We start from the raw sequence: 72089 nt of genomic DNA, 5'->3' as shown, positions 1-72089 counted from the left end.
TGATACATGGAACAAGCAGATTTTGAAGTTCCCTTCTTCTAATGATCTTAGCCAAATTGGATGCGCCTGCTGACAGTAAGGGCTGGATTTGGTGATTCATTTCCAACACAACTGTAGTAGTCTCTGCTTTTGTGTACTTTTCTTGGATTTGATCAAAGTATGAAGTCCTTTGTGACATTATGTTTTCTGTTATAAGAAATACCTGAGTTTCTGTTTCATATTTCTTGACTGTTTATATGAGTGTATTTGAATTTGTAATTGAATTGATTAGACCTTGACAATAGTGATTCCCTTCCTGTTTTCTTATGATCTCTTCCTTGCTAATTATGTCCTTCCATCTTGACCTTTCTTTCTAATTCATCAAGGACATCAATTGTTTTCTCTCTTATCTCTCTAATTTGAATGATCAAGTCATTCACCTGGGACTCAAGGAGACTGATGTTAGACTCATTGACTTCAATAAAGGTTTTAAGATGAGTCTCTATTTTCTTCATATTTTCAATTACACTGTCTGGCTTCATTTCCTGCATAAGACTTTGTGATTCTTTCTTCAAGTCAGAAACAGTGGCACAGTTTCTGCGGCTGACAATACAACACTTCCCACAACAAGCAGTCTTGTGATCTTTGCAGTAGAAATCGATCTCCTCCCCGTCGTGTTAAGGACAGCTAAACCCTCTCGAAAACTTCATTACATACTTTGGATTGCTTGTAAATTTTTCCACGGATATTATTACATGTTTTCTAGAAATCTTCTGATTTCGATGAACTTCTGAGCAATTTTCACACATAGCCTCCTCGCACACCACACAAAAATCTTGACCTGACTGCAACTTGCCCGCAGAGTGACAACTGTCGTATGATCGGTCGACTTTCATTTCTGCATCACATAGAATGGCCTGCAAAATCACGTTAATGGGAAACATAGAGGCCAAAATGTTGGTAGATTTATTTATTTTTTGTTCAGGACTAACAATTAGTCTACAAATCGGACACTTGATTTGTTTCACGTTCAATACTGTTTCTTCTTGTGATGATATGTAATCCTGTAAACATTTTTCACGGTTTTCTTGGAATCTTGAAATCAGTCAGACATATAGGACAATTTTGTCTCCCCTCGATACGAACATTCTTCGGAACTTGCCATGCTAAATATTAGGTTTGTTTTTAAGAATTAAAAATAATTGTCACCGTTATGAATTATTTATAGCCGCTTGTTGAGTTTCGACAATCGCACGTCGTTTACATGTACATTCCATCTGTGGAGACTAGTCAAATCCACTTGTGAGCACGTGACTGTTACGTTAGCACACATTTTTGTTATCGGTTTGCTTGAAAATTGTATATATGCATATATATATATATATATATATATATATATATATATATATATATATATATATATATATATATATATATTAGTGACACTTTCTCACATACTCAGGAATGAGCGTTTTAAGTTGAATGTACGAAAAAGGATAGTTTATATTTTATGGGTATATGAAAATATATTAATTATCTCTGTTTTATTATTATTCATATAACCTACAAGCATTATGGGATATCGCATTATCGTGTGAATTGATGGATATTGTAAGAGTGCATTGTTGAGCAACACATCTTACCATGTTCAAGATATTTATTTCGGTAGGATGTGATTTTGGATGGTAGGTTTATAATAGGTCGGTCGTATAAAATAGAATAGACACATCCTGTTTGTGTAGGTCATGTTTTTAATCTTTTACTTTAACATTTGTAAACGTCTCACGTAGCACTAAACCAAGAGAGTCGGACTGCCTGATACATGTAAAATGATCACTTGAATGAAGATGAAAATAAAGATGCTCCAGAACATTTTAGACCGTATTAATTTCAAGACTGATTTATTCAACTCTTTCATGTAGCATCAAAGTGAGGAAAGTCAGACCGCCTGAATGATGTGATAAATCGACACTTCAATGGAGTTGAAAATAATGATGGCCCAGAGAAAGTTTACACCTTCTGAACTTCAAGATCATTGATAAATAAATATGAGATAATTATCTGTATTAACACTGTTGTTATCTATAATATAAGGTAGGGACACATTTCATACAAATAATAATCCAACTTTACGAGAATTTACTGTCCGTTAGCAGCAGAGAGGGCGATCAGACCACTTAAGGGAGTGGTCACCCTTGTGTTTGGACCAAAAAAAAAACAGTGACCCTTTATAGAGGTCAATACCACGTCTACGATTATTGTTTGTCCCAAACAGAATTGTAGACGCCCCCTCTCTGCTGCTATTCATGTTGTAAAAGAAATTTTTACCACCATATCAAGTTTGATGAATATTTCTCAACGCGTTCTTCTCATCTGAATCATGGGAATCTTCATCTGAATCATGGGAATCTTCATCTGAATCATGGGAATCTTTTGTTTTGTTCTTCAAGTAATATTCAAGTTCTGATGGTGGTTTTTCTATTTTTGGATTTATGTTCTTTCTGTGTTTATAATATATCATCAAACTTCTGTATCGATCTCCACCGCAATTTTTGCAAATCTGATATAATCCTCTAACGCCGTTGTTACATCCAACACAACTTCGTGGACCAGCATGAGGATTTTTCTTTATAAGATAATTATGTTTTTTACAATATTCTCCACGGCATTTTTTATCACATTTGTTAGTGGTTCCTTGACGCAGCCACGCACAGTTGTTCATTATATGACTGATATCTTTTTAATTAAATTTACACCTCTTCTGCTGATATCAATTAAAAGATTGTTATATTAAAAAATAATGGTACATTCGGAATCTCATACTGCAAGAATAGCTCGAGAACGATTAGAAGCAATTAAAAAATTTCTTCCTGTCAGAGACTCATTCAGAAAAAATCTACAAGCGCAGCAAGAAGCACAAGTTGAGTATGAAGAAGAAACTAAAAAACTGTTTAAGCCCGTCACTGCAGCTACTAAGAAAGTTACAACTGTCATCAAAGAGGATCTTCTTCCGGTATCAAAACAAACTGCAGCGCAGACTGAGGAGATAGCAAGAGGAACTAGACAGACAATGGAGATTTTACGAGATCTTCCACCTGGTATAGCCAGGGGAATAGCTGCGGCTCAGCCTCCACCTGTTGGTGAGAAAATACTTAAAGAAATTGGAGAATTTCGTACTGAACTCGCCGAAGTACAAAAAGAACATGCACCTAAATTCAAGCCAGCAAAAGAAAATATAAAATTAATTGCAAAATTTAAGGAAGGGGTTGTTGATGATATTAGAAATACTGAAATAGAAAAATTACCCGAAAAAATATTAGATTATATATCTGACAAATCTGCTGTTTTAGAACCCCTTCATGAAAGAACAAAAGATGATAATCTTATTAAATGGATATATCGCATACATGCAAATAAAGGACAAGCTAGAAATGATGATTCGAAATATAAAAATCTTTATAAAGAAGTAGAAATACTTCGTAGAGAGAGACTAGAACAACCCTCCCGGCGGAAACTTCCTCCACCCTTACGTAAAATAATTCCTGCGCCGGAAATGATATTTACACCGATAGATTCACCACATGGATTTCGAAGAAGTGACTCACCTAACACACTCCCGGTCATCACTGAACTTACTCCAGTAATTCAACCACCAGTACTTAAAACACCTCAAGATGAACCTAAAACAGGATCTGGTTTATGTCCTGATAATATCATCAATGACGTGTCACGGTTAGAGGTTCTCATAGGAGGAAAACGTGCCGGAAATAATTCACCCGAAATAATTAATGAAGCAGCTGATATTTGTCGGCGATTATTTCAAGGTGGTATCATGGATATCGGCGTTTACCGAGAACTTATCGATGAACTTGTTGATGACTAGTTGTTAGATAAATGGTAAATAAAAATAAGATGATCATACATAATAATCATCACAAATCTGTACAGGTCAGAGCGGTAAACTCACGATTACCAATCCATAGGGTTATTTACGGAGATGGACTTGGTGATGTTATTCAGGGTCTATTTAGAAGGATGGCTCCAAAAGCAATACCGATTGCAAAACAATTAGGTATGAAGGCTATTGAGGCTGTTCGTGATAAAGCTCCTGGTGCAATTGTCAATGTTGCTGGTAAGGCGTTCTCGGCGATCAAAGAAAGACTAGCACGATTACTGCGACGAAAACAACAACCACCAGTAAAATTACCAAGTACTGAGGTGATGCCTGCAGATGTTAGTAAAATAATAAATCAAGCTGCAAATCAAAAACTAGCGGAATTATCTGAAGAAGCAGAAAAAATATAACAGCAAATTTAATGGCAGGAAGCGGTCTTCGTCGACGATGATCATCATTTGGAAAAATGATAATTACAATAAAATGTTTAAACGCATATCCGACCCAGCATTTGACATGGATACACCGGTCCTCAAAGATGAATCGGTACGTGATTATCAATTTTATTCCTATGACGCAAAACAACCAGATCAGCGAGTGAGAATCGAATTACAGGTTCATGATACAAGTAGATATTTTTTGCCCGCTGAGGCGTTTATTGAAGTAGAAGGTGAACTTGTAAAGGGGGATGATACGGCATATGCTGCCAATGCACGAGTTGCTTTTGTCAACAACGGAATTATGGCATTGTTTGATAGCGCCACGTACATGACTGATGGAAACAATATTGAATCAGTTCAGAAGGATGTTGATGTTGCTACAACAATAATTGGTCTAGCGAGATATTCTGACGACTTTATAAGATCGGCCGGTCCAACAATGATGTTTGCTAAGGATACCACCGACAACGCCAACCATAATCAGTATATCAAGTTTCTCACACCACAGAATATTTCTGTTGCTAATCAGGCAGAAGATGCCAACCCCGATCGTGAAAATAGACCAGGGGCTGATTTTGAAATCATAAAGGGTATTGCCCCGACTTTCAACCTAGCATTTGCAACACGCCGAGCAGCGTTGTCGGGAGATAGAAGAAATTTTTCATGTGCAATTCCATTATCTCACATTTTTGGATTTTGCAGAAATGTTAGAAAGGTAATCTTTGGAGCTAAACACACAATTGTACTCGTAAGAAAGGGTAATGATAATGATGCAATCTGGCGAGGTGCTGGTGTTGCTGATGCTGGTAAAGTAAATATAACAAAACTTTCATTGTGGATGCCAGTAATGACACGATCAATTACTGAAGAACAAAAATTACTATTTTTTATGGATCAAGACGGTAAATCATTGATATCATGGTTAACAGTAACCACAGATGCTGCTCAAAGCAATGTTAATGGTTTATTTACATGGCATATAGCATCACAACAGGGTGTTTCTGCGCCGCGACATATTTTTATTGCGCTGCAAAATAATGACCGGATAAATAATCAAGGACGTTCACATATGATATTTGATAACCTTGGAGTTAATGAAGTTTCCTTGCGGATAAATGGACATCAAGAACCGGCTGAGGATATATTGTTAAATTTTAATCAAAATCATGTAGCGCGTGCATATCATCGTTTGATGTCATTTATGGGACGTGATCAAAATGTGGATACCGGTTTGCAAATATCACAACTAGATCTTACAGGTCCATATCCGATTTATTATTTTTCGCTGGAGCATCTTGATTTATCCAAGCAATCTGTCGTTGATATATACTTTCGAGCTCAAATTACTAACCCGCCAGGTGGTGGTGCCTTCTACAGAGCAATCGCGGTCATACTTAGCGATAAAGCCATGTTACTTGAAGATGGTAGTGGTCGAATGAGAGTCGTTGATGCACCAGTGGAAAATCTTTAATTATTCAGAAAAATATTATTTATATATAAAATGTCGTATAGTCATGTTAATGTTACTCTGACTCCTGGTCAGGTAAAAAAGCTTCAATCAAAAACCGCCAACAAATGCGGAACTAAAATATCACTAAAACGAGATCAGATTAATGGTGGTCCAAACAAATTATCGTTGACAAATAATCAGATTAAACATTTCAATAAAGCCCTGGAATTAAAAACTGGAGTTCAAATACATCTTTCTCCGAGCGCTATAAAAGATATGATTAAAATAGGTGGATTTTTCCCACTATTAGCTGCAATACCAGCACTACTTGCAGCAAAAGCAGCCGCTGCACCTGCGATAGCTGCAGCTGCTGCACCGGCGTTAGCAAAAGCTGCTGCGTTAGGTGTTGCTGGAGCGGCGGGTAAAAAAGTTTTTGATAACATTACTGGTGGACGATATAGCAAACAAAAGGGACGCGGCTTAAGATTGTCAGGATCTCGTTGGGGGAGAGGCCTAAGGCTTCCACGATAGATGTTCCAGCATCAAATTTTGATTTACTTGATGCTGCTAAAAAATTAAAAATAAAAAACTTTAGAGGTGTTTTTATGCGAGATCAATTACCGAAACAACCAAACAAACTCGAAACAGGTATTATTAATCTAGACACGAATTCAGGACCCGGTACTCATTGGGTATCATATGCGGTTGATCCAAGTGGAATCGTTTATTTTGATTCGTACAGGTTAGCTCCACCCGTTGAATTTATCAAGTATGTCGCACCACTTCACGCAAGAACCTCTGGTTATAAAGTTTGGTATTCAACGCTACCCACACAAACTATGACAGATCCGCCAATATGCGGCCGTGAAGTAATTAATGTACTCGACGCTATATCAAAATCATCCAAACCACCACATAAAGTTGTGCATGATTATACAAGTAACCGATTCGTTGCGCGTAAAGCGTTTTAAACAACAGGTCTTATTATAATGGTTGATATTTACGGAAGATCTTTATCTACCAGTAAGAAAAAAAAATCCGACGTTGATCTGTCGAAGTATGCGACTAAAGATGACCTCGCTGATATCATGAACCTGGCTGGAGTTGACCCAGATGAAGTTGTTATTTTTCAAGATCGATATGGTAAACTAAAAACCAGCAATATCAAATGGAATGATATAATTCGACGAGTACTTGGTGCAGTTACGGATAATATTCCCGTGTTTACTGACGGTGGTAGAATCAGAGATTCAAGTATATCATTTGCAACAATTAGAAATGAAATTGCAAGAAGCGTTGCTAATCGCGTGAAAAACACCGGCGACATAATGACGGGTGAACTCAGCATGAACGGAAATAAAATAGTAGTTTTAAGAGATCCAACATCTGACGAAGACGCAGCAACAAAAAAATACGTCGACAACGTGGATGGAAAACTATCCACGCTGCGGGCCGAGTATGATGTTCACGTGGGCGCTTTTGCAAGATTTCGAAGAAATTTTCAAAAAACCGACGAATCCATAGATAAATTCTTTTGCACTCCGCACGCCATTGATATAAAACGCGTTGATATCAAAACTAACCTAGACACGATCAAACGAACACAGCAAGACATCGTAGCGGGAATTCCTGAGATCGTCAACAAAACCAATTTGATTAAAATTTCAGCTGGAATAACTCCCGGGCATATCACAAACATCGTATACACGGTATCATCGGGATTTGCAACATGGTCACAGCAAAATAAAACTATTAAATATACCGCAACAGTAACTGGCGTGTACAGGCTGTCTGTGTTCAGTGCTGCAAAATTTGAAATATTTACAACGTTTCCATGGCGTCATTCAACCGATAGGTTTTCCGGGGTTGTATCTGTTATATTAAATAGCGGAACCGAAGAAATATTTATCCTGGAAGCAGCTGATGAGAAATTAATCACAACATCTTACTGGTGGTGTTTGGAATTTGTAGCTGAAACACCTCAATTGGTTACTGCATAAAAAATATATGGACGGTGCACAATACAGGTACAATCAAGCGCGTGAATGGCAGGCGGCGCTAAAAGATCAAGTCGATCAATATACAGTAAAAGTAAAAAAATATCGACGACGATTAGTTATCGTTGATGTGATTGTTTATTCAGTATCCGCTGTTGTTGCTGGAACCGGTGTAATATTATCAGCGTTGACAATGATGGCACCAGCAGCTGTAACTATTTGTATTTCAGCAGCAACAACTATTGCAGGTGTGCTTAATATCATCGCAAAAAAAAATATGTACTTGCACGAACGAAAAATTATCCGATTACATAATAAAATTACACACAGCGACGGTAGCATACTCGAAATTATCCTCGTTGTTATCAGCGAGTCTTAGTGATGGAATTATATCTGATTTCGAGTTTTCAATGATGACTGAAATATACGACGAGGGTATCGGTATTAAAGATACAAGTATTAATAATGACAGAATTACTCCAGCAGATCGTGACCAACACAACTCCACCAAAGATAACGATGATCTCGGTAAGTTCGTCTAATCCTGAATTTAGTGTTAATTTTCCTACTGCAATTCCAGTAAAAGAAATAGCACTAGCGCAATTACGGGTATATTACAGCTGGCCAAATATCAGATCAAAATCATTTAATGGTACACCAGCAAATAATTCGCTTGTATTTGCTAGTAAAAATAAACCCGATGGAACACCTGACTGGGTTGTTGTTGGAATACCAACTGGCAGTTATGAGATCGAACAAATCAATGAGGAATTTCAGCGTAGAATAAAATCAATAACCGGAAAAGAAGCAGAAATATCAATTAATGTTCATGAACCGACCCTGTCTTCTACAATCGAAATAAACTCGCCTGATTACGTCGTTGATATTTATCAGTCCACGATAAGATCCGTACTAGGTTGGCCTGATATTATGCCAGAATATCATGGACCATCAGAACCGAAGTTAGCTGAATTTCTCACGGACGAAGCAAAACGTATAACAGTTCCAGGATATCGATTTTCTCGCCAGTATCCAGCATGGAGAGATTCTGCTGCTGCTGGTGGAAAACTTATTACACCAGTATTTCCTCATTTTGTTGTTGTTGATGTGACAGCTTCAACCACAACTGTTGGTGAAAAATATGTCAGGATTATATCCGACGAAATTAAGGCCGAGTTTACAAATACATTAACGACATTAACACAGTTGTTTAAAAATGATATCCTGGAGTATCCTAATAACAATCTGAAAGAAAAAATTATTGAAAAAATACATCATCTGAATCAAATTATATTAGATCTTAAATACGTTAATCGATATTTTATTGATGTTATAAATGAAAACATTCTTCCGCTTAAGACGGGTAGAAGTATTAGACAAACCTATCTTGATCATTATAAAATAACTGAAGCGGATTTATTAGATTTTATACTACCAGGATTTGCCACCGACGACTTGACAAAATCACTCAAGGATCTTATCAACGAAAACTTTCCTAAAATAACCGATGCATGGAAAAAAATAACTCCACCGGAGTTTATTCTTAGATATGATAATGATCCACATGGCGGCGGAAGACACGTATCTCCGGGAATCGTTAATATAACACCGACAATCGTGGTCAATCTGGTTTGTGACGTAATCGATGGCAGCTATCAAATAGATCTCGGAAGATCAAATCAGGCTCAACAAGGACACATCCTATACACATTTACACCACAAGTTCCCCCCGGAAGTTTAATCGTGCAAGAACCAATTAATCCTGTGTATCTGCGGTGTCACAATAATATGTTAACACGAATAAATTTTAAGCTCACAGACCACCTTAATCGCTTAATTGACATACGTGGAGAAGAACTTGTGATAAATCTGTATGTGAAATCTTAAATATTATGTAATGTACCACACGTGAGGGTTTTTATACACTTGAAAACACGGACACGAGGATTTCTTAACAGTTAGAAGAACATTTTTAACAGAGATCAGACTTACTGCTGTATTAAATTCGATCAACTTAAAAAAAAATATTTCAAAATAAATAAAAATATTTTTTATTACTGATATGGTGATTGGTACAAATTAATAAGATTGTGTGTTTGGTACAAATTAATCAGCGTTGTAAAAAAATATTTCAGAAAAAAATAAAATATGTTTTTATTTTTTTTTTCTGAAAATTTGATCATTTTTCATAATTCTAGCCCATCAAAGATCTACACGTGGTCAGCGTTGACAGGGACCCCAGATACCAAAACTTTCATTTTCATTATTACTTTGAATCGTTTCACCAGTGACGGGGTTACTTTGGATCGTTTCACGATCTAACATAATTTTTCTTAATTGTCTTATACGAGTACTAATCGTTTTCTTTGCCTCGTACTCGTGGGATAACAGCGATCTAATTCTTTCTACTGCGGCAGAGAGAGGAACGAATTCCTTCACCTGATTATCTTCTACGGTAGCTAGCGACTGAAACATTGCCGCCTGAATCCGTTTCATGAGCTTGTATTCAGATGATAGTGTGTGTGTTCCCTGGTTTTTACGTTCTTGTAAAATCTCAAAATCAGAAACTATTTTTTCAGGATTTAGTTCATCGGATATATTAATTCCATCTTTTTTCAATTTTTTAATAGCAACAATTACATCATTGATATTTTCATGGTTCTTTATGTAATATATAAATCTTTAAAATAAAAAAAATTATCCCTATATAACCCGAGTCCGTCGGGATGTTTCAAGGACAGTACAACATATACAATGAATGAAGAGCCCCTATCGAGTGTATTAGCGAGCTCAGATTATGAATGACGAGCCCCTATCGAGTGTATTAGCGAGCTCAGATTATGCATTGGACGGCACAAACATATAACTTAACTAAGGAAATTTATATATACAATGAAATGAATATATACAATGAATATATGCAAGGACAGTACAAACATATACGCTCAGCAAAATCCCACCCACAATAATTAATCCCGTGGGTGATACGAAAATATCTATCAACCACCGATCAATATTGTGGTTGAATTTTGCTGAGCGGGGGGTTTTGCGGTTCCCCCATTATTATAAAAATCGCAATTATGCGCACCACCGACAAATTGTCAGCCATGGGGATTCGATCCTGGACCGCGAGCGTCACAGTCCAATACCATACTGATTGAGCCATCGAATCTTGTTACAAACATATGTTTCGGAAGTTAATATATAGCTAAGGAACCAATACAATTCTGAATTCAAGAAATACGTTTTCACCAAACAAGTTAGATTTATAAAAGCTGGATTAAGGAATTTCCTATTTACTATACCACGCCATTTATGATAGATCATCTAACTGTTAGATGTTTTCATCCTTCCTATAATATAACTGTTAGATGTTTTCATCCTTCCTATAATATAACTGTTAGATGTTTTCATCCTTCCTATGACTATATGAGATTTTCAGTCCTCTCTATATCTGTTCTATGGAGAAATATATATTACGAGATTTCCCACTCGTAAATCTGTATCCATGAACAATGGTCAAGGGAGTATTTAGTTGTTAATATTACTCGATAAAAAAAAGTAACCACACATACGCACACAAATACATAATCACACATACGCACACACATACGAATGCAAATATATTTTGCTCTGAACAAGGAAAATGCAATTGATTTTTAATTCCAAACACTATATATACGTATTTCTGTAATCGAGTAAATACATGCAGGATCTCTGTACTGTAGATCTAAAATTAACCCGCCACGATTGATACATACTAGACGCTGGATTCTACATTCAGTAAGCTGGCATATAAATGTCGGTTTTCTGTAGTTTAGATGTAATGTATATGCTGTGTTGTTCTAAATGTTTCACGAATAGAACAGAAAAATACACGAACTGCATATTTTTGTAAGTTAGAAACCGTAGATAATTATGACCATATACGAGAATCATAAAATTACCTCCCTTTCATGAGTCAAAAATAAGTAGTGTATGGGGGAAATTCTGTGACATATATTAAAAAAATTAATTCGAGGTGGTAATGATAGTTATTGATATCGGAAGATAATTTTCTGCTTATATTTTTTCGAGAAAGCGGTTTTGTATATATTTTCTACTACTTTTTGTACTGACTGCGGGTGAATATCAAAATATTTAGCAGCAGTATATATCGAACGAAATATTATTTCTTCACCAGTTTCTATATTTGTAGCCTTGATCACCCTTCTAGAAACTGTCTTCCAGTATTACCACGTGCAGAGTTCTCGCTTTGTGTGACAACTCGAAGGTTGGATAAACTATTATTTTGAGGATCTCCGTCAGTATGATCGATCACAAGACCGGCTTTGATCAATCCAAAGAAACATTCGTACGTAAATCGATGACAGAGATAATGTTTCTTTCAGCAGTAAACATTAGATAACCAGTATTAGTAACAACACCAACCGGTCTCTTCAGCCTGCAGTGTCTGATGACACCATTAATATCTGATTCATAGTTTGTTATTGTGGGATGTGGGACAAATATATTTTGCTCCATATATACAATAATATTATTTGTTTAAATCATTGTTTGTCTGAAATCTTGATATATATAATCCTCCACGGATTTTATAGCGTTTTCACCATTATTATTTTTTTTGTCATAATATCTTTTAAGTTCTCTGAACCGTTTTCCACCGCACTTTCCACATAATCCTGTTTTTCCTCGCACTCCAATACCACACCGCAGGCATGGTATTGGTCCTAGACTTCCTCGTCGTATGTTTTGTGAGTGCATCCAACAAAATTCCTTTCTGCAGGATTTGTTGCATCGATTTACTGAGCCGATCATCAACCATTTGCATTGAGACATTGTATATATATAATTTTCTTTATTTAAATATTTGTTTTAATTATATGAATGAGTTTGAGAGATTATCCCAAACTAGGCCTGTTAAATATAAATTCAACCTCGACAGATTATCTCCAGACTTGCCAGTGCGAGATTTGGTTGATCCGAAAAATAAAAGTCTGATCTCGAAAATTCACGACGCCAAGAAAGAATTTTACACGGATGGTGCATCTCATACATGGTCAACGTTCAAGATTATACGCAATACTGTCACGGACGCCACAATAAATGACAAGCGAGCGGCAACTATCATTAACTACATCGCTGAATACGAGGGCAATCAAAAATATTTCTTCAGAGTAAAATTTATCGTATTAACAGAAACAGGTAGTTGGATTATCCGTGACAAATAAGATCCTGTCCTTGGCAATAATAAAACTGTCATATTAAGTAAAAATTCCAGACCGGGTCTACTGACGGGTATTGATAAACCGTATTATGAGCGAGCGTATCCTGTAACAGCGGTTATTTATGGAATCTATGAGATAAATAAAAAACCCAACGTTGATAAACTGGCACCCATGAAATTTTCAAGGTTAAATTGTGTAGCGGAACGAGTAATAGAACACTTTACAAACGCGATGCGTGGAAATGAATTAACTGATTTAAGGCGTGAAAAAATAAACTCGTGGGCTGATTCAGTTAAGGATACCGGTGCTACAATAAAAGATGTTGCTGAACTAGGAAAACTATTAAAATTTCCAATAACCGTAGCGACAATAACGGGAGATGTACTGTACGAATCGAAATATAAATCGAAAGAAGCTCCAATAAATATTATTGATCATAACGCGCATGCATGGACTTGCGCAGTACCAATATTTCCACGTGATCGAACTGTTAGATTTTACCCCTCAGATATGAGTATGTTTGATTTTATCAACGAAATAAGTAAAAACGATCCTGTATCGGTATGGTTATTTAAAAGTAATGAGGAAGGTGAATTTGATCAGTTTGTCAGGCCAAATGGTGAAATATATCGAACAGAATCCCTCCATGACGAGATGAAAAATCTCGCGGAAAAGTTTTTAGAGTGCAAGCACGCGGAAAATATTGACAAATTACTAACTAATTGTTTTACCGTTCCATCTGTTGCGGCTCATTTCGCCAAAGAAAAAAATTCATGGAAACCAACACGATTTGATTTACTTGAAGATGTACGCGCAAGTTGCGTCGAATACGGACACGGTGGATTATGGAATACCAAATATAATTACAACGATGTTATTTCGGTTGATATGGTTGCATGTTATCCAGGAAGTTTTCTAGGATACGGAGATTGTTCTGTATACTTTAAAAGATTCGGTCACCCTACAAACGAGATGACGCGAGTGGCAATTAATGGACCATTACCTGATTTTGATCTGACTGGATTCGCTTGTGTTGAATCATTCGAGCTTAAGGAAAATCTTCACAAGATTTGTTATGTTTGGTTTGGTAGACATTTTTGTGAAAAACGTTGGGCACCTATAGTTTTATTACGATATATGCTAGATTGTGCGATACTGACATCGTTGGTGGTCAGTGAGGCGATTATATCATATCATGCACAGACGAAAGTTTGGTTGCCCATGTCAGATTCTGAAGTTATTAGCGAGTTTAAGGAAAAATATCCTGATGTTTCCGAAGATGATATTCCTAAAATTCTCGAGAATAAACTCAAAACCGCAAAAGATCTCGGTAGAAAAATTATAGGTAAATTTACTCAAGGTGGTGCATATGATCATAAAAGACATCACGCACGATTAATTCTAGATGATGCCGAGTACGATTTTATAATCGCTGATACAACAGCGAGAAATATATTTGTAAATCGAGAAAGTGTTTATTTATCCGACGGAACAAAATTGGGTACGATCGTTAGTTACATAAATGACGTCTCCCCACAGTATACTCATCTAAGATCTTCCATGTTGGCTTATGTTTCCATAAATTTATTATCGATGATTAATAGATTTCCTGAGACCGCAGTCAGAGTCGCAACAGATTCGTTTTATATTTCAAGTAAATATTTAGAATCTGTTATGAAATTTACAAGTAATGATGAACGATGGGGTTCGTGGAGAATAAAAAAAGAATTATTACACAATTATACAGAATCAGCAGATGTTCCAATGAGAGATTTTTATCGTAAGGGTAATAAAATATCAGAAATGTCGAAAGCGCCATCATTGTGATCCAATAACTAGATATAAGACAGTATATCTCAATGGACCTGGTGGATGCGGCAAAACGACTCGAGCAATTAATGTTTTTAGAAATTCAGATATGATCGTGCTGACACCCACACATAGACTTGCACGCGAGATGAAACAGCGGCAAGTACAATCGTGTATGTATCATAGTTTCTTTCGATGGCGCGGGATACATGGACTCCTGAACGAATGGGAGAAAAATATATACCTAAAATAATTATTTGGGACGAGATATGTACGGTGTCATTGGATACATTAAAAACGTTTCTTGATTGGTTGTTGACGAAAAATACCGCCATAATAATGTGTGGCGATCATGGTCAACCGCCGACTTTTGTTGGACCATCTCCACATGATTGGTTAAAAAATTTCGTTGATTATTACGAAGAAATAGATGATGATCATAGAGCTCTCGATGAAAATTTAAAGGAGTTTAAAAAATTAATCAGATTACAATCAAACAAAATTCAGTGTGAAATAATACGTGGAGTGATCTCAGAGACCTCAATGAGTGATTTTTTAAATTTATGGAGACCCAGCGATCTGATAGTAGCAAGCAGAAAAGTAATCAGAGACGCTTCAGAGCAGCAGTTATTTCAATTACATAAAGAAAAATACTCAGAATTACCCATACCGTTGTGTTATAGACCATCAGATACACGAAAACAGAATATTAATGTTGATATTCCAGGACAGACTGAAAAACAGAATCTCGTATTAAATGATATTGTCGCCGTTGATATCAGTGTGGTCGAAGATGCATTACGCGCTGACAAATCTCCATGGGTGTTGGGATACGCCATGACGATCCACTCGTCTCAGGGATTAACTATTTCTGATACACGAGTCTGGATTGTAGACGATCGCATCGAGTGGTCAAATTTAGTTTATTTAGCGGTATCGAGGGTCAGAAAAATACCTCAATTACGTAGAATTATAATTCCTGAAATCGTTGATAAATTTAACGTCATCGATGATGATATAATAAGAAAAAAATAATCGGATACAAACAACCTGATAAAAAAAATAAACATGACTTTGATCTTGATGTTGAATTTATTATTGAGTTAAAACAGCAGCAGAATAATCATTGCGCCAGTTGCAATTGTATAATGCTGTGGAGGTATTCGAGTAATGATTCAAGACAATTTACCGTAGATAGAAAAGATAATAGTCGCGGTCATACACGAGAAAATACCATGTTGACCTGTCTTGAGTGTAATCGACGTAGAGGCGCTAGTGCTAGTTAAGTGATCGCGGTGGTAGTTGTGTATCCGCGGGGATTATTTGTAGTTGTTCACGTACAAATCCACGTTGAGGAGCAGCCGAATCTAATCTGTAGATTGCAGGTCTACCTGAGGATCTTGTCACGGTGGATATTTTGTGTGTGGTAACACTCCAAATAGGATCAGTCGCTCTCGCTTTACCACCTTCAAGTTCACCAGGCTCATATAAATATCTGACTGTAACATCACCCAATATTCTTTGTTTTTCAACATCTTTTCGTTGTGTTGGTATATTTTGTTTTGTAATTGCATTAATGGGTTTCATGTTGGTTGTTCGTGTAATCTCATTATTTAATGAAGTTATCACGCTTGGTAATCTTGCAACCCATTCACGAGATCTCGTATCCTGAATAAATTCCCTCGCGTATTGATATCCAAATAACCGCTCAGCGAATGTTCGATTAAATCGCTCAACAATTGCCTGATCACGGTGAATTGCAGTATGACCTCGTCGTATTTTGGTATTATGTTGTTTCATCAACGATGATACTGGACCAAGAAATTCCTTACCAGGATCAACCTGCAATAATTGTGGCCATCGTAATGGTCCTCGTTGATAAATTCGTTCAAGCGCATCGGCTACTTCAGATGATGTTTTCGCAGATAGCGGCTCTGCTTCTTTATATCTACTTGCAACATCAACTACGGTTAACGCGTATTTGTATGTTTTTCTACGCACAGTATCATGCGGTAAAAACAGAATATCAGCTTGATGAACTTCATTAGGAACACTGACATTGAAATACGCGTACTGAATTCGTTTCGGTGGTGATAGATAAATTTGCCATATTGCTTGTTTGGATAACCACGTTTTAGCAGTAGAATGTTTAACCGCTGCTGCATCAGCAAGTTTACCAATTGCTGCTTTGCCTGTCCAGTATCCTCTTGGTGAATAATAAATCGATTCCATTATTAATTACCAGCCCTAAGCGCTAATTTACCTTTCATCGCGGATCTTACTAACCAATTAGCTAATGATTCTCTAATATTTGTATTTTTTATGGAATTTAACGCGTGAATTAATTTCACATCTGCAATATGTCTATCTTGTAGATTTTTACTTTTATAAGCTACATCATGAGCGTGACAAGCTCGATCAATAGCGTTTATTGGTTCCTCGCCTGGTTTTGGTTGATCTTGATTATCGAGACTGATATCAAGTCTGGTACCAGGACCGCAATAATTATATCCTGGTAGATGTTTTTCTCCGCTGTATTTAGCCCATGGAGCACCTGGAAACTTTGACACCAAATTAGCAATATCACCACCGCGCTTATTAGGTAAAAACGAAAATTTCTTTCTACCGCATACAGAACATTTTCCACCATACGCTATTTTTTATTTTTTGTTGTAACCGAAGCTAAATCAGTAGTTGGAGTTTTAACTCTACAGCGTAAGCAATATAAATTCATGACATAATATATATGGATATAATTGATTTCTCAGCAACAAGAAAATGAGAGCCAGTTAAACACCACCCTGCGTTACCAAATTCCATCAGAATGATTATCATAGGACCATCTGGATCGGGTAAGACGCAGTTATTACTTAATCTGATAATGAGATGGTTGAAATGGGATAAATTGTATTTAGTAGCACCATCCGCTGATGATCAACGATGTTATGACGTACTTAAAGAATTCAATGAAAACGCGCGATTACTGGATGAAGGTAATGATGTTATAGACTTTATAACCGATATTGATGAAGCACCATCCGTAGATGTTTTAGACGGATTTATTAATAATTTAGTTGTATACGACGATGTGATGCTAGATAAACAATCAAATCCAGCCAGAATATTTTCCCGAGGTAGACATAAAAATACAGACGTGATCTATGTTACTCAACGATATACACAAATTCCGAAGGTGATTAGAGACAACTGCAACATTTTAGTTGTGTTTAATGGCGTAGACACACACACACTTAGAAATATTCATCAAACTTGGTGTAGTGGTGACATGGATATAATTAAATTTTAAAAAAAATTCTCACGAGCGCAAGCTACTCCGCACGGATTTATAACAATAAATTTACATGATCCAAGAACAAGATATCGTGTGGGTCTTGATAAAATATTTGGATAAATTAATAAATTTAATTCAAAAGATATCATTCATATAATGAACAACTGTGCGTGGCTGCGTCAAGGAACCAATAACAAATGTGATAAAAAATGCCGTGGAGAATATTGTAAAAAACATAATTATCTTATAAAGAAAAATCCTCATGCTGGTCCACGAAGTTGTGTTGGATGTAACAACGGCGTTAGAGGATTATATCAGATTTGCAAAAATTGCGGTGGAGATCGATACAGAAGTTTGATGATATATTATAAACACAGAAAGAACATAAATCCAAAAATAGAAAAACCACCATCAGAACTTGAATATTACTTGAAGAACAAAACAAAATATTCCCATGATTCAGATGAAGATTCCCATGATTCAGATGAGAGAACGCGTTGAGAAATATTCATCAAACTTGATATGGTGGTAAAAATTTCTTTTACAACATGAATAGCAGCAGAGAGGGGGCGTCTACAATTCTGTTTGGGACAAACAATAATCGTAGACGCGGTATTGACCTCTATGAAGGGTCACTGGTTTTTTTTTTGGTCCAAACACAAGGGTGACCACTCCCTTAAGTGGTCTGATCGCCCTCTCTGCTGCTCCGTTTGACCTTTCATTTGAATGTTCATGATGTCCACTAACAAAATAAATATTAATGTGATGTGAATCGAGCTTGCGTAGTCTTGAATAAATTCTCTCCTGCACGTTTTTTGTGCGCAATGCATGAATAACGCTAAAACTTGTTCTGGGCGTAGTAAGCATTAATCCATTTTTTAAATAAAAGGTCAAACGGACTAGCCATTCCTGTCAACCTATATAAATGGTGCAAAATAAGTATCGGAAATAAAAAACAAAATGATGGGTTATACAGCACTGCTAGTGACCTCTAGTGATAATGATGTGTGTGTGCGTATGATTTGGAATATTAAACGTGACTTTAACAATCTTTCAGTCATATCGCTACGATGTCTGCAGTGTAGCAGTTTATAGCGATGTCTAGCACCCAGTCACATTATCCTGACACCAGGCCAACCAGTCCTAACACTAACCTCTTAAAGCTGAGCGCCAAGCGAGGCAGCTGTTAGTATCATGTTTGGTATGACTCAGTCGGGCATCGAACCCACGACCTTCCGCATCCGAGGCGGATGCTCTAACCACTAGGCCACCGGAGCGGTCAGTGATGGTGATGATGATGGTTGTGACACTGATGGTGATGAAATTTATGAAATAAATGTGTCATTTATGTGTTTGACTAGTTTATTTGTATCTCATTAACGCGACCAGAGATACATTATCTTCCAGCAGCAGGGAAGTTCTACAGACCAGGTGGCTCAGATAAAATTAACCCTCCCACGCAAACTTTCTCCGTACAAGCCTCAGATTTCAAAAATAAACCCTCCTGCGCAAATTAATCAGCGAAATTTCGACCCAGAATGCAATTTCAGGCATAAAAAAAAACAACAAAATTTAGGGGGGGGGGGGTAGGAAAAATTTATGTGCGATTGCAAGGAAAGGTTGCGATTTTATGAGTAAATCTGATCAAGACCGACTCGATACCTACTACGCGGATCATGAAGATTAATCGTGACAAAACCATGTGGTGTTGCTTGAGCGTGACTAAAGAAATTTTTAAACTTATTTATGTCCATGTCGCCGTTGCACCAAGTCTGATGAATATTTCTCAGCGTGTGAGTATCGACGCCATTAAATACCGATAAAATATTACAATTGTCTCTAATCACCTTTGGAATTTGCGTATATCGCTGCGTCACGTAAATCACATCGGTATTCTTATGTCGGCCACGCGAGAATATCCTAGCTGGGTTGGTCTGCTTATCCAGCATCACATCATCGAAAACAACAAGATTATTAACATCGCCGTCTAAATTTTCCACCGATGGAGCTTCATTGATATCCGTTATAAATTCTATCGTGCCATCATCAGTATTATCGCTAAATTCCTTCAGTACTTGATAACATCTCTGATCATCAACAGATGGCGCAACCAAATACAATTTGTCCCATTTCAACCATCGCATTATCAAATTTAATAACAACTGCGTTTTTCCAGATCCTGACGGTCCAATGATTATCATTCTTATCGAATTTGGTAATGCCGCGATGTGTTTTACTTGCTCGCGTTTCTTCGTGGCCGAAAAATCAATTACATTCATGTTACTAGAATACATGGATCTATATTGTGTTAAGTGTCGCACGCGCACTGCTACGATAAATCCAATCGAAGTCGTTACACGCAACAACAGGAATGCAATCAAAGGTGAATGTGAAGTTTGCAAGACAATCAAGTTTAGATTTGTAAAAAAAAAAGTAGAACCGGAGGAGACATCGCTGCCTCCTTAACAAATCTACCTGGAGCTCCCTGGGCGAAATATCCCGGAGAGAAGCATCTGCCAGGATATAATTACTGCGGACCCGGTACGAGGCTAGATATGAGACTCAACAATAATGATCAACCAAATCCCGGCGAAGATCCAGTAAACGCCATCGATAATGCGTGTTACTATCATGATCTTGCATATCGTAGCGGGGATTTAGAACAAAGACATCTCGCTGATATTAAATTAATTCATGCAATAGACGCGATTCCTGACAAAAGTTTCAAAGAGAAATTGGCAACTTGGTTGATAAAAGGCGCGATGAAAGGTAAATTAGTTCTCGGTGCTGGTAAATTATAATGGAGCAGATATATTATTCTCCACGAGGTTTTTGGCGAGGAAAATCAGCAATTGCCAAACTTGCCAAGGCAGCAAAAGTAAAGCAATCTGTCGCTGAATCGTGGCTATCGAGACAAGCAGTCTGGCAAATTTATCTTCCTCCGCCTAAGAAAATATCATATGCGAGTTTCTCTGTCAGCGTCCCTAATGAAGTCCATCAGGCTGATCTTATGTTTCTTCCTTACGATACCGTTGACGGAGTTACATACAAATATGTTTTGACGGTTGTTGATATTGCTAGCAGATACAAGGAAGCGGAACCGTTATCGAATAAAACAGCAACGGAAATTGCTAAGGCGTTTAGCGAAATTTATTCACGATCTCCATTAACATGGCCGAAGCTTCTCCAGGTTGATCCAGGTCGAGAATTTCTTGGCGCGGTTACTTCACTGATGAAAAAGAATAATGTTAAAATCCGTCGCGGTATTGTAGGTGTTCATCACAATCAAGCTATCGTTGAAAGATTCAACAAAACACTAGCAGAAAGATTATTCGGATATCAATACGCGAGAGAATTTATCCAAGATAAACGATCTCACGATTGGGTAACAAGATTACCTCACGTGATTAACGCACTAAATAATGAGGTAACACGAACAATATCAATGAAGCCCGCAATTGCAATTACAAAAGCAAATATACCACTAAAGCGAGATTCCACAATTCCACCTGTGCTAGGTAGCGTCATAGTCAGATATTTATATAAAGAAGGAGAAGCCGAGGGTGGCAGAAAAAGAGCAACCGATCCAACTTGGAGTGTTACGACACATAAAATATCAGCCGTAACAAGATCATCAGGAAGACCAGCAATTTATTTTCTAGATTCACTAGCTCCACAACGCGGATTTACCAAGGAGGAATTACAAATAATACCGAGAGATACTCAATTACCACCATCGTCGTTAATGTGAAATTTAATTCTACCTAGCTGAGATAATTTTCTTACTCGAGACACAGCTAGATAAACTAAATTCGACCAGGAAATTCTATCATCGACGAGCCAGACCTGGCCATCTACTGTTAATCCCTGTGACGAGTGTATCGTTGCTGCGTATCCGAGTTTCCATGGCGATCTTTCCGCGTTTATCGCATCATTGACAAGATTAATATCAACGAAAATAATATCATTCAAAACTAATATTTTTTCTTCTCCGCATGGCAAAGTAACATTAATATTTTGTTTCCTAGTATCAGCGGGTCTGTAGCACAATGGTACCTGCAATGTTGGAAATTTCTCACAATGAAGTTTGAATAGCATTTCCTGAATAGTATCGCGAACAATTTTTCTGCTAGCAACAATCAAATGATCAGGACGCCACAAATTTAGAAAAATATCCATCGAAGTCTCGTCGATTATTTTTCTCATTACATCACATTGAAACTTATTAGGTTGCAACCGAATCATTTTTTTAAACTCGGTCAATAAAATATCATTAGATCTATAATCAGCGTCAATTTCTTCATAATAATCTACAAAGTTCCTAAGCCACTCATGAGGAGATTCACCATCAATAGGATCTGGTTGGCCGTGATCTCCGCACATTATTACTGCGGTGTTTTTTTCTTCTAGCCAACCCAGAAACAATTTTAACATAACTAAATTTACTGTACAAATTTCATCAAATATTATAACCTTATTGATATATTTGTTTCCCATTCGAGCCGAATCCCACAATCCACCGCTGTACTTGAAATAACTATGATACGTGCAAGAATTAACGCCGCGTTGTTTTATCTCTCGCGCTAGTCTGTGAGTTGGAGTCAACACAACCATATCAAAATTTGAAAATAAATTTATTGCTCGTGTTGTTTTACCACTACCACCAGGACCATTCATGTAGACGAATTTGTTTCGTGAAATCGGATCGAACGCAGATGCGGCCGTTGATACTTCATCATATTTATCTTTATGAAACTTATCGCAATCTTCTACATCAGCGTCCTCACAATAATCTAGAATATCCTCGTTTTTTATTCTCCAGGTTCCCCATGAACCATTGGTGATTAAATTCTCCAATCTATACTGAAATTTTTTATCGATATAAAACGAATCCGTTGCAACTCTTACCGCGATATCAGAAAATTTATTTATCATCGACAGCAAATTTATACTCACATAGGCGAGCATTGACGACCGCAAATGCGTATACTGCGCCGATTCTCCATCGAGATAACTAATCACAATACCCAACTTTTCTCCATCAATAATAATATTTTCTCTATTGCAAAATATTCCACGCGATACCGTATCGGCAATAATAAAATCCATCTCGGCATCATTAATAAATAATCTAGCGTGTCGGTGTTTATGATCAACTGATCCTCCTTGAGTAAATTTACCAATGATTTTTCTTCCAATATCTTTCGCATTCTCACAATCCGTGGGCAACCACACTTCGGTTTGTTTCCTATAGGATATAATCGCTTCACTTACCGTCAATGATATTAACATCGACGAATCCAACATAAATCTCAACAGCACTATAGGGACCCATCTTCGCTGAGATAAATGCCGACCAAACCAAATATAACAAATCTTATGCAAATTTTCAGCAAACTCGAATGAGGTAACATGAGCGAATCCGGTCATAACAAAATCAGGTAATGGTCCGTTAATCGCAACTCTCGTCATCTCGTTGGTGGGATGGCCGAATTTAGCAAAGTAATCCGCACAATCACCATATCCAAGGAAACTTCCAGGATAACACGCGCTCATGTCAACGGAAATCATATCCTCGAAATAATACTTGGTATTCCATAATCCTCCGTGGCCGTATTCGATACAACTAAGTTGAATATCATTGAGAAACTCATTCCTCGTAGGTTTCCACGAATTTCTTTCTCTAGCAGCGTGAGCGGCAACAGATGGAACAGTAAAACAATTTGTTAGTAACCGATCTGGATTTGACGAATATTTCTCCGCGATATTTCTCATCGATTTGTGTAATATTTCATCACGGTAAATATCTCCGCGTGGCAAAATAAATTGATCGTATTTTTCTTCACTAGAAAATAACCAGACTGATATTGGATCAGACGCGGCTAATAGTTTGATAAACCTAAACATTGCATCGGAATTGTCTTTTGCGCCATCAACGGGATAAAATTTAACAACACGATCTCGTGGAAATATCATTACCGACTGACTCCACGCATGTGAATTGTGATCAACAATTTCGATTGGTGTTCCTCGAGAATTATACGGCGACGAATATAATATTTCTCCCGATAATGTTTTTACCGTGATAGGAAATTTAAGTTTCTTACTCAGCGCAGCAACATCGTCAATCGATGCACCATCAGCAACTGTCTTTGCCCATGAATTAATTTTATCCAATCTCAATTGAGTCAAGCCAGATCCACGACGAGCGTTTTTCATGTGTTCGATAACTCGCTCGGCAACGCAATTTATTTTCGGAGATTCCTTCATCGTAGGTAGGTTTTTCACATCAGGATTATTATTCAGCCGATAAATTCCATAAACAACAGCGCTAGAAGGATACGCCTTAGCATAATAAGGACCGTCTATACCCAATAACAATCCTGGTTTCGAATTCTTATCAAGAATAACATTTTTCTTACCGCCGCGTACTGGATCTCGTTTATCGCGAATAATCCAAATGTCATCGGGTATTTGTGCAATAAATTTTATTCCAAAGATAAATCGCTCTTCTTTATGTGAATTTTTTATATGTTCGATTATCTTCTTTGCTCGCTCCAGATTCATCGTAGCATCAACAAAATTAGTTTTCCATGTCGACCAGGTATGAATCGCTCCATCATCGAAAAATTCCTTCTTTGCACGATCAACCTCTGGAATGATATATTCTGCCTCGTCAAGATCAAATAAATCCATTATTATATTTTAGACAAATGTTTAAATTATATAATGCAATGCAAATGGATAACAGTCGGATCAACAAAATCATGCGATAAATCCTGCAGAGGTGAATATTGCGGCGCTCACATATACGAAATTCGACGAGGTAACAAAGGACCACAGCGATGCTTAATTTGTCAAGTTGGTATTCGAGGAAAAACTCGATTATGTTTCTCTTGTGGAGGGAAAAAATATCGTGAGTTACGGAGATATTATGAAAAAAGATCCTCGTCAGTGATAAAATGTGAAGAAGATTATATTAATCGTTTCAAAGCAAATTATGATTTAAACAAAGAGAATATCATATATGGAAATGAAATCAGCGATTCCCACAATGAAAATCACATGCGAGTATAAATCGCATCCAACCATCGAAGGTTACGAAGCATCTGAGGATGGTAATATTAGACACATCAGAACAAAAAGACAAGTTGGTAATGTTAATAATTCGGGATATCTTGCTTTTACTTTCAAAAAATCAGGTTATTTATGTCACAGATTTATATTCGAGTGTTATCACGGACTCATTAAGAATAATTTGGTTATTGACCATATCGACGGAAATAAACTTAATAATAAAATCTTGAATCTTCGCGCGGTAACTCCGAGTGAAAATTCAAGATTTAATAATATAAGTGGCGTATATCGACCAGCTAAGGCGGTTAAATCGGTAAATCAAAAAACTGGTGAAGAACTTGTATTTGAGTCGATGACTGCAGCTGCGAAATATTATAAAATTGGTTCAGCATCGGTGTGGCGAGTAGCAGAAGGAATTCAACATGCGACTTTTTCTTATAGGTCGAATTCGTGGATCAAGTTTTCCTACACTCGAATAATATTAAATTCGGAGAGTGACGAAGAATAATTAAATACTACAAAATTAATATAATGGACGAAGAAACAATAAACGACATCATTGAAGCGATTGATGATCTGAAGAAAAAGATAGATCTTCCATCGGAGTTAGACACAAATAAAATTCGATCTGAATTCGAGACAATTGTTCAGGGAAAACTTGAATACAAATATACGCTGCCGTCCGAATATAAATTAATAAAGAAAATCCAAATTGCGATATATCAATCACTTGCAACAATCAGCGATGATCGCATCGAGGATTTTGTTAAATTATCGATGTTGGTAGAAAACGCTAGATTGATTTTATCAGACGCGTATGAATCACGAAAAATTACAAGTTCGCGTGTCAGGCAGTTGAAAAAACTTGTCGATGAAAGTAAAATTAGGGAATCATCCAATTCCTGAATAATTTCTGCAAAACAAAAAAAAAGATTAATTTTGAACATTCCCCTGGTTTTTATTTATTTTTTTCGCCCATTTTTCCCTGGGATACAGATTTGAAAATCTCACTCACGATTTCACCAAAAGATTGATACTCACAGTTTCCCCGCGTATATCAAGTAAATTTCCTTTCTGATCCGTTAGTTTGAAATTTATTCTTGACAAAAATCGATTATGACATCGCAGGTAAAACGGATTCATTGGTTCCTTGATTATCAAATAACCAGGAGATGCGCTAGGTGAAAATGAATACAATATAAAACCCTGATGGGCTTGATTTGACTCTGACGCATCAACATTGTAACTACCCTCGACAACATCCGCGTGAAGATAAATCGCGATAACTTCCGTTATATTAACGATACCCGGCGAGATATGCCGTCCGCCACCAGTCGGATCATTATTGTGTTTGAGAATCAATTCCGATTGTATTTTTTTAGTCCATGCGGCATGTAATTTCGGAAATAAATCATCAATGGTATCAGTGACGGATTTTCTCATCGCATCAAAATCAGAATTGGGGAATTTGAAATTTGGTAGCGTTTCATTGGTTAATTCAAATACTCTCATGAATTTTTGTTTTTCTCCTGAGTTTTTGATCAACTCGAATTTGCTAATAGGAAGAACATATTTGGCAATTGATATATCGTCGACTATCGCCCGAATAAACATATCATGATAATATTCAATATCATTCGCAAGTTGATTTAAAATTTTCACGTGTTTGATAATTTCGCTGCATGAACCTGATTTATTTAGGATGCATTCATGAAATGATCCTCGCAATAAATTTAATTGTAATTCGTGTTCTTGAATAAACTCGTCTAGTGTTCTTCTTACCAAGATACCGTCTATGGGGGCTATTATCCTGTTAATGTGGGTAGCGTCGAAGATTTTCACATCTGGGGGGATTTTAGGAAGAGGCAGCCATGAGAGAATTCTTTCGTTAATAAAAGTGAAAGCGAACATTACTAGGTTAAATTTGTGGTTATTTATGAGATTGATGGCGCTGTGGATCAGAGGCTTGTGTTTGATATCTCCATACCATCCTTCGTCGGTTGTAAAATCCGATTTTTTTGGTTCCGGTAGTTCTGGAAGGGCTTCCTCATACCAACCTGGAATAATAACATCCGATTTTTTTGGTTCTACCAGAGGTGCGACCTCGGGCCAACCTAATATATTTCTAATCGATGATTGGTAAATATCAACAATATACGGTGATTTCACTTCTATCATTGACGATAGTGTTGGATCATGTGAAGATATCTTTATTCCCGGAGTAGCATCGCCGGTTAAATTTGATATTCTAGTGGTAAACTCATTATTCAGCTGATCAATTTCGTAACTACCGGTTGGTATACCAACGACGATCCAATCAGGTGTTCCATCGGGTTTATTTTTATTTGCAAAAACAAGTGAATTATTTGACATCAAATTACCGAATGATTTTGATCTAACATTGGGCCAGCTGTTGTAGACGCGCAATTGTGTTAATGCAATTTCGTTGACGCTGATTGGTGTTGAAAAATTAATGCTAAATTCTGGTTTCGTTGAACTTAGCGATATTAACGTTGTTGTCGGTGGTGTCGTGTTTGTCACGATCTGGGCTAGCTCGGACATTATTAATATTCATTTGTTCAATCTCCGAGTAGATACTGATAATCGAAGAAAATTCTAGATCGGATATAATACCGTCATTAAGACTCTCCGAAAGTAACGATGATAATTTCGAGTATGCGTCATTGATTTTAGTTAGTTTACTTTTGTACGAAGATAGTTTCTCACTTGTGCACGAGGATATCTTTTTTGCGATGATATTTAAAACACCGGCAATTGTCGTTGTTGACGAGATTATTATTGTTGCTACGATTGGCGCTATCATTGTTACCGCGGATAGAATTATTCCTGCACCAGCGACCACAGCAGATACCGCGTACACAGCAACATCAATGGTAACTAATCTGCGCTGATATTTCTTTATTTTTATCTGATAATCGTCGAGGAGTTTTTTTAGTGAATCCTGCCATGATCGCGCCTGATTGTAGCGGTAATCCGATGCGGTCATTTATTAATCTACGATATCAATTGCATAATCACTGTTATATTCGTATAAAAATTCGAAAATTGCAGAATAGTGAGTTGGTTCTGTGAAAGATCTATCTGGTGGTTCCAAATAAATAAATGTGTTGCTATTTTCTTTTAACGCAATAATAAAAAATCCCGGGGAAATTTCATGAAATTTATAACCAGAATTTTGTTGTCTTTCTTGTACTACTTGTATCTTAAATTTTATATCGGAGATAATATATACCCGATATATACCAGTAATTGGCGCATTGAAAGTAAAATCGTTTCTTTCTGGACTCCAAAAAAGATCATATGACCTAAACACAAATGGTACATAACAGGATATTTTTTTTGTTTCTACCTCCGCTGGTATCGAAATTCGCGATAATCTTTCAGGGTTCATTGACGATATTTTTGTGTTGATTTCGCCAATCTTCGTAGTTGCTCTGAGAATATCCTCGTTAATGTTTCGAATTTCTTTCTCGTACACTGATGTTTCGACTCGTTTTGATATCATTTTAGTTAACATGTCAGTGTCATTGAGATTATTTTCGTCGAGTTTTTTTATTTCATCGTTGATGGATTTTATTTGTCCTTGCATCACGTTAATCCCCTTGGTAAATTCAGGAACAACAACATCGCCGAGTTTAATAATTTCCTCGTTGATTTTTTTGTTGAGATCGTCGATTGATGGTTTCTGACCCATCGAGATATTTACTTTGTTAATTTCGGCAAGAATATTAGTAATTTCCTCGTTGATTTTTTTTATTTTCTCGCTGAGATCGTCATGTGATGCTTGATCGGCTTTTTTCTTTGCTAGTTCATTTGTGGCGGAGGAAGTATCGCTGGATGTTTTTATGTCCTCGTCAAATTTTTTGCTAAATTTAGCTAAAGCATCGTCAAGTTTTTTAAGGTCGTTATTTAGCCTGTTAAGTCTTTTTGTCATTCTGTCCTGAAGATCGTCGTGTAATGCTTTATCGGCCTTCAGGGGTAACTTTGCTATAATATCGGCGATATCAGCAATAGATTTTAATACCATCTCCGATTGGCGAGTAAACTGACTAATGTGATCGCGGTATTCGTCTCGCTTGATTATATCAGTTATTTTGACGTTGCTAGTTTGTAATCGCCCTTCTGCATTTTGAAATACAGCAACTTCGCCAGGATCCACCTCTGACAGCGATAAAAGATTGTTAATATCGCTCTTGGTTGCAAACTTTGATGTATCGATGTCGACTGCTCCCTTTTTTTCTTTTCTGAAGAGAGATCTACCGTAAATGTCAACCATGATATTTATCTACGGTATATTCAAATAAAATTTTGCGATAAGGGTTGGATGATTTTGAAATTGCATCAAGGACATTAATTGACTCCGGGCCGCATATTGGTGGATCTGCTAATGTTTGTGTTGGAAGCGTTGAATACCAAACCGGAAGTTTTAGTTTTGACACATATTTGATAAATTCATTTGGCGGTGCTAATCCATAGGAGTCGAAGTAAATAACTTCGCGAGGATTAATCGCGTAAGCAACCCAGTGAGTGCCAGGGCCGGAATTTTTATCGAGATTTATTATTCCTGTCTCGGTAGGATTTGGTTTATCTGGTAGTTGATCTCGCATAAATACGCCTCTGAAAAATTTTATTTTCTTTTTTTTGCTTCACTTATCAAATCTAAATTTGAGGCTGGTAGGCTCGACTTAACCCGGATCCGTACGGGGGTCGTCTTAGATAAAGGCCGGATCCTTGTCGTTGCTGCATCGCTTTTGCAAGAAGAAGAGGAGCAAGAAGGGGGAATATCCCTCCCTTTTTTTTACGATATCTTCCTCCGGTAACTTTTTTTGCTAATGCGGAACCTATCCCTCCAAGCGCGCCTAATCCTACTGCCTTTGCAATCGCGGGAGCCGCCGCAGCTATCAATCCCGGAATAGCGGCAAATAAAGGAAAAATACCGCCAGTTTTGATCATATCTCTGATTGCTCCTATTGAGAGATTCAGGCGAATACCAGTATTTGCTGATCTGGCTCTGGTGAAATGTCCATGTTGATTTTTAGTTAACGATAGTTTGTTAGGTCCACCGTGAAGTTGATTATTTTTCAAGGTTAAACTTAAACCTCGTCGCGCTGTTGTTGCCGATTGAAGCTTTTTCACCTGACCGGGGGTCAGAGTTACGCTGACGTGATCGTATGGCATATTAATAATCACTTAATCTAAATTTGGAATTTATTACATGTTTTCTACGGGTGCATCGATGACTCTCATTCTTCCACTGATGCCTTCCAAGATCATTGTTCTATCGCTGAGAATAACTGCAATTGCTCTTGCATTATTTCCCCTTGTGTTAATTCTGGCCTTAAAATGAATATCGACGACCGACTGCTTTACCAAATCGAGATGTTCCAAGGAAAAATAATAGATGGGATAAAGATTATTAAAATCCAGTTGTGATATTTGCAATCCAGTATCAATATTTTGATCGCGACCCATAAAACTTAACAATCGATGATATGCACAAGCTGTCGAATAGTTGGCAAAATTGATGGCTATTTCTTCAGTTGGTTCTTGTTGACCGTTTATTCTCAGCGAAACGTTTGTTGCCTCGAATTGATCAAATATCATATGACTATGTTCCTGATCATTTCTATTCATGTTTTGGAGAGCAACAAAGATATGTCTAGGTGCGGAAGAGCCCTGTTGTGACGCAATTCGCCAGGTAAATATTCCGTTGATATTAACATTTTCGATAGAATCAGTCATTGTTGTCAACCAAGACATAATAGATTTTCCTCCTTGATTCATGAATGATAATAATTTTTCTTCTATGATCATCGATGGTGTTATCGCTGGCATCCACAAGGCAATTTTTTCAAGGACAACTTTACCAGCATCACCAGGATCTCGCCAAATGGCTCTGTCATCATTGGCATCTCGAACAAAAATTATCGTATGCTTCGCTCCGTAAATAACTTTTCTGAAATGTCTGCAAAATCCAAAAATATGAGATAATGGAATTGCACAGGAAAATTTTCGATCGTCATCTTTTAGCATTTTTCTTCGTGTGTGAAATCCAAGATTGTAATTGTTATTGGGGGCGAGCATTACTTGCGAAGTATCAGCGGGGGCAGCACCAGCGTTATTTGTCGGTCTACCGATATTAAAAGGAACGTGATCAGGTTCTTCAGAATTATCCTTGGCAAACATCATACTAGGACCTGCTGATCTGGTAAAATCATCTGAGTATCTGGCTAGACCTATGATCGTCGTTGCTATATCAACATTGTTCGTGATTGATTCAATCTCTTTTCCATCAATCATGTAAGTGGCGCTCTTGAATAACGACATGATACCGTTGTTGACGAATCCTATTTTAAAATCGGTGTCAAAGTCGGTACCATCAGCTGCTTTTACCATTTTCCCAACAAATTCGATATACGACTCAGATGGAAGAAAATATCTTGTTGTATCGTGGACTTGTATTTCCTTCCGATTTCTTGAATCCGGCTCAACTACATCGTACGAGAAATACTGAAAATCTCGCACTGATGTATCCCTACCTACTGGTTCATCCATGTCAAATACTTCATTTGACACTTGTGCGAACATTTATTATTAATAATATCGTCTAAAACGAAGACCATCACCTGAAACAAAACTTGTATTTGCTAGATTTGTCCTAGCAACATCCTGCGCTAGATTTGTATTAGCAACTTCCTGCGCTAGATTTGTTATAGCAGCTTCTTGTGCCAGATCATTTATTTTTTTATTTGCTGCGTCATTTATGGCCTTACTGACTTCAGGTGGCATTTCGCTGGTAATGGGTAATTTGACGGGTTGCTTTTTACGTACTAAACTTAATATTTTATCTTTGATAGCGTTGAAGCCTTTACTGGCCAAATTACCGATACCAGAAACAGCAGTCTCACCTATCTTTCCTATCGCTTTCAATCCTAGTTGTTTTACCATTGGTCCAATTTTAGGTATTACTCGCGTGACAAGACTTCCAATGATATCGCCGAATCCATTACCGTGAATATATTTGTATACTGGCAATCTAGAGTTTACTATGCGGACCTGATTAGGTCTGCGTTGATGTTTATGAACAATCATGTTATTTCAATTGTATTGATTTAATCGATGAGTTCATCGACAAACTCTTTATAAATGTGAGAATTAATGATACCGCCGCGAAATAATCGCTGACAAATATCTGATGCTTCGTTGACTATCTCACGGGAGTTATTTCCGGCTCGCTTTCCTCCGATTAATACTTCGAGGCGAGATACATCATTGACAACACTATCGGGACAAACTGAATATCCACTTCCTGTTTTTTTTTGTTCTGGAGATTCCAATGGCGTTACGTAGAATACTTCATCTGACGGCGTTGAAGATGTCCCTGATGACGATAACCCTGATAACGATGACTTCGGTGGCGAATCCCCTGTAGGACTATCTTGTTTGGGATATTTATCCTTTATAGTAAGATATGAGCTCATAACAGCCTTTTCAGGAGTACCACTCCTCTCAGGTGGCGAATATGGTTCTCGTGGACGAAGTGATGGAAGTGGTATTGGTCTGCCTGAATGCAACGCTGAATAATATTCAGATATACCTCTCGAAATTTCCGGATCAAGTAAATGGCTTACCCTCTCTCTCTTAGGTGGCGAACTTTCCTTACCTGTAGGTAATGAAAGGGGAGTGGGACGAGGAGGAAGAGGTTGTAATAAAGTAGAAACATCTGTAGGTAATGGATCGAGGTAGGAGTATGCTGATGCAGGAATATCCTTTTTAGGACTATCTTTTTTAGGACTAACCTTTTTAGGTGTTGTTAAATTTGATGCTCTCGCTTCCCCTTTTAATAACGCTATTCTGTAATTACCAACATCCGATGAAAATTTCCCAAAACCTTCATCAGAATATCTTATTGGTTTTCCTAAACTACCAAAATAAATCATCGCATACCAATCAAGTAATTTAACTTTATCAACATCAATATTTTTTCGCAAAAAGAATCTTTTATTTTCCGGAGAATCATCCGCAGCCATTTGAATTCGTTTTTCATTGGTATTGATTAAATACAACAAGTTTGTATCCAAATAATTATCCGCCGATATATTAGGATCAATTTTAAACGAACTACTAGCCGGTGATGATTTATATTCGGGTACAACTATCGATTCATCACTCTGATCTTTTTTCTTTTTCGATTTTCTCTCTTTTTTCTGAGGTGGAGTTTTTTCTTTTGGTCTAGCTCCTAATTCCTCTGGTTGAAATATTGGCTCCTGTGGTTGAATATCTTCCTGTGGTTGAATATCTTCCTGTGGTATTACTTTTCTTCCTCGTGTTTTAGTTTTTTCTTTTCTTTCTTGTTGTTTTCTTTCTTTCTCTTGCTGTTTTCTTTCTTTCTCTTGCTGTTTTCTTTCTTCCGCCATTTGTTTATTATGATCATATCTATCGTCTGCTGCTGCCATAAATCTTCTAAAAGATGGATCCCTTTCACTCGCTTGCGTTTTTCCATCATAAATTCTAAATAACATACTAAACCAACTTTTACGAGTTGGATATCTTCCTCTTCCTATATCAGACAAATAGTCATTTCGAATACTGAACATATCTTCAGCAAGTTGACCAAATTGATCTAAACTATATATCGTAGATAGCGGTTGTGATATTATATTCCATCCCTCATCGGTGAAATTTTCTCTTAAATCATCGATATCAAATTTTCTTTTTTTTACTCCAGGTTTTCTCCCTCTAGGTCTTGCTTCAGTTTTTCCTTTACGACCTATTTTATAAACAATTGCAGGTTGTCCACCCTGCTGCGCTGCCGCTGCTGCTATTGCTAATCGATCGGGTAATGTTTGTGATTGCTCCTCAATACCTTTCAACGCGCGAAAAATTCCACGTTTTCTGGCTTCCTCATCTTCCTTATCTTTTTCGTCACCATATATAGTTTGTTCGATTGTTTTAGTAACTGGCTTCAACCATTTTGCCGAAGTTTCTAAAATTCCATGTTGTACATCTTCGTAACCACGAACATTTCTCTTAAATAATTGTTTTGTCGGAATGAGTTTCTTTAATGCAGCTAATTGTTCTCGCGCTAATCTAGCCGAATGAGGTTCTCCAACTGTACTAGTTTTCCGACTCATCTTATTTTCAACTATATTGTTTTATTGTGAGATAAAATTAGCATCTGCAACCTTTCCTTGCAATCGCACATAAATTTTTCCTACCCCCCCCCTAAATTTTGTTGTTTTTTTTTATGCCTGAAATTGCATTCTGGGTCGAAATTTCGCTGATTAATTTGCGCAGGAGGGTTTATTTTTGAAATCTGAGGCTTGTACGGAGAAAGTTTGCGTGGGAGGGTTAATTTTATCTGAGCCACCTGGTCTGTAGAACTTCCCTGCTGCTTCTTCCTATTGTCGAAATTGTATCAGCGCTTCAGTACTCGCCATGGTATATAATGTAGATGGCCGTATCACAACTTGTACATGTGCTAGCCTTGATATACAAAGTATATGGCAGGATCACCACTTCAGTACTAGTATTAATATACAGTGTGACCAGCAGTATCATACCAAACTCCTACATATTTTGAAATTCCAGAAACTCTTCATACATAATCAGAAACAATCTGCTATATTTTAAAACTGAAAATCTAATATATAAAAACAATATCTCAAGTACAAAGTCCGATAGACGGATATATAGGACGAATCAATATCATAGAAAGTGGTTGACACTGGCAGTCAAACTGATGACATTACTCCTCCTCTCTCCACTTGTGGCGAGGTTCCAGTAACGTAGACACAGATCATTCCTGTATTTTGACTCAGCAATCTTGTCTTCTTATTTTTTTTAATGTTGAATAAAGGTTTTTAGGAATAAAGTTAGTTTTTTCACCCAGACTACGATTTAGACTAGCAACTTGAATGCCACGATAGGCTGTCCGAGGAAAAGTCTGTGCACCACGTCTACCTTGTTGACTAGACTTTTGAAACAAACTAAACAAAACTGTACGTCAGCACATCTAAACCACTCAACTGTATCACTATTGCCAACAATGTTCTTAATTTGACTTCGCATAGAATTGGGCATAATAAAGAAGAAATTCCAAAATTGAACGGGGGCCCCGAGTGGCCGAGTGGTCTAAAGCGCTCACCGTTCCGGATCACTGCCATCTCACCTCTGTCTGCGTAGGTTCGAGTCCAAGGCTCGGCTAGCGTGGGTATGTGGGAAAGCCTGCCAGTAGCTTCTCGTGGGTCGGTGGTTCTTCCCTGGGTTTTCCAGGGTTATTCCTCCACCAATTAGACTGGCCGCCATGTATAGCCTATCTTGTGCTGAAAAATGGCGTTAAACCCTAAAACAACAATAACAACAACCAAAATTGAACTGTCCAGAGAGTAAACGTACAATAAATCCTCGATGGTATTAAGATAGAAACAAACATGCCCGTATTGTGTAAATACTATTGCGCAATGCATGCATAATTGTCCAGAAGTTAAGCCAACTGAAGTTTCCTCCCTGAAATCAAACTACGGTGTTCATTTCTTCAATATTGATTTATTATCATGTATGCTATACTACATGTAGATATAAATATCATACTTTTATTCACATATCATTGGTCATAACGTTAAAAAGCCCTATCTATTTATATAGATGCTTTCTACAATAAATAATTGAATTTAATTATGACATCTCACATTTTACACCGTGCTAGGGCTGTAGATTAATGTTGGGTGTACTAATTGACCCCTTCATCACTTCATTTAAATGACCACAATAGCGAACCAATGACCATGTTGTAGTGTAATAAATATACAGTCGGTGTTCCAAATAAGTGTTGATATGAAACAGGTATTTATTACAAGGAGAACTGGTAACTATGTACACAGAAAATAGTTTTCCTTATTATATAGAACTGATGTGAGGGCCCCGAGTGGCCGAGTGGTCTAAAGCGCTTTCCGTTACGGATCACTGCCATCTCACCTGTCTAGGTTGATTCGAGTCTTAGATTCGGCCAATGTGGGTATGTGAGAAAGCTTGCCAGTTCTCGTGGGTCGGTGGTTCTTCCCGGGTTCTTCCTCCACCATTAATACTGGCCGCCATGTATAGCATATCGTGTGCTGAAAAATGGCGTTAAACCCAACAACAACAACAAGAACTGATGTGGTTCGGTTACTGACCATTCAGATTCTTCACTAAGCAGACCATTTCCAAGTTTGCGCTGGACGAAACGGCGCCCAGAGCATCATCATCATCATCATCTTTATTTCCTTCCACGGAAGATTACATGATATAAGAATAAATCATCTGAATGCAATCAATAAATATTTATAAAATAAAATAAATAAATAAATAAATAAATAGTAATGATATATTAGAATACAAATTTTTACACAATACCGCAAACTCCAAGAAAGCCTCCCACCTGTTCTTGTCGCCCTAGGCGGTCGCCAATATCACCCACACATACAAAGGCTATGGATAAAAGTGAGGCCAGTATGTGATTACCGTATAGATAATCAGACACAGGACTCATCCTATCGTTATATAACGAGAGAGAGAGAGGGGGGGGGGGGGGGAGTCGGGGTGGGAGATATGACAATGCAAGTTGAATTGCATTATCCACATATGACTGATCTTTTCGAATTTGCCACTAATCATGGTTTTTTTTTTTCTCGATCAAGCTACTTGTGGAGTTTCTTGCGGTATCTCCATTTTCTTCATTCTCATTTGTGTTTTGAGTGTTATATATATATATATATATATATATATATATATATATATATATATATATATATATATATATATATATATATATATATATATAATTTGATTATCATGATGTTTATTACAAACAAAATGATAATCTGTATGAATTAAAACATCTGTTTGAGAATGTTGTTTTCTAGTGACCAAGCATTTGCAATAATATACGTGTATAGACATGATGCATCTAATAACATATTTTGTCAAAGGGGTGAAATTTGATGGTGGGGGTTATGTAGGAAGCAGAATAGACAATTTGTTTTAATCGTTTTCTCTCTCACATAATTTCCTACCCACTCACCATTTAAGCAGTTCACACGTGCTCCTTCTTTCTATTAATTCTCCCTGCCACTAGCAGCAAGAACTTTACCCGACACACCATCATATATTTAAACAAACTGCTCAGATTGTGAATACATATACCAATCGAGGCCTGATAGGTAGGAATACGTGATCTTTCTTGAGCACAGTAGTGTATCATAACAAGCACTCCTGCATGGGGAAGAAGTTGGGGTCTCCAGTCGTACTGTTGTGAAAAGCTATCTCTATTCTTAAACCGGGCAAAAGTAATTTGCAACCGGGTTCCTGTAAGGGACAGCACGTTTGGCTGTTTTAAGCAAAATCTAAAGCATTTGCATGATTCTAAAGATGTGAATCAGTCCCCGTGACACGTGTGTGTGTGTGGTTGCTTGTGTGTATGTGTGTTAGATGTTTAACGTAGATTTAACTATTTTTCAGTCATATCGCTACGATGTCTGCAGTGTGGCAGTTTACAGTGATGTCGAGCATTGGGCCACAAACATGTAGCATGATGTCCCACCCAGTCACATAATCCCGACACCAAGCCGACCAGCCTTAACAATAACCTCTTAATGCTAAGCGCCTAGCAAGGCAGTTGTTAATACCATTTTTATAAGAGGTAGGACTCGGCCGGTTTTCGAACCCACGACATCCCGATCCGAGGCGGACACTCTAACCACTAGGACACCGGAGCGGTCTAATCATGGTGATAGTGCATTAAAAATATATATCACGTCATCAAATGTAATTCATGTGTCAGCTGTACGGATATTGATAACAATGTTCTTAACTGTACTTTATTTGATATGGTAGTCGCAAGAAATGGAGGAAGGTCAAAGACAAGCTCATTGAATCGTTCAGAGGCGGAACAATCAGAAGACCCGCAGCAGACGGTCCTATAAAAACAATACACATTTGGTCTTCTACAAATCAAATTTCGTGGCCCCTAGTGGCCGAGTGGTCTAAAGCGCTCTCACTTACAGATCACTGCCATATCATCTCTGTTTGCGTGGGTTAGAGTCTATGATTAGACCAATGTGGGTATGTGAGAAAGATTGCCAGTAGCTTCTCGTGGGTCGGTGATTCTTCCCGGGGTTTTCCCGGGTTCTTCCTCCACCATTGATACTTGCCGCCATACATAGCCTATCGTGTGCTGAAAAATGGCGTTAAACCCCACAACAACAACAAATCAAATTTCAGTTCTTTACCTGCCCTTTCAACACCAAAAAACCTCAGGCATATAAGAAAACATTTGTTTTATTGCTAATTAACTGTCACACTTTAGAAACTGAGATAGGAAGATACTAAACGAGACTTATAAAGAACTGGATGTGACTACTTTATAATAATGTCATAGAAGAAGAAGTACACGTTTTGTTACCATGTCCAGTATATGACAATCATGGTCGCACCTTGCCTGACAGCTAGGATAAAGATGATTAAACATATGACAGTCGTGAGTAGGTTTAGAACCCAATTTTGTATCAAGCTCTGGAGCGTGTAAATATTATTGAAAAAAATACATATTGCCATGAAGTCAGACACTACCGAAAAGTATTATCTTTTTAACTGCACCGTAAATTTTAGTCTTCATGAAACATTGTTGTTTTATTATAATAATATACACTACTATCTGAATACATGTATACCATGCCGTAATAATTGAGCCGCGTTGGTTTAGTGGCTGGAGTGCTTGAGTCATCACCCAAAAGCTGCAAGTTCGAATCCTACCATCGGGCCAGGCTAGGTCAGCTACGGTGATGTGTACCTGGGCAAGGCACTTTGCTCTAAGTGATCAGACACTATATAACCCACTGGTGTTGCTGTGCTGCAGAGCACAAACCCAAACCAAACCATAGAGTAATTAACAGAGCATGGGAGCGTCATGTTAAGAAACATACAAATGGAATACGACTTTAGGTTAATGTTGTAGTTTAGTGCTGTCCAAACCTATGAAAGTGTTGCACAATAAATAATTTAACTGAGCTGAGTTATTGCATCTGATCGAATATGCTGACAAAGTAGGAATTGATTAGAGCCTTCCGCTTTCTTTAAGGTGGCATAATTGCACATGTGATCAGTCCATATCAGATTTGAAGTAGAAGAACAGGATATGTTTGAGTATGACCTGGGTTTCATGGCTAATTATACGACAATATAATATGTAAAAATGTAGCACATAATTAAATTGATATGTAATATTCAAATCATTTTATTCATATTGTTTTGCGAGTAGATTCATCTATTGTGTAAATGAAGAAATAAATACTGATCTAGTAACGATAATATTTTATATAAAATTGCCGTTTATCAAAATATGACATGTCAATGGCTTTAAATTTGACCATAACGGTTAGATAAGCTGTTACTATATGGCATTGCGAGTAGGATGGAGTACAATAGTTATTAGAAAGTTGTTTTTTTATATTTATTTTAAATGTGTTAACAAAAGCGACCATTGTTAAAACATCAAATTGTGATAGAATTGTCCCCTCAGCGATTTAGAATACAGGAAATCTAAATCCATTCTCATCAGCGGACTAGTCAGTCACATTATGCAAGAGCTCGCTATTCGAAAACGTGACTGACAATAAAGTCTTATTTCTCATTATAAACATATACATTTTCTGGAAATACCTGCCATTTAATCTACTACATTGAGTTTATCACGACACTGATGTGATAAAATCATTGATTGGTTGGTATTGTATGGCACAGCAAAACAAGATGGCTATCAAGTGCCAGGGCAATTGTAATAAAGTTCCTTGCCGAGAGACACAGCAACGGTAGCTGACACATGCTGATCAAGTAGTACGGTTCGAATCTATAACCTTTCTGTCGCAATCCTCATACTAACCAAGACGCCACCGCGGCTCCTGTCCCCTTTACATTAGTCCCCTTTTACAAAATTGGGAATGGTTGCACTGGGCATATTCTATATTCCAGAACCTGTGTATTTAGGGGGTTGGATAAATTGAAGATGATTACTTGTGTTTTGATACTTGTGTTTTAATATTCATCAGTATAAAGATAAGTGATACAATTGATATAACGCTACTGTTTAAAAAAATAACGCTTATAGCAAGCCACCGCATCAAATCAAAATTATGTTGTTCAAATTTAGCACGTTTCCTATATGATAAATTCAAAGGTCAGCACACAAATGGAATGGATTCACAAATAAATAATTTTTCATTGCTGGTCCCTCCGTTCCCTATGATACACATGCAATGGCTTGTCTCTGGTACTTAGTCATACTTTCATGTTAAACGTAAAAGGTATCCTTCTAAAGTCAATTGCCTCCGCGATTTTCGGCCAACGTATAATACAGTGCTGTTTCGCGCTATTGCGTAGTTGTCATTACATACTAAGGGAGATAATTCATTAACTCTAATTGATGTCGTTTGGATAAGTATTTAAATATCCGTTTGACCCGCCAAGGTCTAGATAAGGTTTACATATCGGAACCTTGGCTCGCAAATATGGATATTGTAAATATCAACCCTACAAAGTAGATTTTATTTCGGTTGCGTCGACTGGGAGGGGTGAGGTGGGGTCAAAACATGGCTTCTGTACATAATATGTTGATTGTTTAATAATATATCTTCAAATATATTTCAGAAGAGTAAAGTATAAGACAGGAATAAAGAGATTTAAAATGTAAAATTAGTAGTTTTACTTGAGTTCAAGATATCGTAGATTGGCCAAAACCACCACTAATCGTACAGATGACCAAATCGATCCAGCCAGGATGAAGTGTCGTTTTTATGGAGACTTACAGCATTCCTTGCCTCATTGTAAATGAACTGGCGACAAATGATGATCACAAAATAGCGTGATATTTCATTCACGCTAGAATGTGTACATATTTCGATATTATACAGTTTCATAAAGATAAAATGAGATTTCTATTTCAACATAAAATATTGTTGTATACAGGCCAAACCAACTTCCCTCACTCAACAAAGAAACAACCAAATATGTCTACTTGGTATTCCGAATGTTTACAGTATACTTGTTTACATCCCCAAACAGAGTCGTCAGGTTTATTCATTTACTTTATTTATTTACTTGTGTGGACCGATATACATCGGGTGTTATGTTCACTCAGATAAAACAATGCCGGTTTTTACATAAAAAGATCAGACGAGGTCAGTATAAAAAGTTAAAAAAGAAACAAAACAACAAAAGAACAAACTAAAGCCACAGGTATCATCTGCTCATTTAATCGTACAACCAAGTAACTTTTCAATCCGCAGCATTTTTTATTCTTTTACATAATTCACTTACTTTTGTAAACACATTTTTTATTATGTCTTTCATACAGTTTCACAGATTTAAGGGTGATTTATCAGAAATTTTAATTGAATCCATATTTTCTTATTAAGGAATTGTCCCTTATGACGTCATACTAAAGATATTATGATCCTAATGCACCGGATGATCTTTGGAACTTCGTGGAATAATATTTACTTATAAATGGTGAGAAAATAAGATATGCGTATATTATTTAAGCTTTAATTGAAAATTGCTTTACTGTTTACTTTAATTCAACAATATTTCCTTATTACGTTTCAGAAAATATTATATAAGAAGAATTACATGAATATGGAACACAAAGAACACGAAGCATATACAATGGAAAGTACGCCATTTGGTGATAGTTGGTGGATGTTGTCTGAGTCATATCCTATCATATACACATTATCATGCCTGTCTGCAGCAACACCTCGTGGAGACTTAATTACGCCAGTGTTGTAGACAAATATTTGTCTGCCATTAAAGTCAAAACATCACAGGGAATCGGCTTGATATACTGCCACTAGGACGCGTGTATATGACGTATCCAGAGTCACATATGTAGATGAGCAATCATTACTGGAACGATGACATCACTTCTCTTTTCCATCTGCATTAAAACGGCTTCAGAAATGCTTGCCTCCATTCTTACATTCACCAGATACAACGATCTTTTCTTATACAGCTTCAGCAACAGAATTGCATATATAGCTGGTAGATACAGTCCTCGTAGGTCTAATCGCTCCGTCCATCCCCCCCCCCCCGGATTTTGTATTACAGTTTGTTCGAGCATAGTTACGGCTACCTCATCACCTACCGCACATATTCCAAACGGAAACTGCCGCATGATGTAGCTGGCGACAGAATTGTAAGAAGTATCCAGCAAAGACACTCTTATTCTTGTCTATCATCATCATCGTACCTGATGAGATATAACAGACACCAGCACAGGCTAAATCACCGTTATAATTAATATTGATATAAACATATTTCGAAGTATGAACCGGTATTCTTCTATCTGACAAAGGAAGAATGTGAGAAACCTGTTATTTCAGCATCTTGGCTAAATTTTTCCCTCCACTTCTCAATATGGACTTGAGACTGACATCAACTTCAGCTGAACTGTGGTTGTATTGGTCTTCACATAATTTTTCAAAATCAAATCTCGGTATTGACTAAAGTTGTAATGTCATCTGTTCTGTCATGTAAAATAGCTAGGCTTCAGTTCCATGTTTTTTGACTGTTTCCAGGAGTATTGAGTAAATCAGAGACTGACACTGTTGATCAAGCTGTTGTTTTCGCAGCAACTCTTTCTTTAAAATCTTCTCTCCTTCTCTTTTAATCCTTTTCTCCAATTCATCAAGAACATCATTCATATTCTTTCTCACGTTTCTTTTTTGCTTTGTTAAATTAATCACTTGCGACTGAAGGAGACTGGTGCTAGACTCATTGACCTCGATAAAAGTTTTGAAATGAGATTCTACTTTCTTCATGTGTTCGATTATACTGTCTGGATTCATCTCCCGTAGTAAACTCGGTAATTCTTTCTTTAGGTCAGAAACACTGGCACAGTTTATGTGGTTGACGATAAAGCAGTTTCCCCAACAAGCAGTCTTGTGATCTTTGCAGTAAAAATAAATATTTACCCGGTCATGTTCTGGACAGCTTTATCCCTTAGCATATTTTATTACATCATGTGTATTGCTTGTAAATTCTTCCATGAAGATATTTTGTGCTCTCTGTGCATCTTCTGCCTACGATGGACTGCCAGACAGGATCCACACATGGCCTCTTCACAAACCATACAAAATCGACAAGATGATCTTGACAGCCCCCCCCCCCCACCAGAGTGACAAGCGTGACATGGCAGGTTTACTTTCACTTTGGCAGAACCGATCATTGACGACACTATGTATAATATTGATAGGTTTGTCTCCCAACATGTCCACTGGAGGATTATTATTGCTGCTTCATGTCGGGCATTGAAACGCTCTTATATCCTTCAGTTTAAAGCATGAGACGAAATGTGATTCTGCAAGCAACTTTCACAGTGCATGTGCATACACAATAGCTGTCGATGTGCTTTTAATTTCCCTAAACACATTGGACAGTTTACACTATCTTCTTACTTGGAATGAGATAAATAGCCTGCATGATCAGTGCAAAAATTACTAGTATCTTTCCTTCCTGGTATCTTGAGTTGTATTAAATATCTTGACTGGTTCTCAGTCTCTACTTTTTCAGGACTTTACTTGAACAGAAGGTCAAAATGCTTAAACCAAACAATAAACGACTTGAAGGACGAATAAGTGTTTACATTTTAAGTTCATCATGAGACCTTTCTGACTTTTTCTTCATTCTTAAACCAGCCGCTGATATATGCAAATCTGAAATGGAACACTTTTGAATGGAGCACCTGTCTAGAAAATGTGTTAACCAGTGCCGTTTACAGGTAGCGTGGCTATCGTATTCACCTACTCTTTCAGCAGGTTATACCCCTAACCTTTTTTAAAAAAGAACATGAATTTTGTAGTCACAACTGCAGGAGAAACTGGTATTACTCTAAAGTTGTCACAGAGACGCAAATGAAGGATCACACTAACATATATTTGTAGCCTGATATTGCATATTTACAAAGCTCCATGATACTGCAATTCATTGTGACTTACATATTTGACTGGAAAATCTCTATTACCCTTCCATACCATCGTGAATTATTAAAATGATATAATCACATGAAGAAATGCACACATACACACACAACACGGTACAAAAGCATTATGGGCAAACCGAACAACCAGTTTGATGTTGTGAAGTGTCGAATTTTAAATTGCAGTGAACTTTAAAGTTGAACACATAGAGCGTTAAAATTCTATTGCATGTAAGCCAGAAAAGTCTTTTTGAAGGATCACTTCGACCTTTCTTCGGTCATATCCCCCATGTCAGTGTTAAACTTCAAAGGGGCAGCATCATGACTCGATGGAATTGACCGGTGTATCTTAACAAGGTCCTTAGAAAGTAAACATTTGAGCTAAAAAACCTAACCGCTTGATAGGAACCTATGTCAGATTGTCATTTTTCAAAGGGAAATTGTTACGCACCATCGTTGGCCGATTCTGAACTGTCTAATCTGATGAAAAAAAAAATTATTTCTTTGGGGAAACTTGGGAACCACCGCCTACAATTGGCGAGAATAAATTAAGGCGTACACTTAGATGCAATCAGAATTTGAAGTGACGACCTTAGTCAAAATTATTTAGTCTTACAATTTCCTGAAAGAGGAGTAGTTTGAAACCGTGGAAGCCTAATGAGAACAGTGCTTTCATTGTTAAACAAGAAGGGACCGGGTGGCCGTCTTGTAGAAAGAAAGGACAGGTTTAGTGCATAGACGCACAAGTTCTGAAAGAGAACTGCAATAAGGTACGCAGTTTTAATTTCACGTAATATTCTATTATTTGATTGTTTGTTTTATGCAAATGTGCTTGCTATGACTAGATTCCTTATTATGGATTATTTATTCAATTTCATGGAATGTGTTCATGCCAGAGTTGTTATGCAATTTATTTTTTTCAGTTTCATAGCTAAAAAAATGCTTCTGAGTAACGTGAAGAAATTTTACGTACGTCTAAGAGAGTGGTGTATACAGACCTTTAGGGGCAATTTTGTCCGTTAAGGAACAGCTTTCTGGGTGAGAGACGGGACTATCTGATGACAGAAGCCCGAAAGAAAAAGAGATGGACGATGTCTGAATAAAGGACCAGGACGTCCAGTAAGGGACGAATCAGAGGATAGGAAGACTCGAGGAAATCAAGAAACGTTACAAAGTTGAGAGGAAGGTGACGGAATCAGTCGTGGACACTGCACTCTTTTCACCACTCGTTATGATGATGAAATGAATCCAAATTTAGCAGTGCTATTAAATTATATTGGTTTAATCTAACTTGAATTGGAATTGCCGTTATTAATTTGTTCTGATTAAATTTGTTATTTTTTTTTTGTCAAAAAAAGTTGCAACATGTCGAGCCTTGACTGAATTTTTACCATGAAAATCTTGAGCATAGAAAGACCCTATACCCTAAAGAAAGTCTTCGAACACAGACAAATACTTACCTGTAAGAAAGACAAGCCCACTTGATTCTCGACGAATGAACTGATTTGCGCAAAGACTGTTCTTGCTTTATACACGATTTTGGACGTATCCTCAAGGCCAAATATGGTAATTCGTCTAGCTACTTCTTCCGTTCATTCGTCTCAAATCATTCCGACTGATATTCTCTGTGTCTGTGTACGTCATCAGGCAGAAAATCTGCTATAACAGCTTATTTAGTTTAAGAAAATATGTGAAATCTTTCTGATATACTCAGCAGAAAGGAATTTGGCTTGCTCAACACACCTTGCTACTAAGTCTAAATCTACTGATTTAGACTACAAGAGAAATGTGTTTATGTAGTGCAAGGGATTTTACAATTTCATATAAAAGCACACTTGTTATTAAAATAATGCACATTTGTATTACAGGAATAAAAGAAATTGCCTTTAATCTAATTTACTGAAAGCACATATATGTAATAGGTACCAAGTATGGTTCGTTTTCCAATGACTGTTTTCATTTTCGTAAGCTTTTAGATTCACTTATTATGTAAATGATGAAGTAAACACCAATCTAGTCAGGCTAATATTTTATATAAAATTGCCATACATCAAAGCATGACATATGTCAACGGCTTCAAATTTGGCCAGAAGGCTTAAACAAGTTGTTGGCGTGCGACATTGCGAGTAGGATGGAGTACAATAGCTGCTCGCAAGTTGTTTTCTTTTTAACAAATGTGTAAACAAATGCGACCATTGGGATAATATCACGATGTGATAGAAATGTTCCACCAACGATCCTGAAAAGCATCCGCTCATTTAATACAGGATATCTAAATTCATGCTCATCAGCGGACTGGTCAGTCACATCATACAAGAATGGTCTACTAGAAAAACGTGACTGACAATAAAGTCTTATTTTTTATTATAAACAAATACATTGTTCGAAACACGCATCATTTAATCTCCAACACTGAGTTCAGTTAAATCACGACAATGATGTGACAAAGTCATTGATTGGTTGGTATTTTATAGCACAAGAAAAACAAGCGGCAAGACGAGTGTAATAAACACAGCTGATCCCGTGGTAGAGTTAAAATCATAAACTTTCTGTTGCAAATATGCATGCTAACCAAGAGGAAACCTTTTACGAAATCGGAAGATGGATACATTGAGAATATCCTGTATTCCAAAACCTGTGTATTTGGGGGTGGGGTAACGATACATTGAATATGATTGTGTTGTATCGAAGACACACCGTCATGATGCTAAAATAAAGATCGTTATATGACGAAAAGTGGGTCCTCGATTTTTCGCTATTTCTTCCTCCCTGTGAGAGCAAACAACCGATGAATAAAAAAAAAAAAGAAAGAAAGTCAAGGTCATTCATCAAAAAGGATAGATTGATATACAAATAGATGGATAGGTAGATGAATGGACTGATGCATGCACGTGTGCATGCAGGCTTGCATTATAAATAAAATGGATTTTATTATTTTATCAATCAATTAATAGACTGGTTGATCGCAAGTTTGACTGACTGTCAAACAAACGATTTCTTTTCTTTTGGGTTCTTTGTGCTTCTTTTGTTTGCATGATTTTTTTAATTTTATTTTCATGCTTGTACTAACACTATAATGTGTTCATCTTTTGATATTAAACAACTTGATAAATATAAAATGAGATTTCTGTTTCGGCAGAGATTATTGTTGTCATATCAACTACCCTCACTCAACACGGAAACATCCAATGACGTCTATTTTGTACGCCCGAAGGCACTGAGCATATTTGTTCAAAACCCAAAATAGAGTCGTCGGGTCTATTTATTTATCTGTGGGGGTCGATACACATCGGGTAATATATCCACTCAGGTAAAGAAATGTCAGTACAGCTATCTAAATAAAAAGATCTGACGAGCTCAGTATAGACCCTTCTCCCCCCCCCCTTAACTCATTCCCCCCCCCCAAAAAAAAAACCTAGGTATCATTTGCTCACATAATCCATATTTACTTATTAAGGATTCGCCCCTGTGACGTCATACTAAAAACGATATTCAGATCCTAATGGACCGGATGATTTTTGGAACTTCGTGGAATATTCTATACATATAAACGGTGAGAAAATAAGATCTGCGTATATTTTGTACATTTTAATTGCATTTTATTTTATACTGTTAACTGTTATTCAACATTATTTCCTTTTTTGATTTTTCACAATAGTCTATAAGATGAAGTATATGCATATAAACAGCGAATAACGTTGTTGTTGTTGTTGTTGGGTTTAACGCCATTTTTCAGCACACGAAAGGCTATACATGGTGGCCAGTATTAATGGTGGAGGAAGAACCCGGAAAAACCCCGGAAAGAACCACCGACCCACGAGAAGCTACTGGCAAGCTTTCTCACATACCCACATTGGCTGAATTCGAGACTCGAACCCACGCAGACAGAGGTGAGATGGCAGTGATCCGTAACGGAGAGCGCTTTAGACCACTCGGCCAAATTTGAGTTTTAATTTTGAAAGGAAGAAACATACAACACTTCTTTGAAAGTGGACTTCATGATAATTTTATGCAAACAATGAAAGGATTGGAATTATTACGATTTGAACTATTTTCTTGTACATCTCAGACTGAAATGTGACTAAATGACAACGATTTCTATCGCTACACATCTATATGTTCCTAATTCTGTCTAAGAGATCTGGCATGGACTGTAAAATGTTTAAAAAAAATGAGAAGATATCAAATTATAAATACCACGGGAGATAGCTCCGCTAGCCTCATGCTAGAGTCCGAAAGTATTTATCAAATATAAAATTTAATCGCGAAAAGTGATATACAGACGGTACATTAAAATATTACTATGCATGATATAAGTAAATATGATTTCAAGAATTATTAGTGATTTCAACCAATCAATGGACGCAACAAATAAAACACACAATCTTAATACAGAAAACATTCAAACCTCTTTCTTTATTATGAATAAATTGAAATTAAACTTCAGCCGTTTTGCATGCATACTTATCACCCTACACCATGCCGCTATAATGTCAGCATATTTACAATTCAAATATATAACCAATTCCAAAAATGCAGTACTATTAATATTGCAGTACAAATGTATCCACAATAAACATATGCGAATTAAATTCATAAGATAACCGCAAGAGCAGGAATATTACAGTGTCACTAAATTCATTAGATTATAAACTATTCTCAGTTTTCTAGAACGTTTTCTCACTATATTAATTTGATTACTTTGCTATGTTACATTATTCATAATAGTCGGACTACTTTTGATAAATTCAGGCAATTAATGTTTTCCATCTTAAACAGAGACATTGGGAGACAAACTAAATTTGTCATTGTCGACAGCATGCCAATCAAAGTACACTATGTATTGAAATAGATACTATCTAAAAGCTTATTGCTTTGCCAGTCTCATATAAGAAATCAAAACCTGACAGCAGCGCAAAATTTGATACAACCTTTAGAAATATAACGCCGCAAATTTTTTGAGTGCAGAAAGTACGATTTACAGAATGTGTGTTTGTGCTTTATTAACTTTAAATAACAAACAAGATACATGAATCTACTTTCAATATAAGATTAATAATTACACTGGCAATGAAATATACTGAAAATTAATGTAACGATTACAATGTTAGATAATAAAAATACGCAGGGGATATAATGAAAGCAAGATATAAAGCTTGGATAGTAACCTACAATATGTGTAATGGATAGTAACCTACAATATGTGTAATGGATAGTAACCTCCAATATGTGTAATGGATAGTAATATACAATATGTGTAATGGATAGTAACATACAATATGTGTAATGGATAGTAACCTGCAACATGTGTAATGGATAGTAACATACAATATGTGTAATGGATAGTAACCTACAACATGTGTAATGGATAGCAACATACAATATGTGTAATGGATAGTAACATACAATATGTGTAATGGATAGTAACATACAATATGTGTAATGGATAATAGTAATAACATACGCTAAAAGTGTAATTTAAAATACAATACACCTGAAATAAATTACTATATACATTTGATTTACAAATACACACTGCAATAGTTATTTAAATATGGTACAATATAAAGACAGCTTAATGCATCCTTTGATGTGCATCACGCATTATGTGCGCTAGATAATAACCAAACTACTCACTGAATTCAAAGAGAAACATACACAATCCGTTCCTAGTTATATGTATGATAAGTAAATTACACAGGGACCCCGGGTGGCCTAGTGGTCTAAAGCGTTCTCCGTTACGGATCACTGCCATCTCACCTCTGTCTGCCTGGGTTTGAGTCTCGGATTTGGCCAATGTGCGTATGTGAGAAAGCTTGCCAGTAGCTTCTCGTGGATCGGTGGTTCTTTCCGGGGTTTTCCAGGGTTCTTCCTCCACCATTAATAATTGCCGCCATATATAGCCTATCGTGTGCTGAAAAATGGCGTTAAACCCTACAACAACAATAACCAAAATACACAATGAATTCAAAGAAAAACGTACTAAATCCGTTCCTAGTTGAATGTATGATAAGTAAATTACACAGGGACCCCGGGTGGCCTAGTGGTCTAAAGCGCTCGCCATTACCGATTACTCTCATCTTACCTCTGTCCGCGCGAGTTCGAGTCTCGAGATCGGCCAATGCAGGTATGTGGAAAAAAAAAACTTGCCAGTAGCTTCCCGTGGGTCTGTGGTTCTCATCCGGGATTTCCCGGCTTCTTCCTCCACAATTTATACTGGCCACCATGTATAGAGACAACCACTCTACGTCATACCTCTGTTTTCTTCCTTTCATTTCTTTCAGCAGAATTTAATTTACATATACATGTATATAATTTCTAGCTACATTTATTTCGATCATATATATTTTGTTTATCTATAATTGTCCATAACAATACGCTTGCAATTTCCTACATTGTTAATTGTTCTCTAAAATATCATATCTGTCATAATTATGGCATACGTTACTGTTTTTCAGCTATCATGAGCTAAAACAATTTTAGAAGATTGGCAGAAACAGACTAATATAAAAAGCACAATAATAATAATAATAATAATGATAATAATGATGATGATGATGTAAAAAGTAAAACAAAACAATAATAAGGATTAACACAGATGCTATTATTATTATTATTATTCGCCGCACCGGTAGCCTTAGTGGTTATTGCATCCGTCCCGGATGCCGGAATTCGCGCGTTCTATGCCTGGCCGAGTCATCCCAAAAGACGTCCAAAAATGGTGCTAACAGGACTCACAGTACTAATTCAGTTCCCATAGTAAACCTATGCAAACACCATGATATTAAAAATTCAGTAACTTAAAATTGTTGAGTGTTCAAGATCAAACCTATAGTTATCAGCATAGATGAATCCTGGATGTCAGGTTCTGTGTAGAGGAAAGGATATGAGACGCAGCATTTTCTGGACCTGCATGTGTTTGAAGCATGTGCTTTCAATTCCGCACCAAAGAGACAGGTGCTAATTTTAGTAATGAGTGTTCCAAACTCAAGACTGTTAAAGGACTGAAATTCCATCAATAAAACAATGCCTTTATTTTTTTTTCACTTACAACTAGGATAAGCTCTCAAAAGATTATTTTCCTACAACATAACTTACAGTATTAACCAATCCTGGTCAGCCTAACCCATATATACTCTATTTTATGTCCACCCATTTCCAGGCTTATTCCGATTTTTCCATACCTTTAGTACCGTATGTTCAGCAGCTGTCTCACTAGGCGTTCATTATTTGGTCTGGTATATGGGTGGGACATCATGCTACATGTATGCAGTTTCATACCCCAGTGCTAGACATCACTATAAACGGTCACACTGCAGACATCGTATCGATATCACTACGTTAAAAAACCAAATCGCACACACACAGACACACACACAGACGCATACATTATTATTATTATTATCATTATTATTAATACCTATTCATTTTCCGACCTTTAGAAGGATAGTCTACATTTAAAATGAAAATTCCTTAAACGAGAAAACCAAATATGACGTTACTGTATTTGTAACACACTTGCAGTCGATACGAATTAAGCTTAATAAATGGAGGTGTCATTGCAAGTGAAAAAAAAATGTAGTTTGTTCTTCTGTGATACACTTGTAACAACAAACTCAACCCCGGCCTTGTTGAAACAAATTGACATGGGATTAACGGGAACCCCTTTAGATATGATCTGAAGAGGAACGCCATCTGGTGTAAGTTGTTGGATGTTATTTCCTAACACATACACATTATCTTGCCTGTCTGTAGTAACACCTTTTGGATATTTCAGACAGACAGTGTTGTAGACAAATATTTGTCAGCCATTAAAGTCAAAACAGTTCAAGGAATGGGCGTCAAGAACTGTGACTAAGACACGTGTATATGTCTTATTCAGAGCGACATGTGTAACGGAGCGACTACATTGGCATTCGAACTGGTGACAGAACAAATCTCTTCCATTAGTATTATAAAGGCTCCAGTAATGTTTGCCTCCATCTTTACGGTCACCAGATACAACAATCTTCTCTTGTCCAGCATCAGCAACAGAATCACATACATACCTAGTAGTTATAGTCCTCGTGGGTCTAATCTTCCCGTCGTTGACTTCCATGAATTGTACTACAGTTTTGTTGATCATAGTCACAGCCATCTCATCTCCTACAACACACATTCCATGTGGAGCCTCCGGCATGATGTAGCTGGCGATAGAATTATAAGAAGTATCCAACAAAGACACTCTCTTATTATCGTCTATCATCATTATACCTGATGAGAGATAACAGACACCTTCACAACCTAAATCGCGGCTATGATTACTTTTAATATCAACCGATTTTACGGTCTGAACCGGTATTCGTATATCTGACAAGTGAAGATTGTGACAAACCTGCTGGTTCAGCAATTTGGCTAAATTTTTCGCTCCACTTGTCAATATGGACCTGAGATTGACATCCACTTCCAGCGGAACTGTGGTCACATTGGTCTTCACATAACTTTTCAAAATCAAATCATGGTATGACCTCAGTTGCAGTGTCATCTTTCCCGTCATGAAAAAAAGCTGGCCCTCAGTTCCATAATTTCTAACCGTTTCCAGAACAATGGTAGAATTACTTATCGAGTAGATGAGGGACTTACACTGTTGGTTAAGCTGTTGTTTTGCAGCAACTCTTCCTTTATAATGTTCTCTGCTTCTCTTTTAATATTTTCCTCTAACTCATCAAAAGCATCATTCATTTTCTTTTTCATGTTTCTTATTTGATTTGTTAAATCAGTCACCTGTAACTGAATGACACTGATGCTAGACGCATAGACCACGATAAAATGTTTGAGACGAGATTCCAATTTCTTCATGTGTTTGATTATGCTCCTTGGATTCATCTCCTGTAGTAAACTCGGTAATTCTTTCTTTAGGTCAGAAACACTGGCACAGTTTCTGTGACTGACGACACAGCACTTGCCGCAACAAGCCGTGTTGTGATCCTTGCAGTAGAAATCTATTGTTACTCCGTCATGTTCTGGACAGCTGAATCCCTTAGAATATTTTATTACATCGTGTGTATTGCTTGTAAATTCTTCCATGGAGATAATTTTATGATCTCTGGACATCTTCTGTCTACGATGGACTGCCAGACAAGATTCACACATTGCCTCTTCACAAACCATACAAAATCCACAAGATGTGTTTGATATCCCACCAGAGTGACAAGCTTGACATGGCAGGTTTACTTTCACTTTGGCAGAACCGATCATCGACGACAATATTGTGTTTAATGGAAACAGTGAGGCCCAAATACTGATAGGTTTGTCTCCCAACATGTCCACTGGAGGATCATTATTGCAACCCCATGGCGGACATTTGAACGCTCTTAAATCTTTCAGTTGAGAAGCATGAGACGAAATGTGATTCTGCAAGCAATTTTCACAGTACGTGTGCATACACAATAACTGTTTAGGTATTTTTAATTCCCCTATACATATTGGACAGCTTACGCTTTCGTCTTGTTTGAAATGAGATAAAGAGCCTGCCATGGTCAACGTGATGTACAACAAAGCTCCAGAACAAACAGTTTCTGAAAATTAGGAACTTTTTTGTGTTCACTGCAATACTTACTAGTATCTTTCCTTCCTGGTATCTCGAGTTGGATTATGGGTGTGTATATGGAATCGATTCACACTTAATACTTCCAGTTCAGTACCCACGAATGTCGTTCTAGTCTATTTTTAGAACATTTTTTTCCTCTCTCATTTTGGTGGTGATAGAAGAGTTTTATTTATGCATTTGTGGTAGGGATTTAAAGGTAACTGTTTATTCTTGATAATATGAGCTCAGGGTGTTCTTGTATGTGTGTATTTCGGCGACAGTGCACAGTGAGTAATAAGGCCTTGGTGATGATCCAGAAGTGAAATCTGTGTTCTGTTTACATGCTGCTATGTTGACAGTTCAGCATCTGAAAAAAGAGCAGGTCAACCTTAGTAGTGAATGGGGTCACTTTACGGACAATGGGAATTAGCATTAAAAACACCCCTGGGTCACTTTACGGACAATGGAAATTTAACATGGCGAAAAATCGTGGGTCACTTTACGGACAAGGGGAATTTAACATGGGAATAAATCGTGGGTCACTCTACGGACAAGGGGAATTTAACATGGGGAATAGAGTTTGGGCTTGTTTAGGGACAAGGAGAATTTAACATGGGATTTTTTTTTTTAAAATTTAAAAATTTAAAAAAAAGGGGTAGGCAATTCAAAGGCTATCTCTTTTCGAGATATATGGGGGCCCTGAAAAGGGCCTTTGGTTTATGTTAATATGCCCTTAACATAAAGGGCATTTGCGACATCTTCTAGTCCTCAAACTTCGTCTTACAGCAGGGCCATACATCAGAGTCCTCTTGAGGCAACCTTGTCTCTCTATATAGACTCTTCTTATCCACAGGCTGCTGTTGGTCCTGTAGACAACGGTCCACTTGGATCGGACATACATGAGCATGTCCGTCCTGAACATCATTGTTGACACAAGGGTTGAAGATTCAACGTCGGTCCACATGTTGAGGCTCCGAGAATAGGTGAATCAATGCAGTGAACTGCGCTTATTTATAGGGACAGAAAGGATTGAAACGGATTGAGTTCATTCACCAATCCGAACACGCGTTACAGAATTCAGTCAGTCCGCATCCAATCCGAAGAGAGCAGTCTGTGACGTCACGTAGTCAATATAGATTCGCTAGCGCTTGTGTGCAGTCAATCTATGCGATAGTGATTCAACATGACGGAAACTCAGAAAACGATCCAGTGGGGTGCACCAGCAGGGGAGACCGCCCAAGGGAACCCGGACTGACTTTCAGAAGAGGTGAATTGGGATTTTGTGGATTTTCTCTCCTCGCAAGAATTTGTTCCGGAACCTTCGTTACCTTCTTCATTACCGCAAGTGGAGAATTTTAGACAGAGACAGAAAGAAGAATTGGAGAAATTTATACAACGACAAAAGGAAGCGGAACAGGCTTTTCTCCTACAGCAACAGCAACAAGAAGAAGAGGTAAGAAAAAAACAACAGCAAGAAGAAGTAGCAGCAAAGAAACAAGAGGGTGAAAATCAAACGGTCACGGTACTGTTGGACATTTTAGCGGAGTTAAGAAGTCTGAAACAAATGTATCAGACTTCTTTATCACGACCGAAGAGAATACGACCTTCCCGAGCCAAACATGTCAACCCTGTGACTAAGCCTACCGTACCACCCTTAGTGATTTCAACCCAATCATTACGCAGTCCAGAAGTAGGCCTTGGCCGTGGCAAAGGCTTAAGGCAGTTAAAATTGATTGCTTAAACTCACCCCTACACCATAAAGAAAAAAGGCCCTTTTCAGGGCCACCCACATTTCTCGAAAAGAAATACAATTTCAATTTGCCAATAACTCAAAAAAATAACTCACCCATTTTACCCTTATAGTACGTGTCTGTGTATGAGTGCGTGAGTGTAGCTTCTTATTTTAAAATCAAAACTCAAAGACTCTTACCTTATATCATTCATTTATTCTTTTCTCCATTTTTTTACAATCCAATTCACAATTCACAACACAACACTTTAATCAAAAGTTCATTGATTTCTTCTTTTCTCCTTGTTTAGTCTCTCTGTTTTTTGAATTTCTTCACCGTCACACTCTTTTCCTCTTCTTCCTCCTCGCTTTCTTCCCTTCTTCTTTTTTTCTCCTGTTTCTTTTTCTTCACCTGTCTTCTTTCTTCCTCAGAAGAATCCCTCTCTTCCTCTGAAGAATCCCTCTCTTCTTCTGAAGAATTCCTCTTTTCTTCTGACTCCTCTTGTTTCTTTTTTGGGCAATCTGGAGACCAATGTCCTTTTTCTTGACAATAATAACAGGTATCTTGACTTTTGTCTTTTTTATCCCCTGTTTTTTTTCTTTTTTGACGGTCTGGACACTCTGAAGACCAATGCCCTTTCTTCTGACAGATATAGCAAGTATCTTGACTTTTATCTCTAAAGGAAGGAGAGTAGTCCGTAGGCTGGTCTGAAGAGAATTTTCTAATGACCCCTCTCAAAGCTCTGACGAAACGTTCCATCTGGTTAGTCTCTTCCATCGTTGTGCTCGGCTTGAGAGTGAAATGAATAGTGAAAGGACAAGACACACACCCTTTTATATACGCTGGTCTGCTATGACTATAAAGTAGTTTATGGTGTTTGAACTTGAGTCATTTGACTTTTTGCTTTCAAGATGAAACGATCCCATTCATTCGAGAAGAAAGAAGAAGAAAGTAAGAGGCAGAAACGTGATCTATCGCCTCGTACCAGGGCTGAAATCTTGGCACAAATTCATGCTAGTGATTTTGAAGAGGACATGAGTGAACCAGAATCCCAACCCTCTAAACCAAGTTCACCACCCTTAGTCAACCCTGAAAAGTACTATTCCATTCGAGAGACGGAAAAGCGCTCCTCTAGAAAATTTAGAACCACGGCTTACAAATACACGGTGAAGTTTAAAGATTTCAAGGCTGAAGTGCCGTTAAAGAAAGCAGAAGTGTTCATCACCGAGGTGTGGGATTCTTTGCTCACCGCACTCAAGCGACAATGTGAACCCAAAGAAGACGATCGCTTGAGACTTTCCATACAACACGACGGTTTGAAATCTCCTGTTTGGATCGAGTTTAGCACCCCTGCAGAATTGACTGCTTCCAAAGTCATGGACAAGATTCAACACGTACAACAATCTAATGATCAGTTTGACATCACCGATGGTAAAGCTACACTGGACATGACCCACGTCTCTCCTCCTCAAGGGACAGGACGCAAAAAGATGTTATTGGTGGACGACCTTCGCAACACCAAAAAGAGTCTCGTCCGAATTAACAACCCTCATGACCAGATGTGTTTAGCCCGTGCCATCGTGGTGGGACGAACCTATGCCAACAAGAACGACACGGTAGAATGGAAAAGAACCTGGGACACTATTCAACGTTCCGACCGAGCCAAACAACGAAACGAAGCAGAACTCCTGTTACAACAAGCCGGACTGCCCAAAGACACACCCTGTGGCATTCCCGAGATGCAAAAATTGCAAGATGCCCTAGCTCCACGCTACACCTTGAAAGTGCACCCTCAAGAAGTGCGCGGACCTCTGTTGTTTCGAGGCCAAGATTTTAAGGACGGAAAATACATTCACCTTTATCATCACGATGACCATTTCGATACCATTACCAGTATCACTGGATTCCTGAGATATGTTTATTATTGTGAGAAATGTGACTATGGTTATAATAATCGAGAGCAACACAAACATTGTGGATGGAAATGCTCAGGATGTTTGGCCTCTCCACCCTGTCTGAGCGAAGAACCAGTGCCTTGTTCCACTTGTCTGCGCACGTTTGTCAGCCCTACTTGTTACCAACAACATTTGAAGACGCAAGGTTCACAGAAGAAATGCGCTTGTCAACTGCTGAGATTGTGCCCCGCGTGTAGACAAGGCATACGTACCAATAGTGTCAAGGCACACGTATGTTCAGGAAAGAAAAAATGTCACATTTGTCACCACATCGTGGACTTGGAACACGAATGTTACGTGCAAAAATACCAACCCCCACCAGAGAAAGAGGACGGTCACAAGAAGAAAGGCAATTTCATCTTTTTCGATTTCGAATGCATGCAAGAGACCGGCATTCACATTCCTAATTTTTGCGTGGCTCATCGAGCGTGCGAGAAGTGCATTCAAGAACCTATCTTCAGTCATTGCCCTCACTGTAGCAAGATTCCCGGAGGACGTGAAAAAATCTTTCGGGGACCGAACACGTTAGCCGATTTTGCCCAATGGGTCTTATACCCCGTCGACAAGACGTGGAGCCAAGAGGACATCGAACGTTACGGAGATTGTCATCGCCATGCCACAGTGATGGCTCACAATTTTTCCGGATACGATGGACAGTTTCTTCTCAGATACTATACGGAACAAGGCACCGAGCGTCCTAAAGTGACTTTGAACGGAGCCAAAATCATTTTCATGCAAGTGGGACAAGTACAGTTTAAAGATTCGATGAGCTATTTGGCCATGCCTTTGAGTCGAATGCCTAAAACGTTTGGAATGACAGAAATGGCTAAAGGGTACTTTCCACACTTTTTCAATACGGAAGCCAATCAACACGCCGTTCTACCCCATTTGCCTGAGGCTCGCTATTACGACCCCGACAACATGCGTACCGAACAACGAGAAGCTTTCTACGCTTGGTACCAGGCTCACGAATCGGACCCTTTCGACTTTCAGGAAGAAATGCTAAAGTATTGTCGTTCCGACGTGGACATTTTACGGCGTTGCTGTGGAAAATTTCGAGAACTGTTCATGGAACACGGAGGGGTGGATCCTTTGAAAGAAGCTTGCACCATTGCCAAAGCATGTTCCCTAGTGTATCGACAACGATTCATGCCTGAAAACACCGTGGCTGTCATCAGTCCTCAAACGACCCACTTTGTCAAGCGTCAATACTCGGTCAAAGCCCTACGTTGGTTACATTACTTGTGCGACAAGGAAGACAAGTGGATTCAGCATGCCCGCAACGGAGGGGGCGAAAAGACCATCGGAACGTATTCGGTCGATGGCTGGGACTTAGAAAACCCCAAGATCGTGTACGAGTTTAACGGTTGCTTATTTCACGGATGTCCCGTCTGTTACCCTGACCGTGGTACTAAAAATCAGTTTTTGCAACGAACCATGGAAGACTTGTACCAGGACACTTGTCAGCGACGCCTAAAGTTAGAACAGCAAGGATACCAAGTGGTGGAAATGTGGGAACACGAGTACGATCACCGTATGAAAACCGATCCCGAGTTTAAACGTCTCGTGGAAAGTTACCAGTTCATGGACCCGCTGAACCCGAGGGATAGTTTGTACGGAGGAAGGACCAATGCCACCTGTTTGCTGTACCAAGCCGACGAAGAGAAAGGAGAAGAAATCAAATACTTGGACGTGTGTTCGCTGTATCCCTACGTGTGCAAATATTGTCGCTTTCCTGTAGGGCACCCGCAATTACTGACGGAACACATCGACCTGAAAAACATTCGACAATACGAAGGCTTGATCAAGTGTAAAGTTTTGCCTCCCACGAACCTATACCATCCCGTCTTACCTCACCATTGTCAAGGCAAACTGATGTTTCCATTGTGCCGTACTTGTGCCGAAACGTGCAACCAAGACCAACCTTGTCAGCACAGCCAGGAAGAACGGGCCTTGACGGGAACCTGGGTCAGCGTAGAATTGTTCAAAGCTCTGGACATGGGATACCAACTGTTAGAAGTGTACGAAATTTGTCACTTTCCCAAGACACAACAATACCACAAGGGTGACCCCACGCAGAAAGGCATTTTCGCAGACTACGTGGATGCCTTTTTGAAACTGAAGCAAGAAGCCAGCGGCTATCCTTCCTGGTGTCACACTCCCGAAGACCAAATACAATTCAAAGAGAAATACTACGAACAAGAAGGCATCACTTTAGACCACATCGAGAAAAACAAAGGCAGGCGATCGTTTGCCAAAGTGATGTTAAATTGCTTGTGGGGTAAAATGGCACAACGGCCGTGTTTACCCAAGACGGAATATTTGACAGAACCTTCCCGCTACTTCCAGATGATTCACGACAAAACCAAATACATGAAACACGTGGACGTCGTTCGAGAGAATTTGATCTTGGTCAATTACGAAGAAGATCTGGACTTTGTACAAGACGACCCTTTTGGAAATGTCATCATTGCGGCTTACGTGACAGCCCATGCTCGCTTAAAATTGTACGAAGCTTTAGAACTGTTAGAAGAACGCGTCCTGTACTTTGACACGGACAGTTGCATCTACATCCATCACCCGATTCAACATCACCCTAACATCGAAGGAGACCGTTTAGGAGCCTGGACAGACGAGCATCCCGACGACAAGATTCTAAGTTTCGTCAGTGGCGGTCCCAAAAATTACGGCTACGAATACCGGGACAAACAAGGAGAAGTGCACACGACGTGCAAAGTGAAAGGACTGACTCTGAATTATCGTACCAGTCGAGTGGTCAACTTTGGGGTATTGAAAGAAGCCTTGCAATCGGGAGAGGATGGAAACTTTAAAGTGACCACCTATCAACCGAACAAGATTGTACGTTTACCCACTCACCACATCGTCAGTCGACCCTTGGAAAAAGTCTATCAAATCGTGTACCAGAAGCGAGTGAGACTTCCCAATCATTTCACCTTACCGTACGGTCACGTCGGTATTGGTCTGTATATAAAAAAGGAACCCTAGGCAAGATCGATAGTTCATTGTGACTACCAAGACCGAGCGAACAAGATGAATACTTTGAAAGAGACATCGTTCCAGTTTGGGGATTGTAAAAAAGCTGTATCTTTCTCTAGTGTGACTAATACTGGATGGATAAGACCCAGGCATTGCGACGGAAAATGTCCGGAAGGAAACTGCGATTGTCCATGTGGTTACCATTGTAATTGCGTAACGGAGTTTGCAGACGAGTGCGATTGTGAGCCTTGCGATGGGACCGATGCTGTACGTTGTGACCTGAGCGATGCCGTAAAGCATCATGGGAACTTTAGTGCCCCTACCCCTATCAGTGGCAGGACCTTCCAATTTAGAGGCAGTGGCTGCTGCTCACAAAGTACCTTCTCCCAAAATCAAAGTTCAAGAAAGATCGGGCATGTTACAAAGTTTACTGAATTTGTCCAAGCAAGAACTGGCTCGATTTAGTCCGTTACGTACCCCTGCACGACGTGTCATGCCTGTCCTCAAACTGATAAAACGTAAAGACAATCAGTGGCGACGCGTTCCAGTATAAAAAAGGCCTGTGACCGAGTAGGGTATCAGTGTTTTTAGGTGCTCCTAAAGACTCAAAGATGTCACCCTCCAGAAAACCCCAAGGAAAGAAAAGAAAAGGACTACCACCACGTTTAGCCAAACATGGAGACCTGTTATCTGTCCTGTCCAAAGCTTCTCCACCCCTACGAAAAAAACTCATTCAAACGGCCTCCAAAGAGGTCATCGATACCGTGTGCGAATGTTGTTTGAACGTTTTGAAAGGCACGATCCCTTTGTCCAAACACCAGAAACAATGCTTAGGCAAACATCGTCACGTTCTTCGCCAAATGGTTCAAAAGAAAATTCCCATTCGTCAAAAAAAGAAGATGTTGGTCCAACGTGGAGGCATTTTACCTCTCTTGTTAGGCCCCATACTAAAAGGAGTCTTGGGAACCATGTTGGGAGGACTGATGGGAGCAAGATAAAAAGGCCTTCGGAAGTCCCAAGATCTCAGAATTCACCCCTGACAACCCCATGGAAGGACGAAAACTAGCTTTAGTGCCTTACAAACGATGGATGGAATACCATCGGTGGCAAGAACAACGCACCCCGCATTTACCTCCCAATCCCAATTTGAGCGAGATGTCCCAGTTACAACACGAATTGCAATCCTTGATGGATCGCCAAGATTTGTCCGAAACAGAAAAATCGCAAAAGTACGGTCAACTCTTGCAACGACTACAACTCTTTCACCAGAAAGCTTTAGACGAAACAGCTCTACCCACTCTGAAAGATTTTAAGACCTTGATGAAAAGTCCAGCACCATCACCAGTACCAGTACCAGTACCACCAGTACCCGTGACCAAGACAGAAAAAGGAAAAGAAGAAGAAGAAGAAGGATTTCAAACTCCACCAGAAAAAGTACGCAAGTTAACAACACCACCTACCTCCAGAATTGGACGGATTAAAAAGATGATGGCCACCCCTTCTTCCTCACAAGAGAAAAAGAAAGTGAAGACAGAAGTGAAGACAGAAGTGAAACAAGAACCGATATCCCCTGCTCAGACATCCTCCTCCTCTTCGACACCTATTGCTGGCCGCACACGCAAAGCCTTGCAATCCAAGAAAATACCCCAAGAGAAAAAGAGTAGCCTCTTCCAAGAGTGGGTGCCTTATTAAGACACCAATCAACACAAAAAATGGAAAAAGTCTTAGCCAGCATTTACTACGATCCCTCGCATCCTGCAGGTTACGCAGGAGTTCAAAAATTGTATCGTGCTGCCAAAACGCGACTGAAAAGTCTCCGTTTACCTCAAGTGCAACGATGGTTACAAGAACAAGCTACCTACACTTTACACAAACCCATTCGACGCAAGTTTGCCAGAAGTCGCACCCGAGTGGAAGGCATCGATCATCAATGGCAAGCCGATTTAGCCGATGTCTCTCATTTGGCCAGCTACAATCGTGGCTACAAATATTTGTTTTGTGTCATCGACGTCTTTTCCAAATTTGCCTGGGTCGTGCCCTTGACTTCCAAATCGAGCAGCGAGTTAGTGCGAGCCCTGCAACGGGTGTTGAAACAAAGCGGCCGTCGCCCTCTTCGATGGCAAACGGACAAAGGCACCGAATTTCTGAATCAAGCTTTCCAAAAAGAATTAAAGAAACGTGACATTCATTTTTTTACCACCGAGAATCCCGAAACCAAAGCCAGCATCGTGGAACGTTTTCAACGCACTTTGAAAGAACGCATGTGGAAATATTTTACGCATCACCACACTCTGAAGTACATCGACATCTTACCGCACCTGGTGCAAGCGTACAACCAATCTTACCATCGAAGCATCGGACGTGCCCCGCAAGACGTGACTCCCGACAACGAAGTGCTGGTGTTCGAGCGCCTGTTCGGTACGTCCCCGACGAGGGCTGTCCCCAAGAAAAGTGGAGAGTTGACCGTAGGAGATTGGGTGCGCATTGGCAAAACCAAACGCACTTTCGACAAAGGTTACTTACCTAACTGGACGACCGAATTGTTTCGCGTCACTGGACGAGTGCATGGCCGTCATCCTGCCGTCTATAAATTGGAAGACATGAACGGAGAAGTACTCAAAGGAACGTTTTATTTGCCCGAGTTACAACGTGTCACCAAAAAAGAGGACGACGTGTACGACATCGAAAGCATTCTCGAACGCAGAACCCGTAAAGTGGGCAAACGACGTGTCAAAGAAGTCAAAGTACGTTGGAAAGGATATCCACCCAGTTTCGATTCTTGGATCGACGCTTCGCAAGTCATCGACTATAAAAAGAAGAAGTGACCATCATGCCCTTTCACACAGCAGCAGACGCAGCTACGTCGACCACTCCTTCTTCCCCTAGTTCTTCTGTGCAAGATTTACAAAAACAACCCTTGTGGGTGTGGTGTGGAGAACGTGTGCCTAAAACGCAAATCGTCTTTTTCTGCCAAATCTTCGTGGTGTATTGTGTCATCGGGGCAGCCATCGCCAATTTGAGTTTGCAACAAGGAGACAAACAATTGTGGACCATTTTATTGAGCAGTTGCATCGGTTACCTGCTTCCCAATCCCTCCCTGAAATTCTCCTCGAACGGGAACGTTGTGTCCAGTGCCAGTGCCAGTCACCACTCCAACATCCACAATCAGAACCCCATTTTGGGCGGAGACACGCCTCTGACGTCCACTAACCCCTCGGACAGCCACAGAACTCTAGAATTATGAGTCACCAAAACCAATTTTACTTAACCTTACCCAGTGACAGTTCCATGGAGGTGTTTCCCAACAACACGTTGTGCTGTTACACAGCCAAATTACCTCAGGCCATCCCCTTAGATCACGAAGCCCATTGGGAAGTGGCTTTGGTAGAAATGATTCACCCGACCCAAGTCCTGAATGTCATTGACGATCAAAGTAAATTTACGGTGGAAGTTTATGACGAACCATTGCAAAAGTGGATGAATGACAATAACAAATATCCCCATAAAACAAAAAACAAAGTCAATCCAAATTGGATGGACTATGAGTTGTTCATTCCCTCAGGCTATTATTTTAGTGGTCAACATTTGGTCAGCGCCATAGCCTCCAAGTTTAATGGCGTGTTTGGGGAAGCTTTTAAGACTTTCAAGTCCAAAGCTGTCACCCTGGAATACCACAAAACAGCTCGTCGCTTCCTGATGAAATTTCCTGAGGAAAAAATCTTGGGTTTCTATTTCTGTGATGAATTGTTTGACATGTTGGGTGGTAACGTAAAGATGAGGAAGAAAGTAGAACAAACACTAAAACAAAAAACCATCATTTACAGCAACGAGTCTTTTGGCCAGTATTTTCATGCCCCGGTAGAACTGAACCAAGGACTGAATTTGATCTTTGTGTATTCCGATGTGGTGGAATACAACGTGGTGGGACACACCTCCGTGCCGTTACTGCGTGTCATTCCTTTCAAAGTGGACTCTGCCACAATCGCTGACGAAGAAGGTGGAAACACTTACCACGTTCACCGCGAATTTGTCCATCCTCACTATTTGCCAGTCGGCAAGTCGTATTTGGACACGGTCAACATTACTATAAAAGGAGATTTGGGACAAGATATTCCATTCACCAAAGGAAAAGTCACGGTGAAACTCCATTTTCGAAAACGGTTCTCTCACGAATCGTAAGTAAGTAAGTCATGTATCCAGTGTACCGAGGGGTTGCTCGACAGCGAGGACACGGTTTAGGAGACATGTTAAAATCGGCCTTTCGTTCGGTGGCTCCAGTCTTGAAACCGATGGTGACACGAGGATTGCACGCCTTGAAAGATGCGGCACTGACACAAGGCAAAGAATTTCTCCAAAATGTCATCATCGACAAACAAAACCCTAAAGAAGCCTTCATGAGGGCTGGCAAAAATGTCTTGCTGCAAACGGGCAAAGACATTTTAGGTCGACGAGACACACCTATAAATGCCCTGCACGCTACCGAGTCAAGCATTCAGCAAGGACAAGGCAGAAAGAGACGACGAAGAAGAAAACACCCTTTCACCAGACTTCAAGCGAGAAAGGCCAAGAAAAGAAGAACCGTTCGAGACTTAGACGTTTTCGATTATTGAAACACAACAAAAAATGATGCACCGAGAGTCTTGCGCCTGTTCCAAGACGGAACTGGATCTGTTTGCCATGCCCCCCACCATGATGACCATAGCAGCAGGGAAGTTGTACAGACCAGGTGGCTCAGATAAAAATAAGCCTCCCAAACAAACTTTCTCCGTACAACCCTCAGATTTCAAAAATAAACCCTCCTGCGCAAATTAATCAGCGAAATTTCGACCCAGGATGCAATTTCAGGCATAAAAAAAACAACAAAATTTAGGGGGGGGGTAGTAAAATTTATGTGCGATTGCAAGGAAGGGCTGCAAATTTATGAGTAAATCTGATCAAGACCGACTCGATACCTACTACGAGGATCATGAAGATTAATCGTGACAAAACCGTGTGGTGTTGCCTGAGCGTGACTGAAGAAATTTTTAAATTTATTTATGTCCATGTCGCCGTTACACCAAGTCTGATGAATGTTTCTCAGCGTGTGAGTATCGACGCCATTGAACACTGATAAAATATTACAATTATCTCTAATCACCTTTGGAATTTGCGTATATCGCTGTGTCACGTAAATCACATCGGTGTTCTTATGTCGGCCACGCGAGAATATCCTAGCTGGGTTAGTTTGTTTATCCAGCATCACATCATCGAAAACAACAAGATTATTAACATCACCGTCTAAATTTTCCACTGATGGAACTTCATTGATATCCGTTATAAATTCTATCGTACCATCTTCAGTATTATCACTAAATTCCTTCAGTACTTGATAACATCGCTGATCATCAACGGATGGCGCAACCAAATACAACTTATCCCATTTTAGCCATCGCATTATCAAATTCAACAACAACTGCGTCTTTCCAGATCCCGACGGTCCAATGATTATCATTCTGATCGAATTTGGTAATGCCGCGATGTGTTTTACTTGCTCGCGTTTTTTCGTGGCTGAAAAATCAATTACATTCATGTTATTAGAATAATATGGATTCATATTGTGTTAAGTGTCGCACTCGAACTGCTACAATAAATCCAATCGAAGTCGTTACACGCAACAAAAAGAATGCAATCAAAGGCGAATGTGAAGTTTGCAAGACAATTAAGTTTAGATTTGTAAAAAAAAAAGTAGAACCGGAGGAGACATCGCTGCCTCCTTAACAAATCTACCTGGAGCTCCCTGGGCGAAATATCCCGGAGAAAAACATTTGCCAGGATACAACTACTGCGGACCTGGTACAAGGCTTGATATAAGACTCAACGATAATGATCAACCAAATCCTGGTGAAGATCCAGTAAACGCTATTGATGACGCATGCTACTATCACGATCTTGCATATCGCAGCGGAGATTTACAACAAAGACACCTCGCTGATATTAAATTAATTCACGCAATAGACGCAGTTCCTGATAAAAATTTCAAAGAGAAATTAGCAACTTGGTTGATAAAAGGAGCAATGAAAGGTAAATTAGTCCTCGGTGCTGGTAATTTATAATGGAGCAAATTTATTATTCTCCGCGAGGATTTTGGCGAGGAAAATCAGCAATAGCCAAACTTGCCAAGGCAGCAAAAGTAAAGCAGTCCACCGCTGCATCATGGTTATCAAAGCAAGCAGTTTGGCAAATTTATCTTCCTCCACCTAAAAAAATACCATATGCGAGTTTCTCCGTCAGTGTACCTAACGAAGTCCATCAGGCTGATTTAATGTTTCTTCCTCACGATACCGTTGACGGAGTCACATACAAATACGTGCTAACGATTGTTGATATTGCTAGTAGGTATAAGGAAGCAGAACCATTATCGAATAAAACAGCAACGGAAATAGCAAAAGCATTTGAGAAAATTTATTCACGATCTCCATTGACATGGCCGAATCTTCTTCAGATTGATCCAGGACGAGAATTCCTCGGTGCGGTTACTGCGTTAATGAAAAAGAATAATGTTAAAATCCGGCGTGGCGTAGTTGGTGTTCATCGTAGTCAGGCTATCGTTGAAAGATTCAACAAAACACTAGCGGAAAGATTATTCGGATATCAGTACGCAAGAGAATTTATCCAGGATAATCGATCTCACGATTGGGTAACAAGATTACCTCACGTGATTAACGCACTAAATAATGAGGTAACACGAACAATATCAATGAAGCCCGCAATTGCAATTACAAAACCAAATATACCACTAAAGCGAGATTCTACTATTCCGCCTGTGTTAGGTAGTGTTATTGTAAGGTATTTATATAAAGAAGGAGAAGCCGAGGGTGGCAGAAAAAGAGCAACCGATCCAACTTGGAGTGTTACTACACATAAAATATCAGCCGTAACAAGATCATCAGGAAGGCCAGCAATTTATTTTCTAGATTCGTCAGCACCACAACGCGGATTTACCAAAGAGGAATTACAAATAATACCGAGATACTCAATTACCGCCATCGTCGTTAATGTGAAATTTAATTCTACCTAACTGAGATAATTTTCTTACTCGAGACACAGCTAGATAAACTAAATTTGACCAGGAAATTCTATCATCGACGATCCAGACTTGGCCATCTACTGTTAATCCCTGTGATGAATGTATCGTTGCTGCGTATCCAAGTTTCCATGGCGATCTTTCTGCGTTTATCGAATCATTGACAAGATTAATATCAACGAAAATAATATCATTCAAAACTAATTTTTTTTCTTCTCCGCATGGCAAAGTAACATTAATATTTTGTTTCCTGGTATCAGTGGGCCTGTAACACAACGGTACCTGCAATGTTGGAAATTTCTCACAATGAAGTTTGAATAGCATTTCCTGAATAGCATCGCGAACAATTTTCCTACTAGCAACAATCAGATGATCAGGACGCCACAAGGTTAGAAAAATATCCATCGGAGTCTCGTCAATTATTCTTCTCATCACATCACATTGAAACTTATTAGGTTGCAACCGAATTATTTTTTTAAACTCGGTCAGTAAAATATCATTAGATCTATAATCGGCGTCAATTTCTTCATAATAATCAACAAAGTTCCTAAGCCACTCGTGAGGAGATTCACCATCAATAGGATCAGGTTGGCCGTGATCGCCGCACATTATTACTGCTGTGTTTTTCTCCTCCAACCAACCCAGAAATGATTTTAGTATAACTAAATTTACCGTGCAAATTTCATCAAATATTATAATTTTATTGACGTACTTGTTTCCCATGCGAGCCGAATCCCACAATCTACCGCTATACTTGAAACAACTGTGATACGTGCAAGAATTAACGCCGCGTTGTCTTATTTCTCGCGCTAATCTGTGAGTTGGAGTCAACACGATCATATCAGAGTTTGAAAATAAATTTATTGCTCGTGTTGTTTTACCGCTACCACCAGGACCATTCATGTAAACGAATTTGTTTCGTGAAATCGGATCAAATGCAGACGCAGCTGTTGATACTTCATCATATTTATCTTTATGAAACTTATCGCAATCTTCTACATCCGCGTCCTCACAATAATCTAGAATATCTTCGTTTTTTATTCTCCAGGTTCCCCAGGAACCATCGGTGATTAAATTCTCCAACCTACACTGATATTTCTTATCGATATAAAACGAGTCCGTTGCAACTCTTACCGCGATATCAGAAAATTTATTTATCATCGACAACAAATTTATACTCACATAGGCGAGCATCGATGATCTTAAATGAGTATACTGCGCTGATTCTCCATCGAGATAACTAATCACGGTACCTAACTTCGTTCCATCAATAATAATATTTTCTCTGTTGCAAAATATTCCACGCGATACTGTATCGGCAATAATAAAATCCATCTCAGCATCATTGATAAATAATCTAGCGTGGCGATGTTTATGATCAACTGATCCTCCTTGAGTAAATTTACCAATAATTTTTCTTCCAATATCTTTCGCGTTTTCACAATCCGTGGGCAACCACACTTCGGTTTGTTTCCTATAGGATATAATCGCCTCGCTCACCGTCAATGATATTAACATTGACGAATCCAACATAAATCTTAACAATACCGTAGGGACCCATCTTCGCTGAGATAAATGCCGACCAAACCAAATATAACAAATTTTATGTAAATTTTCAGCAAACTCGAATGAGGTAACATGAGCAAATCCGGTCATGATAAAATCAGGTAACGGTCCGTTAATTGCAACTCTCGTCATCTCGCTGGTAGGATGACCGAATTTAGCAAAGTAATCTGCACAATCGCCATATCCGAGAAAACTTCCAGGGTAGCATGCGCTCATATCAACGGAAATCATATCCTCGAAATAATATTTGGTATTCCATAATCCTCCATGGCCATATTCGATACAACTAAGTTGAATATCATTGAGAAATTCATTCCTTGTGGGTTTCCACGAATTTCTCTCTCTGGCAGCATGAGCAGCAACAGACGGAACAGTAAAGCAGTTCGTTAATAATCGATCCGGATTTGATGAGTACTTCTCCGCGATATTTCTCATCGATTCGTGTAATATTTCATCACGGTAAATATCTCCGCGTGGCAGGATAAATTGATCGTATCTTTCTTCACTAGAAAATAACCAGACCGATATTGGATCGGACGCGGCTAATAGTTTGATAAACCTAAACATTGCATCGGAATTGTCTTTTCCACCATCAACGGGATAAAATTTAATGGAGCGATCTCGTGGAAATATCATTACCGACTGTGTCCACGCATGCGAATTATGATCAACAATTTCGATTGGTGTTCCTCGAGAATTATATGGTGATGAATATAATATTTCTCCCGATAATGTTTTTACCGTGATAGGAAATTTAAGTTTTTTGCTCAACGCAGCAACATCGTCAATCGATGCGCCATCAGTAACTGTCTTTGCCCATGAATTAATTTTATCCAATCTCAATTGAGTCAAGCCAGATCCACGACGAGCGTTTTTCATGTGCTCGATGACGCGCTCAGCAACACAATTTATTTTCGGAGATTCTTTCATCGCAGGTAGATTTTTCACATCAGGATTATTATTCAGCCGATAAATTCCATAAACAACAGAACTAGAAGGATAAGCTCTAGCATAATAAGGACCGTCTATACCCAATAATAATCCTGGCTTCGAATTCTTATCAAGAACGACATTTTTCTTACCACCGCGTACTGGATCTCGTTTATCGCGAATAATCCAAATATCATCGGGCATTTGTGCAATAAATTTTATTCCGAAAATAAATCGTTCTTCCTTATGCGAATTTTTTATATGTTCGATTATCTTTTTCGCTCGTTCTAGATTCATCGTAGCATCAACGAAGTTAGTTTTCCACGTTGACCAGGTATGAATCGCTCCATCATCGAAGAATTCCTTCTTCGCACGATCAACCTCTGGAATGATATATTCTGCCTCATCAAGATCAAATAAATCCATTATTATATTTTAGACAAATGTTTAAATTATATAATGCAATGCAAATGGATAACAGTTGGATCAACAAAATCATGTGACAAATCCTGCAGAGGTGAATATTGCGGCGCTCACATATACGAAATTCGACGTGGTAACAAAGGGCCACAACGGTGTTTAGTTTGCCAAGTTGGCATTCGAGGAAAAACTCGATTATGTTTCTCTTGTGGAGGAAAAAAATATCGTGAGTTACGAAGATATTATGAAAAAAGATCCTTGTCAGTGATAAAATGCGAAGAAGATTATATTAATCGTTTCAAAGCAAATTATGATTTAAACAAATGGAATATTGTATATGGAAATGAAATCAGCGATTCCCACAATGAAAATCTCGCACGAGTATAGATCACATCCTACCATTAAGAATTACGAAGCATCCGAAGATGGTAATGTCAGACACATCAGAACGAAGAATCGTGTTTCTAGTATTTGTAATTCGGGATATCTCAAATTTACAGTCCATAAAAGAAATAAAAGAACAGAATGTTATTCGAATCATAGATTTGTGTTCGAATGCTACAAAGGACCAATAGAAATCGGACTTGTCATCGACCACATTGACGGTAATAAACTTAATAACGAGTTATCTAACCTTCGAGTTGTGACGCAGAGACAAAATACGAGGTTTGGTAACGCCGGCAGACATCCCAAGAATGCCAGGGCCGTCAAATCAGTAAATCAAAAAACTGGTGAAGAACTTGTATTCGAATCGATGACTGCAGCTGCAAAAAAATTCGTTATTAATTCACATTCGGTACGACGAGTAGCAGAAGGAAAAATTCACGCTACATTTTCCTATGATGCTGATTCGTGGATTAAATTCTCTTATATCCGAATAATATTTGATTCGGAGAGTGGCGAAGAATAATTAAATACTACAAAATTAATATAATGGACGAAGAAACAATAAACGACATCATTGAAGCGATTGATGATCTGAAGAAAAAGATAAATTTACCATCGGAGTTGGACACGAATAAAATTCGATCTGAATTCGAGACAATTGTTCAAGGGAAACTTGAATACAAATATACGCTACCATCAGAATATAAATTAATAAAGAAAATCCAGATTGCGATATATCAATCACTTGCAACAATCAGCGATGATCGCATCGAGGATTTTGTTAAATTATCGATGTTAGTGGAGAATGCAAGATTGATTTTATCAGACGCGTATGAATCACGAAAAATTACAAGCTCGCGTGTCAGGCAGTTGAAAAGACTTGTCGATGAAAGTAAAATTAGGGAATCATCCAATTCCTGAATAATTTCTACAAAACAAAAAAAAAGATTAATTTTGAAAATTTCCCTTGGTTTTTATTTATTTTTTTCGCCCATTTTTCCCTGGGATACAGATTTAAAAATCTCTGATTTAAGAGTCAGAGATTCTCACGATTTCACCAAAAGATTGATACTCACAGTTTCCCCGCGTATATCAAGTAAATTTCCTTTCTGATCCGTTAATTTGAAATTTATTCTTGACAATAACCGATTATGACATCGCAGGTAAAACGGATTCATTGGTTCCTTGATTATCAAATAACCAGGAGATGCGCTAGGTGAAAATGAATACAATATAAAACCCTGATGGGCTTGATTTGACTCTGACGCATCAACAT

Source organism: Sinohyriopsis cumingii, unplaced genomic scaffold, assembly GCF_028554795.1.
Source record: "Sinohyriopsis cumingii isolate HCF-2022 unplaced genomic scaffold, ASM2855479v2 utg000160l, whole genome shotgun sequence".
Classification (NCBI taxonomy): Eukaryota; Metazoa; Mollusca; class Bivalvia; order Unionida; family Unionidae; genus Sinohyriopsis; species Sinohyriopsis cumingii.
Note: the sequence above shows the minus strand (reverse complement) of the source record.